Genomic DNA, 72,089 nt, shown 5'->3' on the forward strand with positions numbered 1-72,089 from the left:
CCCATTGCAAAAGATAGTGTGAGAACAAACAGCACCAGACAATCCTGTCTATGCCAAACAGAGGGTTCCACTCTCTAGAACGTGTGCTCCACAGCGGGCTTTGTGTGTGCTTACAGGACCCGCTGCTCTAAACAGAAACTCTGAATGAGCCCTTCCTTTTGAAATACTTCCAGGGCTAGGCCTGCAAGATCATAATCTTCACATAGGTTTCTCAACTTCTAAAAGTTGGAGTCTCCTTTGAATTCACAAAAAAAGGATTTTGAGTTCTTCAAATGCATTATGATTATATAGCCCACATACATACACAATGGATTTTTGTTCAACCATAAAGAAAAATGAAGTCATGGCATTTACGGGAAAGTGAATGCAACTGGGGATAATCACATTAAGCGAGCTAAGCCAATCTCATAAAGACAAACATCACATGCTTTCTCCTATTTGTGGTTCCTAGATTTTGCACACTTATAATCATGTGTGCATATATAGCATAAGGATACAAGTTAAATTGTCTAAGTAGATCAATAGCACGGGATAGAGGTGAGGAATAGGTGTAAAGGAAGAGGGATATGCCTACTGTATAATATTTGTGTGTGTGTGTTTGTGTGGGTGTATGAATTTTTATTTTACATGTGTCTATAACCAAAAAAGATAAATGAATACATAAAAAGCTAGGTGCAATCCCTTTAAACTATTTCTTTGTAGTTGTTTTCAAAATCATTTATATATTTTTAATTTTATGTACATTGGTGTTTTGCTTGTATATATGTTTGTGTAAAGGTTTTAGAACCCCTTATATTAGGGTTACAGACAGATGTGCACTGGCATGTGGTATGGGAATTGAACCCAGGTCCTCTGGAAGAGCAGGCAGTGCTCTTAACCACTGTGCCATCTCTCCAGCCTTGTCCATTTTTACTTCTTACATCACATGCTGGCCTGTTATATTCACACTTCACTCAAGATGGCTGTACTAGTCTCCAAGCTGCATTTGATGTCTTACTCCCCGAATGCCCTACATCCCTCTACTTTCTCCTCATGGCTTTCTATGTCTTCTCTAAATTGTAGATTACAAGCTGGTTCTTTCCTTGAACAATTTTAATAGTTGATTTCCCATTTCTATCGTAAGCTCCAGATTCTTCAGTGTACTGGTTGCCTATAGCATCATAATAATATAGTAGAAAATGGGTTACCTTAAGGAAACACACATTTAATATGTTGCAGCTTCATAAGTCCAGGAACAGTGAGGTGTGTTTTCTTTGTCAGGGTCTCAGAAACAGTAAAATGAGGGTCAGGGCTACTAACATAGGATCTGAAGCTTGTCTAGGGTATCTTCCAAATCATGTGGTTGTCAGTACACCTACATCTACTGAAGAGATGCTGTCCCAAGCTCCTTGCTCACTGTTGGCCTGTGAGACCTTAGTCCTGCTCATGGTCCTTCTAGTCATGTCTGCTTGCTTCTGTAAAGCCACTGTGGGAGACACTGTGCAATGAGGACTCATGGCTGCGTGCCACTGCTGTTACTGTGGAAGACACTGAGCAACACAGACTCTACAACCACATGGAATGGCCAATATCAAGTCTGCCATATTTACTAAGTATAAGTTCATCTTTAGGCCTGTCCATCAAAGGTGATTCTACAGAGGCTGGGTAGAACACAGGTTACCAGAGATCATTCTGGCTCTGTGTATGCCATTATGCAATGCCCATAAAATCTACTCTTAAATTTCTTTTTACCCAAACTTAGTCACACTGACCTAATATTAACTTTTGTAGCACCCATGTTAGATTACACACATTTCTTCTTTTCTGTTGACTGCATGCTTCTGTGCTTTCCCATGTCACCTTCTGTGGCTGAGCTTTGATTCTCCAACTCACTTGTCAAAATTGTACTGAACAGCTTGGGTAAGATCTGCACCTTATAATTTTTTAGTGTTTTCTGACTAAATTATCAGTGAATTCCCTCTGTGTTCTCAATCTCTCTTTGTCTGTCTGTTCCTGACTTTATCTCTTTTTCCCGTCTCTTTTTTTGACAACCCCTGACTCTGGTAAAGAGCTGAGAGAAGTGTCTAACTGTATTCAAGAACTTGTTGCCCCAAACAGAAGGACCTGAGTTCAGATCACAAAATCTATGCAAAAATCTAGTATGGACATTTGGGTGTATGTACCTCCAGAACTTTGGGATGGTGCTGACAGGAAGCTTGTTGGGGCTTGCTGGGTGCCATCCTCTTTTTAGGTTTGGTGACAGATGCAATCTCAAGAGAGTAAAGTGCAGAGGCTTTTCCCTGTCACCCGCCATGTCATAGATCCCCTCAAAAAAAAAAAAAAAAAAAAAAAAAAAAAAAAACCACACACACACACACACACACAAAGACTTTGGTAAGAGAATGGAAAATTATTACAATAATATAAAATGTTTGTTGAAGTCTTGAAGACCCCACAAAACTAATAGCAATGAATAGGGCAATGTGGTCATTAAATGTGGTCAACTTGAACACATTATACTTGTGCACATAAAATGCAGCCTTGGCCTTCAGTTCATGTTCTACAAAGTAAGTGAAACATTCATAAAAAAATCAAGAGAGAGAGAGAGGGAGAGAGAGAGAGAGAGAGAGAGAGAGAGAGAGAGAGAGAGAGAGGAGAAAGAGAGATGGGGGAGGAGACTGGTGCTATGTCACGACCTCCCAATATAACAGAACTCATACATGTCAAGGTTCCGCATAAAATATGTGATTATATGCATCCTATGGACACTGAAATCATCTTAGATTACATCTAAGACCTTATACATTGTAAATGCTGTGTAAGTAGTCATTACAATACATTTCCACGCTATGGAAATGAAATAGGAGTTATCCTAGAGAAATTCCTAAGTATATAAAGTCCCAAGTGAATGTGTGCTATAGTCATAGGAACAGCCACAACAAGGACCATAGCCTCATACCAATGGGAAAATAGTAACACCTCCCTTCACCCAGCACAATGAGAGTCAGAGGCAAGGCATTCCTCTGGTCATTGTGTGGTCAATAATGTATACAGGTAATACCCACCATAAGCCCCACAGGATATTTACAGCCTGAATGCCTCTATAAAGACTACTCTTGCAGAGGTTTGCTCTGCCTCCTTGATTCAGTGGTATGCCGTAAGCTGTTCCTCATTCATTTGTACTTATTTGCCCTGTCCACAGCTGTAAAGGCAATAACCCCATCCATCTCTCTGTTCAACCCTTTATAATAAACACGTTAAGTTTCTGTAGTGCTGTGGTTTCTCTATCAAAAAAAAAAAAAAAAAAAAGACCTAGGCTTTCTTGTGTGTCTGTCTGTCATTTCTTCATCCCCTCACCATTCCCATTCAAATGAAGTCCCTGGAGCAGAGCAAGGATTCTGCAAAACACCACTCTTAACATAATGGCAACATAAAAGTCTATCTATGGTCAGTATTCACTTATTTTAGCATGTTTGAATCTGAAGATGTAGAGGCTATGATTGCATAAGGCCGCTGTACCATGGATATCAAACTTATTTTCTCCCTGAAAGCTGAAATAATTTGTGTGATCATCTGTTTTTATTCCCATGCTGTAAAAAGTTAGTAGTAATCATTCTAATTTGCATTTTAATATTTTACATCAATGCTATACAATTTTCACCTATTAACTTCATCGTATAGTATACATTAATATATAACTTCAGGACTTGAAACATCTATGTAAAGGGTCAAAGTCTTTCTCAATTTAATCTCATTAGTGGAGATCTCCATGAACTTTGATTAGACAGGAAAAACAGTGTTATTTTAGCCAATAAACCAGATAATACGGAATGGTAACAGTTTTTTATTGAAAAAAAATGAAGAAAGTCACATAAGGACAATTTTTAAGGAAATTGATGTTAATATTCATTATTACAAAAATGTGTTTTATTTTCATTCCTGGAAAAAGAGAACTTATTAATTGAATTATTCACATGCAGGCCTCCTGAACTTTTTTAATATTCATTTAATTTTCTAAAGTGGATGTCAGTCCTCGCATCATAACTATGTCTTTAAAGCTGTTGAATGGAGTCTTTGACACATCTTAGCAGTTGCAGTTGCCTTACACACGGATTCTTTTCAAGTTTCGGTCATAAATACAATCCTTCAAGTCAGGCTGCTTGCTCTAGGATTGGTCTCTTCTCTTCCGAGCTCTTTTTAGCAATTTGGAACCATGCAACTTAGAGTAAATATGATTTGGACTAAAAACAGAGTTAACATTTTTAAGGTTTACTGAATTCTTTTTCTATGTGACAAAGTCTTTCTTAAGCCCATTATGTGTATAACCCATTCATCCATTCTGGAGCAGGGCTAAGGTAGACAAGAGGAATGATAATCTACTGGGCAGACAAAATACCTTGTATGAAGGAAGCCCTGGGCTAGAAAGACTTAAATGCAATTAGAAGGGACACATTTCAAAGGGCAAGAACAGTTAAAATAGGAATCGCAGGTAGACAGCAGCCAGGTGTCTCCCAGAATCCAGAGAGACTCGCTCGCTCGACACACACAAAGCATGCTCTCACATTTTTACCACTTCAACTACAGATTATCTTGGCTATTCCTTTGGTTTTCATTTAGCAATTCTTTCTGAATTAGACAATACTTTCACTTCTTCTTTCTTAAATAATATCCAGTATCTGTTTCAAACTCATTTATCTAACAGGAATGAAATGAGTATGACTGAATTTTCACTTGCATTAATAAGGCTTGCATTGGCAGGGTGTGCCATTATTTGTATGACAAGAAAACTTCTTTGTTCCATTCCACGTTTCCTTTAAGGATGACTTTGTCTAGTCCTGCCTACCCATCATTCTTCTTGAACCAACCTTCTCCACACCTCCAGCTCCCCACATGCATATTCTATCATAGCTTTCCTTGGCAAACTTTATTATTTTCTTCAATCTAATAATAAAATCTAGTTATGAAAATGGCCCAGTCCCAGAATGCATTGACATTGGATTCTCCCCACAGCTCATGATGTTGCTTTTCTTTCTGTGGCATCCATGTATATATTTTTCCTTTTAAATGTGAAAGCATGTAGCACTCCCTTTTAAGTTGGTTGTGTATTTGCAAAATTGAATGAAAAGCAAATGTAGTTTTGTTAAAAAAAAAATCACTGCTTCCCTAAAACAAGATAATGTGAGACGGGAGACAACAACATAACAATCAGAAGCCAACCGCCTTAGTGATAGGAGGAATTCTTTGTGCATTGAAAATGTATAACCATCAACGAGTTTTGTCTCCCTCTGATTGCTACCTCACATAGGCAGGTATAAATGCCAACACACCTGCCTGAACACTGAGGAAAACACAAAGGCCCATCACTCATGCTTACATGGGGCTCTGCTTTTACCCTGAGGTGCTGTAGGCACTCCTGTAGCACGGCATATTTTACAACATTCAACCCTGTGCATGAATGTTCCCATGCCAGAGCAGATTATTCAAAATAATAGCCTGGAGTGGTGCCTATACACTTCACAGGACTGCCTAATCCTAAGCCATTGTTTACTTCAAAAGCAGAGGCAAGTCCCTGAGAATAGATTCTGCCAATCACACTTCAGTGTTGCCCTGAACCCTCTCAGGAAACCTGGTGGTTGTAAGAGAGGTTAGCATTTCACTCTTAGGACCTCATTAAGCATTCTAACCAAGAACAGGGCAGAGTACCAGTAAACAATATAGGGCTTTAAAAGAAGATATTGAGAATCAAAGACATCTGCAGTAAGAAAAACATTTCCTCAAATCAGATAAACGTAAATTATGACTGCCAGGAAGGGGCAGCCCTCAGAATCAACTGACCAGGACGCATAGGAGCTTGCAGACATCAGGTAGCCTGAATGGATCTGACCCAGGTCCTCTGCATATGTTATAGATGAGTATCTTGGTGTTCTTGCATGGCTCCTAATAATGGATCAGGGCTGTCTCTGACTCTTGCCTATTTGTGGGACCCTATTCCTCCTACTGGGTTGCCTCATCAAGCCTTAATATGATGGTGTTCATCTGGTCTTGTTGTAGCTCAATTATCCTTGTTTGGGTGATATTCCTTAGAGATGTGTTCTTGTCTGAGAGGAGGTAGCAAAAGGAGAGGTGAATCTGGGGGAAAAGGGAAGGCAATGGGAGAGACAGGGGGGTTGAGATAGGAAATTGCAGTCAGGATATAATATTAGAGAGATTTTTTTTAAAAATTAAAAATATAGGCAAGCATGCTAAAATGTTAGAAAGAAAAAAAGAAACGATGAAAGAATAGAACATAGTGAGAGATAGCAATAAGGCAAAGAATATCCAGGCCCAAAGGCACTCTAACAATATTTCTGTAAGGAATTTCTTTCTTCAGATGTCTTGCTTTTGCTTCAATGCAAAGTCATTGCTTGGTATCCACAAGTCATCTGTGATTTTTATAGATGATTTTTGTAAGTGGAGATGTAGACCTTTGAGAGAAATAGAACTAAAAAGTTTTGACCTTCAACACCGGAAATATATGATAGATAGATAAGTAGTTAGAAAGAAAGATAGACAATCAGATAGACAGGATGATAGAAAGAGAGACAGATAGGTAGGTAGGTAGATAAATAGATAGATTATAGACAGGCTGCTTTATTAGACTGTAGCTATGACAATAAACATTGTATTACACCTTTTCATCTAGAAATTATATGAAAACAATAATGAAAATATCTGCTGAGTTTATTCCAGAGAACCTAGAAAATGCATGTATGTTGAATTCAAAATTCTCATCATTAGGTTCACAAAGCTGAAAAACCTCAGGCATGTGGAATCCATTATAGGAAGAACCATGGAACATAATAAAGGCTTCAAGAAGGAAGCCTTGGAACTTGTGGCTGAGACCACCTCTAGAGATTAAAGATGCCTGCTGACATCAATCCAAGCTTCAATCTGTCTACTGTACTCCAGAAAAGATCATAAATAAAGAACTGTGGGGAATTAAACAATGGCTCTGAATGGAAGCAAAAGGAAAACAATCTGAAGACATTCTTTACAGAGATACATTTGGAATGTCTTTGGAGCTCCGCATTCTTTGTCTTCTTGCTTTCTCTTGTCTTGCTTTTTGTTCACAAGAGTCATAAACTGATATGAGCACAAATGTTGATAACAATCTTCTGGAGTGAATGGCTAAGGATGAAGAAAAGGAGGATCAGGAATCAGAGAGTGGGGATGTGTGCAGAAGGGACTGGACGAGCTTATGACAGCGGAGAACGCAAAAATGAAACCTAATACCCTGCAAGGTGACATAGCTTTCGTTATTTTATAAGACTAACTCCAAAGAATCCACCTGAAAAGTTCTCTCTCTCTCTCTCTCTCTCTCTCTCTCTCTCTCTCTCTCTCACACACACACACACACACACACACACACACACACACACACACAGGAACTGATGAAGGACAAGCTTTGTAAACATAAATCAATATAAGGATGTGTAATAAAATTTCTGGAAAAGAAGCAATAATACATACCAGTAGTCACCAAAAATCAATGGAAATTACAAACATTACAGGCAATAAATTTCAGTAATACAAAAGACACTGAGCAATAGTTTATATCACAATTTTAAGGCCATGGTAAGGGTTTGTAACTGGAGAACTTAGGAAAAGTGAGCATGGTCTGAAAACCTAACAAATTTGCAGCATGCCCTTCAGCACTGTTGTCGTTGTTCAATCTTATTTTAGTTTTATGTTTGTTTATCTATTTGTTCATTGTGTACATGGTGTGTGTGTGTGTGTGTGTGTGTGTGTGTGTGTGTACATGAACATGTATGTCTCTGTCTATTTCTCTGTTGGGACCATGAGGCATGGAGGTGAGGGGGTCAGAGAACAACCGAAAGTATCTCTTTTCTCCCGCCATGTGAACCACGAGCAGGGAAATCTGGTCCGTTGGCTGGGGAGGAGGTGCCTTATGCAGTGACCTATCTTTTTGGCTCTAGTTTGGGTGATTTTAATTCCTCTACTCAATATATTTTAACATAAAACTGTCAATTCCAAAACATACTCTATTGGTTTTGTATTGGAGCGTTCTGGAATCAGTAGATTGCTCTGGGATAATTGATATGTTAGTTCATGTGCAATTGTAAGTTTTTAAGATGTGCTGGTGCTTGTGTTGTGGGCTGCGATACAGCCAGCCTTTGTGGAGGTTCCTGTAAAGACAGAAGTGACATGTGTTGGGTGATTTTTTTTCCTGTTCTATAAATAATATCAGTGAGATCAACTAGTTTCTGCCTTTTTATACTACAATATACTGACAGGAAAGGAGTGAAATCTGCAAGTACACATATGGATTTGCTTCCTTCTAATTTTAGTTTCTGCAGTCCTTGTTCCATGCACTTTTCAAAGATTTATTGGTATTTCAGTACACATTTCTCATTGTTACATTTATTTGATAAATTAGTCTGCCAGTGTGCAATAATATTTTAATTAATTCACCCACTCCAGTTTGACTAACACTCACATGGTACATTCTCTTCTACCCTTCTCCTTTGAATAAAGATCCTACTTTAAAATCAAATATCATTTAGTCATTACTTACACGTAAATCTTGACTTTGAATGCAAGCTGACAATCTTGACTTAATGAGCTGGTTGGGAAAATTCATACTTTGCTATATTTGTAAAATCTCTTACCTACTTTCTGATTCTGTTTATTTTCTTCTTCGTTTGTTATACATGTGGCTTGCTTCCACTAAATTCAAATTTTTTTGCTTGTTCGGTATGAGAAGGAAGTTATCTTTTAAATTATATAAAAATTAACAACAACAACAACAACAACAATTCCTTCAGCTGGGCCTCATGGCAGCAGGCACATGGAGTCTAAGCACTCAGAAGGCAAGACAGGAGGATTACAAGTAGAGGTCAGCTTGTAAATACACAGTGTATTAGTCACTACTGTAGGCTACGCACTGAAAGCCAGACTCATTAATAGGAAGAGCATTCTCAGATTACTCACTCAGCATTATTCATGCTACTTCCATTATTTTGTTGTTCACCTTAATTCAAATTCATGTATGACTAATATTTTTCTGCCACAAAATCTTGAAAGATTTTGCATCTAGCAACTTGATGACAGTAGAGTCTATATACTTGTATTTCTAAGAATATTAATGTTTTCTTCATTTTGAGAAAAAAAATTTTATTGGATACTGAGTACTTAAGTAGTAATTCTTTCATTCAGTAATGTTGCATCTTCACTTGTTTTCTCTGAATTTGCATATTTCTCCAGAGTAGTGAGCTGTGAGCTTTCTCATTTCTGTGATATATCTTCTTCCATAGCTCCCATTCAAAACTGGATCTTTAATTTTAGTTTTTGGTAGTTTCACTCTGTTTTATATCAGTTCTTTATTTTGATGTAATTTTGCTTTCTTTTTGTCTTGTGTACTGTTGACTGGGTGGTTGCGTGTATTTCATTAAGTAGAATAATTTTGGGCCTTTGTCTTTACCTGTTTTCCACCCACCCAATGTCAACTGTCAGAAGATCTACTGTTAGCAGTAGGGTTTCTTGAGACACTGCCATCATTCATGATGAAAGGCTGATGGGCTTCATCTTGTGCAGATCTTGTACTAACAATCACAGCTGCTGTGAGTTCATAAGTACAGTGGTTCTATAATGGCCTGAAGACAATGTTTCATCAGAGTCTCCCTGGCTCTCAGATCTTAAAATCTTCCTGCCTCCTCTTCCATGATAGTCCATGAGCCTTGGAGGCCAGTGGGTTATAGATGTTTCCTGTGGCCAACATTCTACTGAAAAAGATCTTCAGTACTTTGTCCAGTTATGATTTGGGGGAACTTATCAGTGTCCCCTGAACAAAGCAATTCCTCTGATGTGGGCTGGGAGCTGTACTAGTTTCTATCTATCTATCATCTATCTATCTATCTATCTATCTATCTATCTATCTATCTATCTATCTATCTTAGATATGTATAAATGTCTATATTAATACAGATATAAATATATCTATAAATTTAGACAGGTATAGATAACTTAGCTATAGATAGATAAATAGAGATAAATGTAGTACGATATAGCTCTATATTGAATATCATTTAATTTTGTTCTTAAAATGTATGGATTTATTTTGGTTTTCAAAACAAGATTCATATAAATTTATATATCAGAGCATTGCTAAATTTCTTTTCTGGTTGATAGCTGTGTTGGTGCGTCTTTGGCGTGTGTCTTTCTATTGGCTGTATTTTACAACAAATATGATTCTATTATATCATTTAATCACATTAAATATATAGCTATCAGATATTTGCCAAAGCTTATCTACCATGGAATACCTAGGGAGTGTCTTTTGACAACTCTTTTTAATTAAAGAGTGTGTCCTTTGGAAGAGCTGAGATGAAAGCATTGAGAAGTCTCTTTTCACTCCTCATGGAAAGTGTGGGAAATGAATAATGGACATAGGTAATTAAAATGAGAGCTTTTGAATTACCTAAGATGACATTCAGCAACACCAAGAGGACATCCTTGGAAACATGCAGAAAAATCAAAAGTCCTCTTAATAGGTTTGGGTAACAGGCAAAAAAATAAAATAAAATAAAAGAATGCAGACAAGATGATAACGGCATCACTTCAGGATTTGGTTCTTTGATAAGAAAAGAATTCACTTATTATGTGAGGGAGATTTTTTTTCCTAATAAGATTAATATGGCAGCCTAATACAAATAAGAAAGAGATGTGATTATCATTGTTTTTATAAGTTTTTCTCTTGAAATATATCATATAGAGAAAATAGAGAATGATGTAAATGTCTTTATAATGAATATTTGCTGAGACCATATGGTAAAATTGTAGATCCCAAATGGCATTGATTTCCAGATAGTGCTCTAATTTGAAATATTACAGATAACCTAATTTTGGATCTGTTTCAAGTACATCATTGTCTTTATCTCTAAAGGAGCCAAGGGAATCCATTTTGAAAAGGGAAAAAGAAAGGAAGAAAAAGTCAGAGCAGGCTGGTGATGATTGAATAAATTGAAAAAAAAATAAACACATAATAAAAGTTACTATAAAGATACATAAGGAAGAAATTCATAACACACAAGAGAAGCTGTGGGTGAGATAAGACACCAAAACACATGTTTAAAAATCCTCTTCTATGTTCTTAAAATTGGGATTGTATTTAGGAAAATAATTAAAAGATAATAATAAGTAGTTGGTACATTTTTACAAAATCTGGGCACAACATTCCATATGCACACAGACATGCCCAGAATAAGCTTTGTTGTTATAGTCAAAGATGGACTCAGGTAATAAAAACAAAACAAAAAAACCCCTCATCTCTACTTACAATAAAGCCTTAAAATAAAGAACAAACCTTATTATAAGGACATGAAATTTTAAATGAAAGCATAATTGGCTTGCTGCATTTTAAGACTACATTACTGAGCTATAGCTTTACTGTTGTAAGTTTATTACATACATTTAAAATTGAGCGTATTGTGAAGCAGTTTGGATCCGCTGTCTCTTTCTGTCTGCCTCATCCATCAACACCCCTATTCCCTTCATTCTTCCCCAATGACAAACACAATTTTCTCTTTCCCAGGACAATAAGGCTCAGAGCTCATACTTAGTTTCCTAAAAAAGTTGTCACGTGATCTCCACAAGATTATTTTTCTTCTCCTCCTAATCAGTGCAACATGCCACATATGAACGCAAACTTTAAACTATATCTAGCCATGTAAACTTAGCATATAATGAGGGTACATGTCTTTGCTGGAATTACTCTTGGGGCTTCAGACTTTGTTTTCAGGTAATTGGAGTCAGTGAGCACAAAATGTCTTGTTGAATTGATTTTATAGTTCAAGTATATTTTGTATTGTTAAAAATGGCTTGTGATCATAGGACAACATACTCCTCACTAAAAAATGGCACCCAGAACACAATCCGTCTTCTGCATTAGGAAGCAGTGTCTTCCTTTTCAGTATACAAATGACCCTTAGTGGCTGAGGGCATAGCTGAGCATGACTTGAGTTAGGATCCCAGGAAACTCAGATCCAGGTTGTCCAGTGCCCGTAGGGGTGCATTTCAAGGGAGTGCCTTCTTATTATGCTCTTAGAAACAAGGCAGAAGGTAAAAACTGACATCCAGGAGAAATCCAACTTGCTGTGTGCCTGAGCTCACGACATGGGCACCCCTAAACTTCTGAGTTAGCTACTTCAGTGTCCCCATGTTGTGGATTGCCCTGGTGCTGTTTATATTTTAAAGTTAATTCCACTGTCTCAAGAGGAGCTGTCTCTGTCAAGGAGTAGATCACTTACTCAGGAGACTTCGTATGAACTGCTCCCCACCTCAATTGGTCAAACAAAGGCTGTGATTGGACAGGGGAAAGGATAGGTGGGGCTGAAAGTTTTAGAAAGGAAAAGAAAGAAAGAGGGGAGGAAGATGAGGAGATGGAGGGGAGAAAGGAGGGCAAAAAAGGAAGAGGTAGAAGGAAGATGGAGCACATGGCCTGGGGGAACCGCAAATAGCAAGGGATTTCAGAGCTGGGGAATAGAGTAGCATTGTGGTATATCTGCCCAGTCTAGGTGTGCCATTTATAAGTGTTATAATTGAGTTGTGTGTCCTTTGCACGGGCTTATTGGGGTTGGAGATTTACTGCCACATCCCCACTTCTTAAGAACTGATCAATTCAAGTTCAGTTTCTTTTTACTCTGTTACTTGCCTTTCCACATTATTCATTTTCTAAGTTCTCACAGCTCACTAAATAGTCATTGCCCTCTGATTGCTTAGGCAAGATGCCCAGCAATCATTCTTGACTACTTCCTAAGGCTTAGTATCCTTCACTCCTCACTGAGAGCTGTCTGTCTCCAGTAAGTCCTCTTCAAAATGATGATAGCTACAGGCTAACTGTAAACATTAGACCTGGATGACAGCCATTTCAGCACTCTATCCAGAATTCCATTCAGATTTTCCTGCCCACTTTCCACTTTTACTCAAATAGCACTCATTTAAACAGGAACATCTTATTAATAGTTTTACCTGGTTCAATAGTGTGTGTGTGTGTGTGTGTGTGTGTGTGTGTGTGTGTGTGTGTGTGTATCATACCTGTGGGGAGAACACCAAGTGTGAATGAAGGTAAAGGCTCTATTGACATAGCTACAGACAAAGAAAAGTCTGAGCTTACAAGGAAACTACCAGTAAAAGAGAAGATGAACCATCAAAGGTCTCAAAAGTGATCAGTTATGTTGAAAACTCGTCTTATAACTTCTAAGATTCCAGAATGGGAAGACAATTCCTAGCTGGGATGTAGTCACTCAGTTTGTGGCACTTTGTCCCAGAACTTCCAGCAAGCTAATAGAGTCACCTCTATGATTGTTCAGAATGCCATTGATCTTTAGTGATTTGCTGCCTGGCCAATTCTTGATGAATTCTGCAGTGATTTCCAATGCTATCCTCAGCATTTCCAATCAGAAAAGGGCTGAAAAAGCTTATTTTTCAGCTTTTTTGGTGAAGGACTTAAGGTTTTATTCTATATAGATTTGGAGAGCCCAAGTATAATCACTCAAGGTTATTTCTATGCTCAGGTTGGTAGAGGACTACAAGACTCTCATGGTGACAATCAGTATGGTAGATACTCCTGACATGTAAAGTTATTAAAAATATTGATATATGATTTAGCCACTCATTCTCTAAAAATCTCAATATAGCATATATTTCTGACATATGGGCTATGATCCTCAGGCAAATACATCTCTTTCTAATTTGTAAGAAGTTTATGACCAAATAGGTATAATGTTGCATTAACTCAAACTATTACTTCCAAGCCTTGATTACATGTAACCCTGTCATAATTTAATTTCTTTAAATTAAAGCAGATATTACAAACTATCAACATAAGCAATATTTGGCCTTCTGACATTTATTTTGCTTGTGCTTTATTTAAAACACTTAAGCCAATATCTAAAACTGGATAGTTAGATTAAAACCACGATATTTTCATTTTCCTTCTTGCTTTGGAAAATAAACACCTATACCTAGATTAAAATATGGCAAGGGTGAGCTAGAGCTGACTGGCAATCCAAATGAATGAGCCCTCCCTACACTCCTGGACACCAAGCCAGGGAATCTGGCGAAGTGTCTGTGAGAGTTTTGAGGTGGGATAGGCTACCCACTCCGGTGGCACCATTCCCTAGATAGGTGAAACTGAACAGTATAAGTGAAGAGAATAAGCTGAGGACTAGCTAATGCCTATCCATTAATTCATTGTTCTCTTTTTTGTGACTGTAGACAAGTTCACTCAATGTCCTGTCCTATGACATCTCAACCATTCCACAATGGATTGTTTAAGGAATGTATAAACCAAATGAGTCCTGTTCTATTCAGTTGTTTCTGTCAGAATAGGATAACAGAAAAAGATGAAAAGAAACTAAGATGAGACTCAAACACATTTCTTTAAGTACACCCTACCAAAGGCTTGGAGAAAAAAAGACAGCCACTCTGAAACCTAGCCAAGAATCACCAATGGTCCTCTCATCAATGTTTCTCCCCCGTGGAGTCACTTTCTTTGGAGACAACTGTTTGTCTAATTGGTCATGAGCACCTTCCTGTGACAGTACTTATCAGAAAAATCTAACACCTAAGGTCTAGTTTAAAACAGGTTTGATTTTCATGTGCTTTGCAAATTGTATCTTGTATCTTGGGTATTCTAAGTTTCTGGGCTAATATCCACTTATCAGTGAGTACATATCATGTGAGTTCTTTTGTGATTGGGTTACCTCACTCAGGATGATGCCCTCCAGGTCCATCCATTTGCCTAGGAATTTCATAAATTCATTCTTTTTAATAGCTGAGTAGTACTCCATTGTGTAAATGTACCATATTTTCTGTATCCATGCCTCTGTTGAGGGACATTTGGGTTCTTTCCAGCTTCTGGCTATTATAAATAAGGCTGCTATGAACATAGTGGAGCATGTGTCCTTATTACAAGTTGGAATATCTTCTGGATATATGCCCAGAAGAGGTATTGCGGGATCCTCTGGTAGTACTATGCCCACTTTTCTGAGGAACTGCCAAACTGATTTCCAGAGTGGTTGTACAAGCTTGCAATCCCACTAACAATGGAGGAGTGTTCCTCTTTCTCCACATCCTTGCCAGCATCTGCTGTCACCTGAATTTTTGATCTTAGCCATTCTGACTGGTGTGAGATGGAATCTCAGGGTTGTTTTGATTTGCATTTCCCTGATGATTAGGGATGCTAAACATTTTTTCAGGTGCTTCTCAGCCATTCGGTATTCCTCAGGTGAGAATTCTTTGTTTAGCTCTGAGCTCCATTTTTTAATGGGTTATTTGATTTTCAAGTGTGGACACTTTGCCCCTTCTTAGAATTGGGAACAGAACACCCATGGAAGGAGTTATAGAGACAAAGTTTGGAGCTGAGACGAAAGGATGGACCATCTAGAGACCCAGGATTCCATACCCAGGAAGCCATCCCATAATCAGCCTCCAAAGGCTGACACCATTGCATACACCAGCAAGATTTTGCTGAAAGGATCCTGATATAGCTGTCTCTTGTGAGGCTATGCCGGGGCCTAGCAAACACAGATGTGGATGCTCACAGTCAGCTATTGGATGGAACACAGGGCCCCCAATGGAGGAGCTAGAGAAAGTACCCAAGGAGCTAAAGGGGTCTGAAACCCTATAGGTGGAACAACAATATGAACTAACCAGTACCCCCGGAGTTGGTGACTCTAGCTGCATATGTATGAGAAGATGGCCTAGTCAGCCATCAGTGGGAAGAGAGGCCCCTTGGTCTTGCAAACTTTATATGCCTCAGTACAGGGGAACGCCAGGGCCAAAGAGTTGGAGTGGGTGGGTAGGGAAGTCGGGGTGGGGGGGGGAGGGTATGGGAGACTTTTGGGAAAGCATTTGAAATGTAAATGAAGAAAATACCTAATAAATAAGAAAAGAAAAATACCTAATTTTTAAGAAATAAAAAAATATAAATACTGTGAGAAAAAAACAAAAAAAACAAAAAAAACCCAAAAAACCAGGTTTGATGATGGAGCAAAAGAAGGAGAGAAGGAACCCAGCACAAAGTTAATGTCTGCAGAAGTCCAGTCCTGAAGATGTCAGATTAGGAGGTTTGTTCTTACTGGAATTCTCATAATAATTTTACATTTGCAGGAGAATGATCTCAAAGTATCAGAGGGAAGTTACTCAATGTATTTGTTAGTCTTCTTAAGCCTCCAGGGTTTCAGTTGTCCACTCTTACCTGTCGTCCTATAAAAGCTTTTAAATTGATCCAGTGATATAATTATCTTGCATTTGAAGTTTTACTTTTAAGGTATCTATAAATTAATTCCTGTTCAGTGGTAATTTATGTGTATGGGAAACTGTCCCTTCTGTCATAGAACAAACACAGTTTAGAATAACAAAGGGTACTTGTTACTAAAAATACCAGTGATGAAAATATGGACCCAAATATAAAATTTTAGGAAATGAAGAAAAAGAATCAAATGACTAGATCTATGGCAGACTAGTTCTGTAGGTGTTGTTCAATTATTTAATTTTTCCAAGTTGTGCCTTTTCTGTTTGTTGAAAACCTAATTATCTCCATCATCATATGACTGTTCAAAAAATGACTGGAAACTGAAAGGATGTTTCATACATGAAGAATTACTCTAAAAATATAAACCTTCAATATCTGAAATGTACTTCACTTAGCAAGCTACCATATGATGAGAGAGACAGTGTGTGTTTAAGAGTTCAATGATTTGAAGTAAGTTTTAATCTCCTGTATTTATGAATAGGGAAATTGAAGCTGACAGCAAAGAGATTTATAAAAAATTATATGGATAATAAGGGAAGTCTTGGGCTTCAAATTCAATTCTGAACAAATTATCAATATACAGACAAAATCAAGGCAAGCTAAAGATCTAATAATTCTTGTTTTGTATGATAGTATTTATAAAAGCAAAGTCATGAAGCATGTCAAAGCATGCCACATTGGCATGTGGACTGTTTTAACTCCACTCAAATGAGAATCAGCATACGTGACAAGCTTCTTTGATTTTTCTTATCAGAAGCAGAATTTGTGAGAAATGAAAACTACCGTAGAACTTTCTTCTGTAAAGTTTTACAACCAAGAAGAATAAATAAGTGTGCACCAATATGAGTCTGCACAAACCACTACTATTAAAATAATTTGCCCTTCCTTTCGCTTTCTCTGTTTGACTTCTAATCCTCTGGCATGTCGAGGAGCTCAAACTCTTCTTGTTGTATTTGAATCAAGTCTATATAGCTTTGAGTAACTTCTTTATTAAATGCTGTGCAAACCTCTTGGGCCTTCAGTCCTTTGCCATAGAGCTCCAGGACATGCAAAATCTAAAACATCAACTACTTCTGAAGACCTTTTCTTCTTGATTATCTATCCCATGGGAGCTACAGAACATAAGGTATTTCCATAGGGCATAAGACATAAGATATCTCCATAAGGTATAAAATCTCTCCATCAAATCCCTTCCTTGGGGCCCAGGGAATCCTATGTAAGAGGAGACAGGAAAATTCTACAAGTCAGAAGGAAGGAGGACACCAAGGAAAGAAGACCTTCTAATCTTATGAACTCTCAAAGATGGAAGCATTATGCACAGGGCCTGCATATATAGACACCTGATCGAGCCACATGGCTAAAAGAAAAAGTGAACATGTCCTCCATCTCTAACCCAGAATCTATTTACAATTGACAACCACTAGCAAATGAAAATTTACCTTTTTTGTAAGAAGTCTCACTAGGGAAATAAACTACTCTTGAGGGTAGGCCACATGCCCAGCAGTAGATGGCTAACAGAAAAGGAATTCAGTAGCATCTATGGGGCTTCCTGGTCCATTAATGTAGTGCCATGGTTTTTATTTTTAAAATTTTATATATATTTATACAGGTCTTTTGCAGTTTAATGTTTTTATGCAACTCCTGGGCATGCAAACGTGTGGGTCTCTGCTTCTAAGACTATTTGTTGTGCCTTTTTTGAGTTCTTTTCTTTCTGTTTGTTAGTTTTGTTCTGTTCCAATATATTAGTTTTTATATATTTTTTATATTATACCTTAGAAGTCTGCTTATATTCTAATTAGAGAGCAACAAAAGTATATTTGAATGAGAAGGAAATTAGGGACAAACCTCAGAGGAGCAGAGAGAGTAGAAACCAAAATCAGATATATTATAGGAGAAAAGACTAGTTTCAATAAAAGGAGGTGGAAAAGAAAATTCAAAATTAATAAAATAAATTAACTCACTTTTAAGGAAAAAGAAAGTGAAACAATTTAACTTCATCCTCATTTGCCCACTTCATAAACATTTTCACTGTCTCAATTGTTATTCTGAATGGACATAGGAACATTGTACAAAACAGGCAACATACAACAAAGACAAAATTCACAATTAGCCTGTTCTAGGTCAAAATACGTGAAATAAACAATATATTTCATCTATCAAATTAATAAGGCTACAACATCTAAATCTTACAAAGCTGTAGGTGAACAACACAGTAAATCTTATTGAAAATTAAATATAAATTAATTTCAGAATTGGTCAATGATAGTTACAAATTTAAAAGTCTGTAATTCTCAACGCATAATTTCTACTTAGGAAATTTAATTTTCCTGTAAACAATAATAACATTAAGTTAGTCCCTAATAAATCTTTAAGAAAATTTGTGTAAGGGTGAAGATGTGGTAGTGTTATGAAAGAGGAGACAGAGTGGAATTGCCTAAGAAAACAATTGAAACATATCACACGACTTAATGTTGTAGATTAAGGTACAATATTAAATAGAATTGACTAAGATGACAATAAATAATAAATTTAAATGCATATTAAAATAGTATTATTTTATAATTTTGTTTTATAATAATCCAAATACAAAAAAGCATCCTTTTACAAATGTCTCAATCTGGATATGATTATTTCCAGACTACACCAGAATAAGAAATTAGTTATTAGATATTTGTAAATCTAGACAAAGCAATGAGATATGTTTTTTCTAGTATAATTAAAACACAATTCTTCTATTTTGTGGGAACATTAATCTTAATACAGTGCTGAAAAAATAATTACCAGCTTTTGTCTCCTTTTGTGAACTCAGATTTTGTGGGGAATGGCAAGTCAACTTTAAGCCATTTCAATTCTGTTTAAAAAATGATAGCCAAGAAATTCTTGATGCCTCAAGAGATAAGTGAGGGAAAGGACAAAATTTACAGCTAAAACTATTTTCTTCCCATCACTGGTGATTAATTTTAGGTGTTGATTTGAAAAATATCAAAGAACAATGTTATTCATCAAATAACATTCTATTAATAGCTATTTTATAGTAATTCTTTCATATCTCTAAGCCACTAACTTCAAGTAGTGGATGCCTTAGCAATGTATATGGATGTCATCCAACCCATATGAAAGCATTAACAGCAAACATCTCAAGTGCCTTGAGGAGGAAACACTTCCTCAATGCTCGTGCTTGTTTGTCCAGCTTACTCTACAGATTTGAGGGGGAATTCAATTCCCTCATATAAGCAAGTTTCATTTTTATTATTTTACTTATTTGCATTTCAAATGTTGTCCCCTTCCACAAACCCCCACCCCACCAACCCACCCACTCCTAACTCACCTCTCTAGCATCCCCCTTCTCTGAGGCATCAAGGTTCCACAGGACCAAGTGCATCCCTTTCCACTAATTCTAGATAAGGCAGTCCTCTACTGTGGGAAGCCACATGTGCCGTTGCAGGGTGGCGCTGGCTTCTACTGGCCACCACGCATACACAGGCGGTAAAGTTCTTTTGCCAAGATGAGGTTTTGAGAATTAACCAAAGTTAACCAATCAGATGAGAGAGAATTTAACCAATCAGATGTAGGCATGCAAATGAGGTGATAAGCATAACCCAAGCACAACCAATCCGGGTGTGAGACACGCCTCTCCTAGGCCTATATAAGCAGCACCAGTTCTGGGCTTGGGGGTCTTTTCACCTCTGCAATCAAGCTCTCCCAATAAACGTGTGCAGAAGGATCCTGTTGCAGCGTCGTTCTTGCTGGCCAGTCGGGCGTGCGCAAGACTCTACTACATGTGTAGTGGGAGATATTACTGATTCATGTGTACTCTTTGGTTGGTGGTTCAGTCTCTGGGAGCTCTGAGTGGTTTGGTTAGTTGATATTGCTGTTCTTCCTATAGGGTTGCAATCCCTAACTCTTCCATTGGGGTCCTCGTGCTCAGTCCAATGCTTGGCTGTGAGTATGTGCATCTGTCTTAGCCAGGTGCTGGGAGATCCTCCCAGAGGACAATCGTTTCAGGCCCCTGTCTGCAAGCACATCAAGGCATCAGGAAAAGCATCAGGGTTTGGTATCTGTACATGTGATGGATCTAAAGGTAGGGCAGTCTCTGAATGGCTTGGCCTTCAGTCTTTGCTCCATTTCTTTGTCCTTGCATTTCCTTTAGACAGGAACAATTATGGGTTAAAATTTTTGAGATGTGTGGGTGGCCCCATCCCTTAACTGGGTGACATGTCGACCTACTAAAGGTGTTCTCTCCAGGTTCTGTCTCCCTGCTGTTTGTTTGTTGTTTGCTGTTATTCTAGTATTGTCATCCCCACTGGGTTCTGGGAACCTCTTGCATCCCTGGCCTCTGGGACTTTCTAGTGTCTCCCCCAGACCCAGGCCCCTCTGCTACTTATTTCTCTTCATTCTTCTGGCCCTCTGGATTTCTCTTGTCTCTTCACATACATGGTCCTGCTTCCCCTTTTTCCATCCCCTTCCCTCTCCCACCCAATTCGCTTCCTCCCTCTGCCTCCCATGATTACTTTGTCCCCCTTTTCTAAGTGGAATTGAAGCATCCACACTTAGACCTTTCTACTTGTTAAGCTTCGTATGCTCTGTGGGTTGCATTATGGGTATTCTGAGTTTTTGACTAATATCCACTTATCAGTGAGAATTCTCTCTTTAGCTCTGTACCACATTTGTACTTGGGTTATTTGGGTTTTGTTTGTTTGTTTGTTTGTTTTAGTTTGGTTGTCTTTGTTTTGTTTTGTTCTGTTTAGTCTAACTGATTAAAATTACATGGTATTGGTACAGAGACAAACAAGTCAATCAATGAAATAGAATTGAAGACCAAGAAATGAATCTACACACCTATGGCCACTTGATATTTGACAAAGAAGTGAAAATAATACAATGGAGAAAAGAAAACATCTTCAGCAAATGGTGCTGGTCTAACTGGTGATCTGCATGTAGAAGAATGCAAATTTATCTATTCTTATCTCCTGGTACAAAACTCAAGTCCAAATGGATCAAGGACCTCCACATAAAACCAGATAAACTGAATCTAATAAAATAAAATAGCTTCAAACACACGAGAAATTTTCCTGAACAGAACACCAATGACTGAGGCTCTAAGATCAACAATTGACCAATGGAACATTCTGAAACTGAAAAACTTCTGTAAGGCAAAGGACACTGTCAATGGGACAAATTAGTAACCTAGACATTGGGAGAAGGTCTGTATTAACCCTATATCGGATAGAGGGCTAATATCCAAAATAAGCAGATATCTTTGTCAGAAGCATACACTAGCACAAAACAATTCTTGAAACAAAAAGTCAATAAAATACTATGAGTACATACATATCTATTTTCCTGGGGAACACTGAATGACAGACAGATCACCTACATACAAACACACACACACACACACACACACACACACACACACACACACACACACACATCATCTAACTTTGAAAGGTAGACTTTTATGAAATCACCTGGGTATCTGTTTAAATTACATTCAATGGTGATTGTGAGATCAGCATCATCTGCATAGAGTTTCAAGGCTGTCCTTGTCCTTGAACAGCCCTGTGAGGACAACAGCCCTGTGAGGACGTGTGTCTGGGGTGTACGATGTTGAAGCTCATGTGTTTGTGGTGATGTCATTGCCAACTCCCCCTCACACCTTGTCTGGCCTTCAAAAAGGCAACACACATCTGTTAAATGACTGCCTTTGGTCTTTCCCATAAAAGCCTAATTACTTTTTCTTAGGTGATAATTTTTTAGGCTATTTCTAAGTGCTTTAGTGTAAACAAAGCGATAAAATGAACACAAACCCACTATGGGTCTAAAGGCTTAAAAATCCATTCATAAAATGGTTATAGAATTGTGGCTGAGTGCTCAGAAACTTTTGTGCAATTGCATTAATTTTAGCTCTTAATGCATTTGTAAATAAAGTAACATAATTGTGATTTAGCTTTCCATCAAGCACAGGAACTCCTCTTAGCAAGGACTTGACTACAGAGATAAGATTTTTAAATTCTTGCAATTTCACTGAAGACTGCAATTTTTTCCATGAACTCAAAAAAGCCTTGAGCACACAGACCATTATAAATAGTGAATCAGAAAGATTGTTTGACACAGGGTTATCTCCTTTTCATTTATCACCCTAGACCCATCTCCTCATGCAAGTACCCTCTGGCCTTATTTCCATTGGTAATAATCTGTAATTTCTGCTATTTTCTCTTTTCAATACCACTGAAGAGTCAAATTTTCCTTAGGACATATTACCTATTTATAGCCATTTAGAACATTTTATACCAATCGGCACTTTGGAGCTGTATCTGACTCTGCAAGTAGCATTTCCATGGTTTCTGTAGACTTTTATTACATGGTGTGACATTCGATTGATGGACTGTCTCCATCATACTCCCTGTCAATTGTACACTGATCCATGACAGCCTAATGGATATGTGACAGTGTTTGGCAGGGTGAGAATGACTACAATAACATTTTGGAGTAAAAGGATATCAGGGTTTCTTTTAATATTCTTCTTAATTTTCCCCTCACAGGAAAACATTTTTTAAAGCTGAGAGCATATGATATGCCAATTGTCTTCATCTGAAAAAAACCTGATACCTGTTTTAGATAGGCTGTATTTAAAATGCTGGCAAAATAGCTGTCGATCAAGCTGAATGGGGCTATTAGACATTCCCCATAGCAAAGAGACTTCCAAGAACTCTCTCTGGAGGCAATTGTGTTGTGTTCCAGTCCGGGCCAAAGGTTATTGCAGCTAGGAAGATGTTCTCTGTTGAGAAAGGAGAGAAGGGCTTACTACTTTGACAGCAGGGAATTGCTCAGGACTTGCCTGAGGAGATGTGTGAACTTCCTCAGAGCAGGCATTTGGAGACTGAGCCAGGGAGCATGCCTTTGTAACTAACCCTGGAGCCTTTGAACACAGAGACTTCAGGTTGATTTGCTGTTTCCAAGGTTCTACCTGTGCCCTCCCAAAGGTGCAGTAAAGAAGAGAAGAGGCACTTAAAGCTCTTCTTCCTTTCTGGGATGTCACAGATAATTTGCAATGCCTGCATCTTTTGGTTTGGTTGGTAAGGAGGCTTCCAGAATACTCCCAGGAAACTTCTGAGATCAGCGAGTGAGGGACATCAATAGAACAGGAAAAGGGCTAAAGGGAAGCCATGACCCACTGAGGAAAGCTTGGGCATGAGCAGGAGGCAGGGAATAAAGGACTGTGCTTGGAGAACAAACTGCATGCAGCCTGTGACATGGTAACAGCCCCCCAAAAAGAGCCTGGGAAAGGAGATCAGCCAGGAACAAATGACCATCAGGGCCCCTGCTCTCCTTCTTTATCAGTAGACAAGCAATGGACAGTTTGGATGCTCTGAGTGTCAGTCTATTTTGTCTGAATATCTTTCAAGGTCAATTGATGTTTTAATTTTGAAGAAGATGGATATTATGTAATTTGAATGCATGAGAAAATTTTTTAATTAGGTATTTTCCTCATTTACATTTCCAAATGCTATCCCAAAAGTCCCCCATACCCACTCCCCCACTCCTCTACCCACCCACTCCCCCTTTTTGGCCCTGGCGTTCCCCTGTACTGGGGCATATAAAGTTTGCAAGTCCAATGGGCCTCTCTTTCCAGTGATGGCCAACTAGGCCATCTTTTGATACATATGCAGCTAGAGACAAGAGCTCCGGGGTACTGGTTAGTTCATATTGTTGTTCCACCTATAGGGTTGCAGTTCCCTTTAGCTCCTTGGGTACTTTCTCTAGCTCCTCCATTGGGGGCCGTGTGATCCATCCAATAGCTGACTGTGAGCATCCACATCTGTGTTTGCTAGGCCCCAGCATAGTCTCACAATTGACAGCTATTTTGGTTGTGTGCTAAACATTCACACACAGTTTTTGTCTCAGTATTAAGAAATTGGGAGAAAGAAATAAGATTCTACATGTAGCTGTGGATTGATTCAGAGAATAATGAAGACCTGAACTCAGAAGTCCTCATCAGCCACGGCAGGAGAAGGCACAAATCTTGCAGCTGTATTGTGTATATAAATGCAGAACAGTCAGGTGGCAACTGGAGTCATGATCCCATAAATCAACTATGCATGGGCACTTACTGACACTGAGTCAAGTGTATCCCTTAACACTCATCTAAGAGTGTATGTCCCCAGTCATCCATCGTACTGTTTTGTACAATTACTGCCATACTGGTTTATAAAGAATGCAAGGACTCAGAAAAAGAGAGCACCAACATAAAACAGGGTGATCAATTGAGAATCACCATATATGACAAATGAGATTAGGGGAAGTTTTGGTTTCTTGCAGGCTCCATCTGCTACTTTCGTCATAGGACACATGAATCTCTTCCTTGTTTGGATCCATCTTTCCATGATCTCCTTTCAAGATAGACGCCAACACAAAGCTCTTCCTCATATGAACTTTTACAAGTCAATAAAACTTGATATGGTCTTTACAGCCTATGGAGGCCATGATGAAGGAGGTACACAGCCCAAATATGTTTAAGTCATTAAGAAAAAAAATAGAATAGGATATAAGCAGCAGTTTGATGTCAACTGTAGGCGCTGTGTGCTTTAGTTCCTCATCCATAGTTTAGCCTATGCATTTCATCCTTTTACTTGTTAGTGGTTAATATGCTACTCATTCTTTTAGACAAGCATCTGGTCAGTCAATTCAGAAAGCACTTTATATTGAGCACTTCATATCTTTTGTTCTGAGCTTATGCTCTTAGATGATTCTTACTACATTGAGAAGAAGAATGGGCGAACAGCTAAAATACTGTAAGTTGCAACTGTGGGGCTTGTATACAAGATACGTTGATAACAAGACTGCACAGGAGGCTGTCAGAGTCTATTCACAGAAGCTGGGTTTGGACTGTGGGCCTAGTCAGAGCTCCTTAGGTTAGAAAGGAATGGTGCACAGGATGATAGTATGAACCACCCCAAGAAGTGAGTAGTTGAATGATGTGCAGTGGCTGCCAAGGGATACTGAACTGTAGCACTGGAGCCAAAAGTGTGGCAACAGCCAGCAGTTTCTAGCAATGCCACCTAGCAGCCCTCTATGTCTTTATGTGCAGGCACAAGAAACTAGAGTCAATCTAAATGGACCCATACCCATCACAAGCATGTTTAGAAAAACTATGCCAAATGTCTGATATATGTCCAGTACAGGCTTACGACAGAACACATGCCACCATACCCACTAATCACTTGCCCATTGCTTTGGCCTGATAAGAACAGCCCCACCATGTGGGTTTTTAAGGTTCTGCTCACAGCATTGGTTAACTCTTCCTTAGGATGACCTTGCCTCCCAAAACACTGAATGTATTCAGGTTCTGTTGTACTGTATACCTCCATTGCACATGTTTCAGGGTCTACATGCTTTTATACCCTTTTAAGGAAGTCACTGCCCACTTTCTGAAGAAATGTATTTGCCCTCGTTCCCTGGCTCTTCTTGACCAGAAACCCCCAGAGAATCTATTTACTGGATCCTTATTTCAGGGTGAAATCTGCTTCCATTCTACCTGAAGGTGTCCAAGGTGGTGAGAGCCTTCCATCTCCTTCTGCCCCTTCTGGTATTTGATTTGCTTATTGATTGATCCTTCTTAGTATCTCCCTCCCAATTGATCCTGCCCAGTGGCATTCAAAAAGACTCAATGATCTATCCTCCACCAATGAAAATCATTACAAAGTATGCCTTGACTCTAGCCTCTTGTCTAATCTAGCTACAGATTATTCTGGCCCTGCTTATATCCTAACTAGGCGCTTACTCATTGTCAACAAGTGAGATTTTAGCTTTACATCAACCTTGTCACATAATTTCTGGGGTTTGAGGGAACCATGCATCCATTTATTGATAAAAGAAGAAAACTGCATCTTCAGTCTGGAGCATCTCTTCCAAACGGGTTTAGGCTTTTAAACAGCAACGTAATGACATGCCCTTAAGCATCTGGTCCTATAATTACCTGGGTGAGCTCCTCCCACAGAGTCAGCACATAAGACACAGACCTACACTAACCTTCCTTACACCTGTACTGGTGATCCTCCTGATCAGAGATGCAAGCAGCCAGAGTAGTTGATAGACTGGCATGTGAGAGTGATAGCAGTCTCTCTTATAACAAGGTAGAGAATCTAAGAAAAGATTACCACAAAAAAAACTAATGCCTAGGCTTAAATTCATACTCCATTGCCTCATAGTCATTCCATGTATGACCTTGGCCACAGGTTTCTCAAGAAACAGAATGTGTGTGCGCGCGCACACACACACACACACACACACACAGAAAGAGAGAGAGAGGTGGAGGTGAGGGAGAAACAAATGATATAATTGTATACGGTTTTGTTGTCATTTCTTTTACTTATATACTATTCATATTTTCTCATGTTAGTGCAGTTAGCCTTGTTTTTATGAAAGAGGTCTTGAGACACATAGGTGGGATGACTATGAGATATAGGTCGATGTGGCCTAGCTTTGTTTTCTATCTCCTTTGAGACACAGTCACTCAGCCAGGCTTGCTTGGAACTTCTTACTTAACAGAAGATAACCTTGAACGTAGGACCCTCTACTCTCCCACAGTTTTGGAAAATTGACTTTGAAACCTTTCAATAACTGGCACCCACTAGGCAAGTGTGTTCTCTCATGCCCATTTACAGGGATCACCCCCATTACCCCCCCCCCAACAACGGCAGCATTAGCATCCAGGTTTACATCTGGATACCCATGAAAAAAATCAGAGGCATGCTTGGGCACTTAGGAGAAACCCATCTCACAGGATGATCATTTGGCAACTTAAAAAAGTTACTCAGTATATTATTTACTTCTATTATATGTATTTGAGTGTCATGCATGCATATATGTTAAGTGGGCCATATAGGCACAGTGCCTAAGGAACCGAGAAGAGGATTCCAATCCCTTGAACTGGAGTTACAGATGGTTGTGAGCTGCCATGTGGGTGCTGGGAGCCAAGCCTAGGTCCTCTGCAAGAACAGCAAATGCTAGCTGGTGATCCATCACTCCAGTTGCCATCTTGCAACTTTTAAAAGCAACTTTTAAATGGGCTATTAATGCCGGGGCTTGTTTGAGGCTGATTGAAGCAGGGCAAAAAAGAAAACAAACCCCACGACTTGCTATATAATTCATTACCAAGAAGTGATCAGGGGTCTTTGTTCAAACTTTACCAATATTGTATTGCCGTCAGTCTTTCATTCATCAGGGATCAAGGGAAATAATTTAGATGATTTATTCTGCAGCTATAGGCACCCTTCAAATACTGTACAGCATCTTCTTTACAGGAAAAAATCTTTTAAAAAAAGTTGTTTCTTTATGAAGAACTTGTGGCCTTTGTGGAAATTGTTCCAACCTGTAAGCAGGTGCCTTTTTTTTTTTAATGAAAATAAGTTTTAATTTGTACCCATCAGATGAGAAAACAAAAGAGAAGAATGTCATAGACTCCCACCTATCAAATAATTGGAGTCTTGTGAATGGGCCCTAGGTGACCAGCAACATTAAATAAAAGATGAAACAGAAACACAACTCTTTGAATAATACTGGCTGAAAGCAATTTCCTTCTCAAAGGGAAGGGTACTGCTGATCTGCAAGTCACAAATCTGGGAGACTCATGCCGGGCCTGAGACTTTGATTGCCTTGTTATTAAAGAATAAAATATTCTTAATCTTATATAGCTGAGGACATGTAAAACAAATGTGAAGTATTCGTGACAAAGTAGCACAAATTCCCCAAAAGCAATGGGGTTAAGAATTATTCTTTCAACTCCTCAGAAGAATTAGAACACACATGATCGCTGCCCTGCTTCCCGCCCCGCCCCCCGCCCCAGAAAACTATGCATACACACATGTGCATATGCACACACGTGTTAAGCACTGCAAGAGGTTTCTGGCCAGGGTCTTATTTTAGATATTAATTCTCAGGATGCCAGTTTCATCTTTATTTTGCTAGAGATTTATTTGACAACAAAAATTAAGAGCCTGAGGATGTCTTGTACATTGAAAAGCCTCTCCCAACTACGGTTGTGTTTTAGGAAGTTCTTCCCTCTCCTGTGGCCCTCCTTTTATATATTCACTGCCTCTGTGTGAAGAGAGCCAGTATCTTTGACTCCATGAGAGTCATTTAGCTCAATGCTCCCTGACAGCTTGTATTCTTTCCCAGAAATGTGAAGTTTGAACTTTAAGAGAAAACGGATATATTTTACATTTTTAAATGGAGTTCTGTTCTAAGCACATTCTTCTGCCAATATTGATAACGGTAAAAGGTTAATGAAAAAATATATATATAATAAAGAATGAGCCAGCCAGGAAGACTCCAGGCAGAAAGAGAATTGTCTGGCCAGATGATATGATTCCACAGGATAAAAGGGGTTGAGACTTCACTTAGCCAAGTGGAGCACCAGGATACTAAAGCTCTGAAAATTAGCTTTGATAGATGCAAGCCAGAGAGGAGCCATACTGTCATTTTTACACACACGCGCGCGCGCGCGCGCACACACACACACACACACACACACACACACACACACACACGAAAGAATGGTAGCAGTAAGGTAAGAGGTGGCTAGCTTTGATGAATCTCATCTGGAGGTTGAGATTTATAGCCATCTCGCCAGATCTTGACTGAAATTGTTATAATGACTACAAAAGGGAGCCCCTTGCTGTGTATTTTGTGATTCGTTTTTCTGCATTCATGCAATATTTACATGTGATAAAGGTCATTGACCTTTTCTTATTTACCCAATGCTAGTCTTTTAATCACACTGAGGGCCTGAGAACATTAATTTTATGCCATACTTTGGGCAATTGTAGTATTAAAGCTTGGTTTATGAGATTCTCTGCTATGCCACTGTATTTTGAGATAGGATTTTACTGTGGCTAGACTAGAACTCTCTGTGGAGACTAGGCTGCCCTGCAGCTTTCGGAGATCTTCCTGTTCTGCCTCCCTAGAACAGGTTTTCCAGGCACAACCAAAATGCTCAGCTACCTTCGCAGGTTCTCTGCATGGGCCATGGATCTCTTTTACTTTTATCCAGCATAGGACACTTAAACCAGATTTTGCTTCCTTGTGTTTGCGAATGCTGTGGAGGTTGGAGTGGCATATGGGAAAGGGGCACTAAAGGGTGACCTCTGAGCATGTGCAGGCCAGTTGAACAACAGTGCCTTCTTCCATTGTCCTGCTAACCTTATCAAACTGCCATGCTCTTTTTCTCACTTTAGCAATTAATGATCTTAGAACAGAGATATAATCCTGAAATATAATCAAGCAATTCAGGATAATAATGCAAGAGTCTTTGTCTTTGAAGAATGATCCCATTCTATTGGTCTTACATCACCTGTCCAACCCTCTGGAGGCAAGTATTCTAAGGGCATTCTCTCTTTCCCCTCCCTGGGAGGCTGCAGAACTACAGCAGATATGCACTAATTATAGCCACGGGAAAGGTGATGGATAGCATGTCTTCATTTCATTATAAAATCACTTAGATTATTAAGGGTAAATTAAAATTCAAATATATATCCGGTAAGCTGGGGGGTGTATTTCTGAGTCAATCATTTTATTTGATGACTTGATGACTTTACTCTGATTTTTTGATCATTTTTAGAGTAGATTTTCAAAGTTTTATAAAGAAATCATCTTGTATGACAGAATATGGCAATCTTTTTTTTTTCCTGTGAATTTCATGGCGTAAGCATTGGGCTTTCAGAACACTTGAAATTTGCATCTAATTCATATGATTTATTGAGAATTTCTTCATAAAATTCAAAAAGAAGTGAGTCACCTCCAACAACCTACTAGTGAATGATCATAGATCTTGTTCCATTAGGTAGTAGATGTAAAGTTGGCAGCTTTCCCAGTTGAGTTATCCCCATCAACCAAAGATATCTTCCCTTTTGGCTTGAGTTGATGTGCTTACAAAGATCTTCTGTCGTGGGTTGAGTTCTCTGGGAAGGATATTGGAGGTGAGCTCAGACTTCATATTTATAGGAAGGAGAAAGAACTGGCAGAATGGAGTTTTGGTGCTACCTTGGACACGTTAAGTAAGGAGCAGCTTCATTAAAAAAACAAAACAAAACAAAACAAAGCCCTCTAAAGCTAACTCAATCTTCCAAAGTTGTCACACACCTGTAATGCAGGATCTGCTTAACTGTGTAAGCACAGAGAGTTTGTGGGTTGTACACAGTAGGCTGTTCTACCCTTAAAAGAGAATGTTCATAAACAACATGGACAAATTTAGAACACATTTAAATTAAATAAATAAACCATGCATAGCGAAAACAAATGCCATGTTATTTCATCCTATGGAATCTAAAACTGGCTATCTCATAGACGTAGAGAAAAGGATGATGGTTTTTAGAATGTGGAGTTATTGGGTAAACAAAAGTTTTGGGAGAGATTGTCCAATGAATACATAGTATGATTAGAAAATAAAGAATTTATTTCAAGAGGTGTATTGTACAGCAAGGTGATTATAATGATTAACAAAGCATTTTTACATTGCAAATCAAAAATTGTATTCAGTTTCCTTACCATAAAATAATAACAATATGCATTAACACAACACGTTTGCTGCTTAGCTAGATTTAGCTATTCCTAAATGTGTACATATTGGAAAGTCTCACACACACACACACACACACACACACACACACACACACACACTAAAGTCACACACACACACACACATACAACAAAGTCACACACACACACAACAAAGTTACACACACACAACAAAGTCATATGCACACACACCAAAGTCAAACATACACAACAAACGCACTCACATATACACACAACAAACACACACACACAACAAACAACAAACTAAAACAAACAAACAAACAAGGTAATCTATCAAAGTATCATAATTTAACTTGGAATCAAATTGACTAAAATATTACATGAACAATTCTTCCATTTGTTCTTCAATAAGTAAGCTTTTTGTGGTTTTATGTACTTACTATTTAAGATTTACCTATCATCAAGATACGTGATCTGCTCTCTAATTGCATTAGTTACTTTTATAATAAAAAATACTTGGGGAACCTGGCTGTAGTGGCACATGCCTTTAATCCCAGCACTCGGGAGGCAGAGGCAGGTAGATTTCTGAGTTCGAGGCCAGCCTGGTCTACAGAGTGAGTTCCAGGGCAGCCAGGGCTACACAGAGAAACCCTGTCTCGAAAAAAAACAAAAACAAAAACAAACAAAAAACCCAAACAAACAAAACCTAAAAACAAACAAACAAACAAAAAAGTGGGGGAAGCAATGGAAAAAAATGAAGGCTTTACTTTGGCTTAGACTTTAAGGTATTATCAAAAATAATTGTAGGGAAAACCTGGCAGCCAAAACAAGGGTAATGTTCCAGCTGTAGTGAGGAAGCACTCTCTCTTCATTATGCAGATGTAGAGTCTAGTCCACAGTAAAGGAAAGCTTTCCCACCTCAACCCAGTCTAGCACCAGTAGAGCTTTGTTCCCCAAGTATTTTTAAAACCTGCCAGCTTGACAACCAATCCTAGTCTTTACACTAATACTTCAGAGTTATCACCAACCTGTTAAACCTTTCGCCCTAAAGGATTGTTCGTTTCAAATAGACTTTTCTGAACATTATGCAAATACAAAAATCACAACAGAAGAGAAGCAAAGGCGTTTCTCCAGGTTTGCGCGATGTTCGCTCGAGTGTAGAAGTTCGGTTTTCTAAAACTCTCAAACCTCCTGAAAGGCTGTGGGCTGAGCTTTCTAATTCTGCACTCCTGGGACAGCCCAGATGACCCATGCTTGCCTGCTCCTGGGGTCTGCCTCCAGGACAGCATGCTGAATTCAGCCCCTCCAGGACAACCTTTTTTTTTTCTTTAATTCCTTATTTAGCTGAACTATAACTATTATTAAACACTGCTCATGACCGCTCAAAGCACCATGCTGGTCAACAGAGGACTGAGACTCTGTTCGGAGTTTACGGGATGCGAATGACTTCCTTACAGGTCCTCTCTGCGCTCCTTGTTTTCTGGAACTCCAGGCATCTGAAGGACTTTTCCCTTATAACTCCAGGCACAGATTTTCTTAATTTCTTTTCCCTGGTGGTTAGAGAGCAGGTTTGAGACATGTGTGAGAGGAGGAGGATTAGGAGGGGGAAGGGCTATGACACATTTTCATTTCCAGCTGCCATGACTCCCAGGCCTTAATCCAGCCCAGATTTCAATGGAAACTTAACACCACCCCAGCGACCCTGGACTTGCACAAAGCCTCAAGCCACCAAATATGGAAAGTCGTTTGTCATCTGAACCATAAATGTTTACATCCACCAGTGACAAATGTATAAAGACCATGGAGTGACTGACGGTGTGATTTCAGCTGTTCTGCCCAAGTCTGTCAAGACTTACTCTTATCTCCCCAAAGCCCCAAAGACTGATTTCTGCTGGCTGCATAGGAATGTGCCCTCCAGCTTGTTAACCTACTCTAATTGGTCACGATGTCCACATTTGTCACCTAGGAAGTTGTTATTTTCCTTTTTCGTGTAGGGCCAGGTGCACACACATTTGTTAGGTGGGGCTCGCAAATGGTAAGCCTCCTCCTGCTTCCTGCTTAACATGCTATAGTCTATTCCAACCTGTCTGAAAGATCACCATTTCTTTTCTTCACTTGACTGAACTAACGACAAGAAAACAATTCAACACCAACACCTTCCTGACTGCTGGTTCCCGCATATAAGTGATTTAGAGATTAAGTCTTAATCGTGGGTCTCAGTACAACTTAGGAACAGCCATGGAGTTGCTAGCTCTATTAAGGTGACTATAGAACAAAAAGTAACACAGAAAGATTTTCAAGCATGGCATGTGTAATCGTATGAACTGGCCTGGATGAAATGTATAAGCAGAGTTAAGTTTTACCATCATGGGCTAGTAAGCAAAGCGAAAATAGTACCACAGTACAGTGCAGTTGGTCTTGCATAGGATAAGTTGTTATACCAAGAGTCTGTTGCTCTACATTTACTAGTTAAAGAATGGTTAAGGCCAACTCTCAATATTAAAATCATATTTATTTTAATATGAAATTGAATATATTAACATTTATAAACTTGGATAATTCAATTATCAATGACCAGAATTCATTTTAAAACTAAGATGACTGATGTTGAATATATATATATATATATAGAGAGAGAGAGAGAGAGAGAGAGAGAGAGAGAGAGAGCTGTTCCCAACCATAATCTTTAAGAAAAGCAGTTACAGACTTCTCTAAAATGATATAGAAGTTTTGATAAAAAAAATACATGGGCATTTGTCACAGTGAGTATAGCAATAAAATCTGAGATAGTACTATAGGGTCTTAAGCAACAGTTTTGGGGGGAATATTAAGAAGAAAAGACAGCACTGAATATAGAAGGTTCCAGTTGCCTGCCAACAAAACCGTCCAACCCTATGACAAGGACAAGAAAAACAGGCAAAATTTTATCCAATGTTTTGATGAGGCTGAAATGTTAGTTGTGAGAAAAACAATTTTTCCCCTAGAAATCTCTTGCTTGTGGCTTAAGGGGATTTTCTCAGATGAGATACAAATCAGTGACCAGTTAGTCCAGGGGACGTCTGGCATCATCCGGTTCCTGCTGGTTTATTTTCTTGTGATAAGGTAAGTGGATAAAGGATAGACAACGCCATTTGCAGTTTGCAGGTCTGGAGAGGAACCTTTTGAGGAGCAGACTTCATGGATTAAGGGTCTGAGACAATATTATCTCACGCTCTCTTGTGAGCGATTACGTTTCTATTTTGGGTTGATGCCTAAAATTCAGTGACTAAATGGTTAGAATCATGAGCCTCTTTGGGTTTTTCCCTAGTGGGGAAACTTGGGTTTAACAAGAACAGAAGGAACAATTGTCGAATTTCAAATCATACCTCAAAGTGAAGACTTAAGTAGCAGGATTGGCCTTTTTCAATTTCAGAACATTCGTCTTATGAAGTGTCCTGCTCTCCTATATTCCTGTATCCACTGACCTTACAATGCTGTGCTAGAATGTGAACTCCTGGATGTGGGAATCTGTTGGTTCATTTAAAAGTCTCTAAAATTTGCTACTTTGTTTTGCTTTAGAGATAATCAGGCTGAGGAAAGGTCAGTTGAATAGATGAGAAAAAAAAAAAGGAACATTGAGAAAAACCAAATAGGAAGAATCTTAAGATCTTTCTAAATTAGAATAAATGAGTGGGAGGAACTGACGTCTCCCCTCAGTTTCTCATTTGAGTTGGGGGTGGTGTGTGGGCATGAGCGCCCTTGATCACTAAATACCTGTTTGATGATATGGTGGTTTCTAAAAGATGAAGCTTTGATGACATGAACAAAACTCATTACCAAGACTTGTGTTTGTTTGTGGCTTTACCTATTATTTACAAATTCATATACTCAAAGCAATCGTCCTGTGCAGAGATGATTTCCAAAGAAGTTTTGCTTCTAATATGTAGTTCTCCCTTCAGAATCTGCTCTGCCTTCTGGTTCTCAATGATGAGTCTTTCACATGCTAATGATACCAGGCTCTTCTCCTCCCATGGGAGCTTCATAGTCCCGGGCACCCAAAAGCATGTCCCGACTCTAACCAAAGTCCCCATCAATGTTTCTCACCTACTGCTGGATAATTATGATGCTATTAAAGTTACTGTTAATATGAGTCATGAACCTATTTTTGTTTATTATAAGAGACACTTTTCTTAGAAGGACTTCTAATGGCTTCTATCTTCCACTCCTCTGTGGATGTTTCACTTACTTCAATCAATGAATAATCCCAGCATGTAGTGTAATGCACATGCCTGCATTGTTAACCATGCAAAATCTCATACACTGCATATTCTACAAGTGACTTATCTGCAAATTCTTTTTGAAAGAAGAATTATAGTTAAGTGAATGTGAAGGTTTAAAGGACTCATTATTTAATGTAAGAATCACAAGGGACAAATCTTCTGAGTGATAAACCTTTCCTGTAGGCAATTTGAAATTCAGATGTGGGACATGAAGTAGTCTCTTCTCTTATGTTCTTATTTATAAATAAGAACGAATTGTGCTGCTATATGGTCCTAGGAAACAGAATGTGTGAAAAGGCTAATTGAATACACAAGTTTGAAATGTAAACCAATAGCTATCACCAACCAGTATATAGTTTATATAAAACATTTGAGGTGTAACTATAATCTTGGACCATTGTTCTCTCCTCTGATGAATGAACACTCTGGAGAGGAAATATAATGGGTATGTGATTTCAACAATTTTTGTTTCTTAAAATAGAATTCTGTTTTAAAAGGGGAATGTGATCATGTATGGGATTGTGGACAGAGGAGAAGCCCTGAGGGCCAGCAGAAGGGGTGGAGATATGCAACCTTGGAGTGTGGGAGGTAGGACCCTCTAAAAAGTACCAGAGACCTGGGAGGTGAGCTACTCTCAGTAATCAAAGGGAGGGACTTTAGATGAACTGTCAACAGTGTGGAAAGGGAAATTGTGGACTGGAGTCCACTTCCAGTAGAAAGACAGGGCATCAAGCGGAGGAATGAAGTTGTCATCTCACAGTCAAAAACTGTGACTCAGAATTATTCCTGTCTAAAGGAACTGCAGGGTCAGAAATGGAGAAGACTTGGGATCCATCTCAAGAGGAGGCTCCAAAGCCTGACATTATTACAGATGCTATGGTGTGCTGGCAGACAGGAGCCTAAATGGCTGTCCCCCAAGAGGCTCAACAAGCAGCTGACTGAGACAAGATACTTATGCCCAACCAATGGACTGAAGTCGGGAAAACCTGTGGTTGAATTAGAGAAAAACTGGAAGAAGCTGAAGAAGAGGATGACCCCACAGGTAAACCAGCAGTCTCAACTAACTCAGACCCCTGAGATCTCTCAGACACTGAGCCAAAACCTTGGCAGCATACACTAGCTGGTATGAACTCCCCCCTACCCTATCCCCGCACCTTGAACCGACACATATATAGCAGAGGACAGAAGATGGCCTCCTCTGCCCTCAGTGGAAGATGTGCCTAACCCTTGAGAGACTTGAGGCCCCGGGGAGTGGGGAGGCCTGGCAGGTGTGGGGGTTAGGGAGTGGGGTTGGGACATATTCTTGGAGACAAGTGGGGGGATGGGATGAGGAACTGTGGGAGAGCACACTGGGAGGGGATAATGACAGGACTTTTAAAAAACGAAAGAAATTTTTAAAAAGAAAAGCAGAATTTAGTCTAGTTTCTAATTTTTTCCAACCTTAATTGTTTCTCAGGATTTTTTAAAATATTTTTTATTAGGTATTTTCCTCATTTAAATTTCCAATGCTATCCCAAAAGTCCTCCATGCCCTCCCCCCTCCCCTCCCACCCCTCCAACCCCTCCCACTTTTGGCCCTGGCGTTCCCCTGTACTGGGGCATATAAAGTTTGCATGACCAATGGGTCTCTCTTTCCACTGATTGCAAACTAGGCCATCTTTTGATACATATGCAGCTAGAGACAAGAACTCTGGGGAACTGGTTAGTTCATATTGTTGTTTCACCTATAGGGTTGCAGATCCCTTTAGCTACTCAGGAACTTTCTCTAGCTCCTCCACTGGGGGCCCTGTGATCCATCCAATAGCTGACTGTGAGCATCCACTTCTGTGTTTGCTAGGCACTGGCATAGTCTCACAAGAGACAGCTATATCAGGGTCCTTTCAGCAAAATGCCCCTCAACAGAGGAATGGATACAAAAAATGTGGTACATTTACACAATGGAGTACTACTCAGCTATTAAAAAGAATGAATTTGTGAAATTCCTAGGCAAATGGTTGGACCTGGAGGGCATCATCCTGAGTGAGGTAACACAATCAAAAAAGAACTCAAATGATATGTACTCACAGATAAGTGGATACTAGCCCAGAAACTTAGTATAGTGAGATATATGGTTGGGAGACTATTAAGCACTGCTTCTACTTCTTTAGGGGATATGGGACTGTTTAGATCATTAACTTGATCGTGATTTAACTTTGATACCTGGTATCTGTCTAGAAAATTTTCCATTTCATCCAGGTTTTCCAGTTTTGTTGAGTATAGCCTTTTGTAGAAGGATCTGATGGTGTTTTGGATTTCTTCAGGATCTGTTGTTATGTCTCCCTTTTCATTTCTGATTTTGTTAATTAGGATGTTGTCCCTGTGCCCTCTAGTGAGTCTAGCTAAGGGTTTTTCTATCTTGTTGATTTTCTCAAAGAACCAACTCCTCATTTGGTTAATTCTTTGAATAGTTCTTCTTGTTTCCACTTGGTTGATTTCACCCCTGAGTTTGATTATTTCCTGCCTTCTACTCCTCTTGGGTGAATTTGCTTCCTTTTTTTCTAGAGCTTTTAGATGTGTTGTCAAGCTGCTAGTAAGTGCTCTCACCCGTTTCTTCTTGGAGGCACTCAGAATTATGAGTTTCCCTCTTAGAAATGCTTTCATTGTGTCCCATAGGTTTGGGTATGTTGTGGCTTCATTTTTATTAAACTCTAAAAAATCTTTAATTTCTTTCTTTATTCCTTCCTTGACCAAGGTATCATTGAGAAGAGTGGTGTTCAGTTTCCACATGAATGTTGGCTTTCCATTATTTATGTCGTTATTGAAGATCAGCCTTAGTCCATGGTGGTCTGATAGGATCCATTTCAGTATTTTTGTATCTGTTGAGGCCTGTTTTTTGACCAATTATATGGTCAATTTTGGAGAAGGTACCATGAGGTGCTGAGAAGAAGGTATATCCTTTTGTTTTAGGATAAAATGTTCTGTAGATATCTGTTAAGTTCATTTGTTTCATAACTTCTGTTAGGTTCACTGTGTCCCTGTTTAGTTTTTGTTTCCACGATCTGTCCATTGATGAAAGTGGTGTGTTGAAGTCTCCCACTATTATTGTGTGAGGTGCAATGTGTGTTTTGAGCTTTACTAAAGTGTCTTTAATGAATGTGGCTGCCCTTGCATTTGGAGCAGAGATATTCAGAATTGAGAGTTCCTCTTGGAGGATTTTACCTTTGATGAGTATGAAGTGTCCTTCCTTGTCTTTTTTGATAACTTTGGGTTGGAAGTCGATTTTATTTGATATTATAATGGCTACTCCAGCTTGTTTCTTCAGACCATTTGCTTGGAAAATTGTTTTCAAGCTTTTCACTCTGAGGTAGTGTCTGTCTTTTTCCCTGAGATGGGGTTCCTGTAAGCAGCAGAATGTTGGGTCTTGTTGTGTAGCCAGTCTGATAGTCTATGTCTTTTTATTGGGGAATTGAGTCCATTGATATTAAGAGATATTAAGGAAAAGTAATTATTGCTTTCTATTATTTTTGTTGTTAGAGTTGGCATTCTGTGCTTGTGGCTGTCCTCTTTTTGGTTTGTTGAAGGATTACTTTCTTTTTTTTTCTAGGGCGTGGTTTCTGTCCTTGTTTTGTTTTTTTTTTTCTGTTTTTATCCTTTGAAGGGCTGGATTCATGGAAAGATAATGTGAGAATTTGGTTTTGTCATGGAATACTTTGGTTTCTCCATCTATAGTAATTGAGAGTTTGGCTGGGTATAGTAGCCTGGGCTGGCATTTGCGTTCTCTTAGTGTCTGTATAACATCTGTCCAGGCTCTTCTGGCTTTCATAGTCTCTGGTGAAAAGTCTGGTGTAATTCTGATAGGCCTTCCTTTATATGTTACTTGACCTTTCTCCCTTACTGCTTTTAATATTCTATCTTTATTTACTGCATTTGTTGTTCTGATTATTATGTGTCAGGAGGAATTTCTTTTCTGGTCCAGTCTATTTGGAGTTCTGTAGGCTTCTTGTATATTCATGGGCATCTCTTTCTTTAGGTTTGGGAAGTTTTCTTCTATAATTTTGTTGAAGATATTTGCTGGCCCTTTAAATTGAAAATTTTCATTCTCATCTACTCCTATTATCCATAGGTTTGGTCTTCTCATTGTGTCCTGGATTTCCTGGATGTTTTGAGTTAGGATCTTTATGCATTTTGCATTTTCTCTGATTGTTGCACCCATGTTCTCTATGGAATCTTCTGCACCTGAGATTCTCTCTACCATCTCTTGTATTCTGTTGCTGATGCTCGAATCTATGGTTCCAGATTTCTTTCCTAGGGTTTCTATCTCCAGTGTTGCCTCACTTTGGGTTTTCTTTATTTTGTCTACTTCCCTTTTTAGGTCTTGGATGGTTTTATTCAATTCCATCACCTGTTTGGTCATGTTTTCTCACAATTCTTTAAGGGATTTTTGTGCTTCCTCTTTAAGCTTTTCTACCAGTTTAGCAGTGTTCTCCTGTATTTCTTTAAGTGAGTTATTAAAGTCCTTCTTGATGTCCTCTACCATCATCATGAGATATGCTTTTAAATCTGGGTCTATCTTTTTGGGTGTGTTGGGGTGCCCAGGACTGGGTGCGGTGGGAGTACTGCGTTCTGATGATGGTGAGTGGTCTTGGTTTCTGTTAGTAAGATTCTTATGTTTGCCTTTGCTGTCTAGTAATCTCTGGAGTTAGTTTTTATAGTTGTCTCTGGTTTGAGCTTGTTCCTCAGGTGATTATGTTAGCCTCTATTAGCAGACCTTGGAGACTAGATCTCTCCTGAGTTTCAATGGTCAGAGTATTCTCTGCAGGCAAGCTCTCCTCTTGCAGGGAAGGTGCCCAGATATCTGGCATTTGAACCTGCCTCCTGGCAGAAGTTGTGTTACACTCACAAGAGGTCCTAAAATCCCGTGTCGAGTCCTGTGGGATCTTTGGGCATGTCCGCAGACTCCACACCCAAGGTGCCCTCTCAGGATGTTTTTTTTCTTCATATTTAAATTTGTCAATGAATGAGAGGAAGTGGTTTGTAAGAAGAGATAATAGATTTCATCAGAAATGTTCAAATACAAACTTAGTGGTAAATTTCGGCTAGTTGACCTTGAGAATGTCACTGAACTTTGTCATGCCTTGTTTTTCTTAGTAGTTTGGAAGAGGATAATTCAGCTGTTTATTCCGTGGAAATCAGGGAGTGAGGTCTTTTTTGTTCTGTATGAGTAAGAGAAAATGCAAGGCTGATCACACCTGTGAGGCTGACGTGTCCTGTCTTCCTCACAAGGCTTTTGAGAAGCTCTTGTTAGCTATATGGACATGTGTCTTGGCAGAGGGAAGCTTTCTATAAACAGATAAAATTGTCACTATAGTGCAAAAAGCTGCATTGGGTGAACAGCCTCACTCAGTCTTCAAGAAATTCATTTGCAAATATTCAAAAAGTCTTGAGGAGAAGGACGATGAGGGTCCTGTCTCATAATAAATAAATACATAAAAGTCTTAAATGCAAAATCAATCTTTGAAAGAGCCAAAACCTACTACACATCTCCTTCCTTTTATGTAACTGTGTGAATGGATGCTGTCTGCAACAGTAGCTGGAGGCATATGCAATAGTAATAGTTCTATATCTTTATTTTGTTTTACTTGAATAATCCCTAAACCCATTCATTCTGATCTGCATGCTCCTCTGTCATGTTTAAAGTCCCCATTCCATGTTTTTATCCCAAATTTAAAAGTTCTGAGCCTGCACAGTGACAAACCTCACTTTTTGAAACTTGCTTTAAACCACGATTCATTAGTAAACTTGGTTAAAATGTATTGTGCTATACTTTCAAGTGTTACATTTAACTCCGGAGGCTTGCGACTGAATGCTAAAGTACTGAAAAATAATGTAGTTGGGTCAGGGGAAGAAGACATGACTGAAGACCCTCTAGTCTGATTCAGACACTTGCAGCTGAGGTCTGTTTCTCTATGGCACTGGTTGGTAGTCTTTGTAACTCGACTACCTCATAGAGTAGGATGGCTTTCTCCCAACTAATGTTTCTTCTGGAATCACCCTTGAAAGGTACCAACAGTTCAGTTGCACATGCACACAGATTGAATCTACACTGAGCTGACACAATGCCTAGCACAATGGATTCCTATGTTACATGATTTATGAAAGAAGGAAAGGAAGAAAGAAAGAAAGGAAGAAAGAAAGAAAGAAAGAAAGAAAGAAAGAAAGGAAGAAAGAAAGAAAGAAAGAAAGAAAGAAAGGAAGAAAGAAAGAAAGAAAGAAAGAAAGCTCAGATTGCATTGCCATGGAGAAAACATATGGCATGTCCTGAGCCACCTAATCAGGTTACAACTAAATAGGTCCTCGAACCTATCAGTGACACAAGAAGTATCTTTGGGAATATCTTCACTTCACATGCAAGGGTTTTTTTTTTTTCTTCAAGTGCTTCGTTATTCATATGTTATGAGCTGATCACAAGACTTGGCTTAGATTCTCTCCTTCAGGCACGTTGGTCTCCAGTGACCTGTTAAAACAGGCTTAGCACATTCACAAGGCTTTTCATTGCAGTCCAGCCTGTTTGTAAAAGCGATCCATCAATATCATATTCAGAAGACAGTCTCCATAGAGCCTGCCTTTGCTTAGCCAGCCTGCCTAATGCCAAAAGCATAGAATTCCTACCCAATAATGACATCTTGAATGAGCTTGGGTCAGAAGCATATTGCATTCTTTTTTAAGACTGTGTTGGGTTTTTTTGTTTTTTTTTTTTTTTGTTGTTGTTGTTTTTTGTATTTTTTTCCTCCTCTTCAGACATTTCCTCGCTTTTACAAGGCTATAAAAATAGGAACACATTTTTCTTTCCTTTGAAATGAGTGGTATTCACCTCAGTGGTACGCTTTTCTGGGGCGAGGGATAATTAAATCTGCATGCAAAAAGGAGATATTTACAAAGTCATGATTTTGATGTCATATGCTACATCCTAGCCCAACATCTATGACATCCCATGCAACCTCTTCTTGTTGACATCAACTAAGTTGTCTGGATTGACATGCATAGGGTGTCACTTACAAAACTTTATGATTGACTCCTAAAGAAGCAATAAAGGGGTTCTCCAAAAGGTAGTTTTCATAATTGTTACCTGCACCCTGATGATTCTTATCTTTGCAGGAGAATACGTGACTAATTAGAATGAATTAAAAATAGCCCAGAAAGTTGTCAGTGACAGAGATGCATCACATATACCACTTGTAGTCCAGAGGCTGGACATAAAACACCCACTCTGTAGCAGTTCTTAATTGAGCCAAAACTTGGCATTGTGTTTTTGAAAAGTTTTAATGGCAAAGACTTGGGGGAGACCTCACTTATTATTTTTCAATATTACTGCCCTATTTGACTGTTTTCTCTTTCCCAGGGTGGGTTGAGATTGTACACAGCATGTGTCTTTTCCATGGATGTGATGCTGTTGAAAGAAATCCCCTCCACCTCCTTTCTGCCTTCAGCAGAACCCCCTCTATATTCACTAAGCTATCTTGAGCTCTTAATATTCAAAATGCAAACATGCCCCCCAAAGCAGGATTCCATATTTTAAACAACACAAAAGGAGTGTAAAATTTGGTTTGTTGCATAGTGAAGTAGCTCACAGAAATCCCCACTGTTTGCTCTTTGTGTAATAGACTGCAACTAGCCTACTTGTATGCCAGACACAAAAATATCCATATATTCTCTCCATGTTTTCTTATGAAGCATGTCTAATGACACATTACTCATTAAAATTCTATCTACCTTTATGAACTCATATACAAAATCATTAATCATGCTCAGTTTTATTTGGCTGATGTCTACAATCATTGTAACAATCCTACAGGGAATAAAATATTAGAATATCTACTCTATGGTCACTGAAACTGGCACATGAGGTTAATAGATTTCTATGATATGAGGACTAACCAAAAGAAAGACTCTAGGCAATTTTAGCTGCCTTGCTAATCCCATGATAATAAATGTTTCATTACACTCAGTATTGTGAATTAAGAAAGAATTATTTTCACACTATGGCTTAGTGAGTGATGAAAGCAAAACCCAATAAAGCAATGATACTTGGTTCTTAATGGTAGGTGACAGAGGTAGACTGCTAAAGCTCCTTCTCTGTAACTCTCATTCTGTACTATGGGCTACCATCCCTTTAGTGACACCAACAGATTCATGGAAAGTTAATTCTCTTAAAATAGGATAATGTACATCGCTTACTGGTTACCTAAGTTTCTGCCATTTTGTGCCTAGCCTGATGAGTATGTAAGTATTCTTCCCTTCTCTATTATACTAAGATACAAATTCTGGAGTTCAAAAGTGCAAGACTATTGGCCTCATTTACCCATGAAAGAAATCTTTTGCCGTGTGTACATACATAAATTCTCTAGACTCATGCTTCTTTACTCTAAAGGATTTCCAGCATGTGTCACCACATCTCATCTTCTGCAGTTCTCTTCATGCTGTTGATCGTTTATCATCCCACTTCTGTTTATTTATCCCTCTGAATATGGGTAATCATTGTGATACTATGAAGAAGGTACCTAGGTGTATAGGTTAGATAAATTGTTTGATTAATTTAAATTATAATTTCCTTAAGAGAAGTCAGCAGCATGGTACTATAGGGAAATTAAGTTCTACCTTCAGAGGGACCAGACATAGTGTAGATTTAGAGTTTTAAACCCTACTTTAATAACAGTCCTCAAATGATTTGATTCCCATTCAAGCCCACCATCCAACGGTATGGGAGAAGGGGTGGGTAATAGGACAGTAGGGATATAGACCTGCTTAGAAGTATATTTTTGGGGGGGAGGGTGATTTTAATCTTTGTTGTCAGGGTATGAGAAGTCCAGTTCAGTAGTGTCAGGATACCAAGAGTACAGTTCAAAAGTGTCACCAAACACTAATCAGCAGTAGTGGCAAAATCCAGCAGAAACATCCAGGCCTCTCCCATCTATGGAAGACTATATCTATGATATAGTCTAACAAAACAACCTTAAATTTTTATGAGTATAAAACAATTCAAACAAAACAATATTAACTTCCTATCAACATTCTATAATAATGATAAATTTAAAAAAACCCTAAGACATGCAACTGAGCAAATTTAATAAATTTTTTCTTACACTTTTCTAAGCAGAAGAGCAATAGGTCTTTGTTACCAGTTTTTGGTTAATCTTTTCCCATCTGAAAAATTGGGCAATGATTCTTAAGTTTTTGGATAGGAAAACTCAAATGTAAAAGTGTCTGAGGAGCACTGATGAAGAACAGAGTCTCTGAAACACTGGCTTCGCTTTGCCTTTCTCTCACACAAAATTAGTTAATGAAGATTTATTGTTAGGCATAAGATTACTAATTCAAGGACTCATTAAGATGTGGAGAAATTTAAGCTAGCTTCATTTTAACAGACTCAAAAGTGGCAAGATCCTGTCAGGCGTCTGGGTGTAAATAGGGATGAAGATGCTGGGTAGAAAGAGCCTTCCCTTTTCTGTGCACTCTTATGCTCACTGGAAGGAGAGGAAGTACCCTAGACCTTATGAATTTTTATGCAGTAACCTAGGAAGAAAAGGAAGCTCTCTGGTGAAATTATACTTAATTGTGCTCATGAGATACTCAAGTCATGTTGCAGGCATTTGGGCCCAAAGTTGGTTTTTTTGGTTTTTAGGTTTTTGATTGTTTGTTTGTTTTTTTTGTTTTGTTTTGTTTGTTTGTTTGTTTTTTAATATACTTTTTAAAGACTATAGCAATTGTATAATATTTCTCTTCTGAACCTCTTTTTCTTCAATTGTTTCTCATGATAGTTGGTGATGTGTGTGTGCGCGCGCGTGTGTGTGTATGCATTTGTCTCTAAATATAGAAGTAGATCCTGTATGTAATGGTACTTGTATATATGTTTGATTGCAGGGCTGTCCATGGTATTTGGTATTGGACAACTAACTAGAGAGTCTTTATCCTTTTCATGAAGCAGGAACAAAGATTGAAGGGATGAACGGAGCCTGGGCATCTCAGTGAGTGCACTAAGTTGTATGTAAATAGTTGAAATCACATTTACTTTCTTTTATTAATCAGAGCATCATTTTGATTATTTGTTGGTAACATACCTGGCGTAAATCTCTGCTTCTTGACTTTTATAATCTCAGAAGAAGAACAAAATGATAGCTGACTTTTCCCCCTATCAATAATCAATGTAAATTCTTAAAGAAAAGTCTGGTATAAATTTCAAGTGTACCCTCTAAGCAGGAAATGTTGGGAAACTTAGAAATGGATTTTGTTTTTTAAATTTATCTTCTTTATTATTACAGTTTGCTTGCATGATGTATGTGCATTTTCAGTCACCAGGGCTTTGTAAGCAGGCACTTCTACACTCTGAACTACCTATTAAACTCAGAAATAATTTTCTAAAGAACCCTTTCATTAGGAATTTGCCAGGTAGGTAATAAAGTTGTTATTACTAAAAATTGTATTGCTCTAAATGTATTAGTCAAATGGAAATTTATAATCACTTCAATTTCTTCATATCATCAAATCAAAAAGATTTCTCAGGACTAAACTTTTCCTTCGCAGGGCTTCCAAAGTGACCTGGAACTTTATTAAGTGACATATGGCTTGTCTCTTCCCAAAGGGAAAGTTTGCATTCATCAGCACAGGCCAAGCTCTATTGCAATAACAAGCCCATAAGTATTCTGCCATGATTGGGTTTCCACAGAGGCTATGCAGGGAGACTCCTAGAAATTCAAAGGGCATTTCTTCTCAACACAGATTGTCAGAATATCAGGTAAGTCGAAGGGTAGGACACATATCACAGTGCCTGTTAAAATTCCATTAGGAAAAGACACATATATCTCTTTTGCTCATAAGTTATTGCCCCAAGGTAAGATTATTAGCTTAAATAAAGGTCTGCATTCTACATGAAGAGCTTGTATACCCATCCTAGCTGGTATCCCAGACTCACTTGCCTGATGGCTCTGTTTCATTAACAAAAAGCAAAGACATCTATTTCTAAACAAGGCTCAGTTCCTATGTGTCAGCCTGCATCCGGGTGGCCTTCAAGTTCCTGCAAGATGTCACATTTAGTTATTCGTACCCACAATATGAAATGATTTTACATACTTGACCACGCTCTCTATTAGAAAGTAAGTTACAAAATAGTATGCTTTGCAAAGTCATCTTAAAGTCATATTTTGCAAAAGATGCTCGGCAAATCTCAGTCACCTAAACCCCATTTCTCTCTTCTACATAAGGCCTCGACTAGGTTGGCTTACAAATAAAGGGAGAGGCTCAGAAGCTTATAGTTACATTCAAAATCCATGAAGAGCTTTCTTCACCATCTTTTGCTTGTAGAGCCATGTCGTCTCATGATAAAGAAAGAGATAAAAACCCAATGATATATAAGCCATGCTAGGAATGAATCTAGATGCTCCAGTATAGGGGAATGGAGGGTGGGGAGGTGGGAGTGTGGGTGGAGGAGCACCCTCATAGAAGCAGGGGAGGAAGGATGTGATAGGGTGTTTCTGGGAGGGAGGGAAACTGGGAAAGGCGATAACATTTGAAATGTAAGCAAAGAAATTATCCAATTTTTAAAAAAAGGAAAAAATTAATTTCTAAGTTCTAATACTACAAATAATTTTAATGTAAAACCACACTGATGATAAATCTCATGAAACCTGGTTACAAAATAAAAAAAAATTTTTATAGATTACAGAGAATTACATTAGTCAAGTCAGATAAACAGTAAAGTCATAGAGAGGAATTTGAGAAGAGTATACAGAAAAGTAATACCTGCTATGGAATTGTATCTGAAAAAAATGTGAGCTTGAGTTCTGCTTTGACTATTGTAAACTTTCACTGATTACACTCAAGAAGAAAACATTTATATCTCGGGAACATTGTTTTATTTATAGCCCTGTCTTCTGTTTTAAGTTACATTGTCTTCTATTTCCCAGATATCCACATCTCAGACACTCAAAATGGGGACTTTCAGTTATTAAATATGGAAGCCAAGTAATGAAGTGAGAACTAATAGCAATACAACCAGCATCCCTAAGAGAAACTTCCATTTCTGCTTCCCCCAATAGGATAATATCAACCATCCTGGGGAAGTTTTCCCTTTACTCTCTAACACTGTGATTAAGTGACAATGACTTATTCCTTGGACTAAAGTAGCTGACCTATGTTTTGGATTCGGTCCAAGGCAACTTTGAAATATTCTAACTCCTTCGTCTTGCACTTACTAAGGTATTAAAAGACTGACATCATGGTAGCATTTGCACATGAGGACTTAAAACCCTGTAGTGTTTACAGTCATCACCTTTATTCACATCAGGAAGCAGTTCACTGAAGGGAGATCTGCATCAAAGTTATTAGTATCAGCATCACACCAAAGGGGGTGGGGAACAAACATCTCGTATGGAATTGCTAGAAGATAAATGCACATGTATAGACAGGTAGGTTTATGTTTCTTCCTCCTTTAAGTGAGGGTCATTTTGGAAGATCCAAATTAGTCTTAACTACTTGACTATGAACCCTTCTTAGAAAAATAAATATAGAAAGAAAGGAAGAAAGAAAAAGAAAGAAAGAAAGAAAGAAAGAAAGGAAGAAAGAAAGGAAGGAAGGAAGAAAGGAAGAAAGAAAATAATATCAATAATAATAATGATAATAATAATAATAATAACTATTTAAACATGGGATTCCCTGAACAAGAGCTTACTGAAGATGGTAGAAACTTGCTGGGCTGCAAGGCACAGCTAGGGTTTGCCTCACCTCCTTGTTCTCTCATCCAGAGGATGACTTATGATAATGTTTAGGATATAAAAGTATTTAGTAATTGGGACATTCGTGTAAGGGGATTGTGACTATAAGCTGCATTGGATAGTAGTTTTGCATTTCTCAAACTAATTACTCGATGAACTCTTGTTTATTTATGTAGCTACAAAGAAGAATGGAAGTAAATTCAGATGCATGACAGAGTCCTTTCCTAACACACACACACCTTAAATCTTTGCCTTGATTTGTTTTATATTTCTTGAGGATAAAGTAAGATTAGATGCATCAAGTGCTTAGAACAGGGCTTGGAACACAGTAGGAACAGAACAAATATTTGTTACATTAATTAACAAATCCAAGAATTCAGACTCTGCGTTGATCTTACATTAAGCACAGCTAATCAACTTGTTAGGGTGCCTTGGGGTTTAATGTTTATCATGACATTTGCATATTACTCATAGTTTTAAACTCCTCATTTTGGTGTGAGATCTGAAGACTGACTTGTATGGACAAACCTCGTTTACTACATGTCAGCCATTGGTCTGTGGTTTCCAATATGCCAATCAGTGTAGCTCTGGATGGTGTACGGCAGAGCATAGGTACAGAACCTTAGAAGAACATACCAACTCTAAGTCTATACAGAATGCTTAGACAGCTTTATGATTTTAAAAATAATCTCTGTAGTTAATACCTTGCTGCCATCCACTCAATTTGAGTTGCAACTTACATTCAGTGAATAAGAATCTTTTAGGTTCTGCCATTCTCATATTTCAATTTGAAAATACGATAGACACATATCTACTTTGATTTATGTATCATCCTTACTTATTTGAGCCAGCTGGTCCAACATAGAATTTTTGAATACTTTAGAATCCCAGCTTAATAAATTCTTTAACTACTTTTTCTCATTTCATTAAATTACACTTGGAAGTGCTTGCTGATTAGCTGCTTCATAGAGAAAGCACAGTGAGAGTTATTAAAATATCTCCAATGCCTTGGAGGAAGGATGTTATTTAGAGAAATAACAAAAACCCCCAAACCAAATTGCTTGTAATTTAGCCATTGCATTTTGTCCTTCATCCCACCCCTTTTCTGCAGAACTAGAGGTAAAAAGAATCTGGGATCTTGAAGAATTCTTTCTTATTTTTTGTATCTTTGGAAAGTTCCTTTTATGTGTAAATGTAACTTCAAGGGTTCTGAGAGTGAGCACCTATAATTTTCAGGGGCAAAAGAAGGTTCAGCAGGTAAAAATGCTTGCACACAAGGCTATGCCTGAGCCCCTTGTCAAAAATGAACCTAATTCTCAAAGTTGTCCTTCAATCTCCTCAGAGATATTATAATGTGTTCATCCCATTCTCTGTCATCTCTCTATCTATCTATCTATCTATCCATCTATCTATCTATCTATCTATCTATCTACCTACCTACTATCTATCATCTATATATCTATCATCTATCACTTGATCATCTATCTGTCATCTATTTATATCTATCTTCTCTTTATCTCTCATATACATATATACTATAATAATAGTACTATTTTAAATCAAATTTGAGGAATGTTGGAATGCTTCAGAATGTAAAGTTCACAATACCTGGTGAACTTGACTTTGATCCCTGGAATCCAAGTAGAGGTGAAAGAAGACATCCATTCTATGAAATTGTCCCCTGACCTCCATGGTTATACTACACATATCCCCAAATACATAAGGTCACTAAGAATTATTTACAAAACAATATTTTCCCATTTTGACATATTTAGACAGAGGTTTTATCAATTAAAATACTTATACTTACTTATACTTATACTTACTAAGAGGCTTTATCAATTAAAAAATTGAACACAAAATATTGAAGCTTAGATTTCACATGATGTAATTTTTCTGTAATGATTAAGAATATGTTTTAAGCTGAAGGGCTACTGCTCAAAATGATCAATGTAATTCATCTATAATACTGCCTTAGAAACTTTAGAGTTTATTTGTGAAGATCGACATACCTCAATTTGTTAATGAATCATTTTTATCAGAAAAAAAAACTTAGATGGAGAAATATTGAGATTCCCCTCAAACTGTATTTTGGGAGAAATAGTCTTTACATTTCTGCTAAAAATAAATTCTTATGTTCTTGTCTTGAGCTTAGCAATTTTATGTGATCATATAATTGGATCTTTATGGACACAGTGGTGGCCAGCTTGTATTTTGTCCTTTTGTAAGTAGTTAAATGTATTCCTATATCGTTTTAAATATTTAAATGTATTGAAAGATGGGCAACTTAGCATAGATAGTTCATAGGATGCAAATGGTACAATGCTCTAAGAAACACACACTACAAATTATGTGTCCTGAAATCTGAGATAGAGTGCCCACCATTTGCTCAGGTTCTGAACACTTGTTCATTAGGTAGTGGCATAAACTGAGGAAATAAATGGATGGATAAATGATAGATACAGAGATAAATAGATGATAGATAGATAGATAGATAGATAGATAGATAGATAGATATAAATAGATAGTGGATAGACAAATAGATGATGCAACAATCTAAGTGTAGAATCAACAGGACCAGCTAATATGTGATCAAGATGCCATAATTGTCTGAAAAAGAATTTCAATATAGTACAAATGACTTTGAAAAGACATTTCATGTGAAAGAAAAGTCATCTTTCTACTTGTGGGACACTAGGAGAGAATCATCTCTCAACTCCATCCATTCTTCATTTCTATAGTTTTTGTGGCTTCTAGTGAAATTTCTTGGCCACTCTGATTTATCTGCCTGACAAAAAGTACGACGAATTCCATTCAACTTTTATCATACAGCATTTAATTAAAGTTACTATCTACAGAACTCTGAGCATCTGGGTATGGGCAACCAGCAGTATTAAAGTTAAATTCCTGGAACTAACCGGTTGGTCTTCCTTAAAACTCCAGGTGGCTTTGTCCTTAAATTTGAGAATTAACTTTTTCTCTCAGCTGGAGGCATTAATCAAGGCTCAGCAAGATGCATTAGACACCGCAAAACTCCATCTTGTTCCACTGGTGAAAATCTATAACAATTCTATCATCCAGTATGAAACTGAACGATGCACAGAAGCTGAATTGAAGAGCTTTGGGGATTAAGGCAGGAACAGCCATTTCCTGTATTATCAAAAATCATCTATTTATATAGATAAATATGCAATCTGAGATCATAAATTAAAAACTGCACATCACTTCAGGAGGCTCTGCTGAGCAACCAAAGTTAGATCATTGTGGAGAAATCTTTGTAGTTACCCATTGCATATGGCATCGCTCACCTGATGTCTGTGCAAGAAGCAGATTACAGGGGCTCATACACTGATCTTAGCATGAAGTATAACTCGAATGCCAAGCTGAACCTCAATATGGTGACATAGGGTGGCAATGCGTCCTTATTGACCTCCTGATTAGTCACCTAGTAAGCCTTGGAATTTGATTCTATTTGAATTACTGACCTTAATCCATATTTCCAAGGTGACTATCAGAATAAATACAATACAAATAAGAATCTGGAGAACAAGCCAACTTACCTGTGTAGGTCAAGAAGATGCCTTTGAGTGGTCAGCAAAAACTCATGAGTTCTCAAATTATAACTGTATAATCTTTTCTCTATTTACCTTGATATTTGCCCAGAAAGGGACTGGGGCCCATGTTCTCTTTCAGCATCAGTGACATTTGATAGCCACACTGTACTACTAATTAGAGGATGAGGAAAATAAAGTCAGAAATCATTCTAAGTCAATTTGGGAATGAGGAGTTCTATTTTTAAGTTTATCAGATTCCTGAAATATCACAGGATATATGATTTAACTAAATACCTTGAATGAACCAAGTAATATAACTGGTTCAGAAAAAGAAAACCTATTATAGCATTTATTAGGATCAAATGCCTTTGTAGTATGACTACAGTTGGATGATGGGCCTGGAAAAGCAATGTAATGACATGATACGATGTTTCCAATAGTGAGACATTGCCCACGGTTATTGGAATTGTTCAAAGGGCCAGTATTAGTTACCAGGAATGACTGGAAGCCATGCTTGATGGCTTCAGGTTTTCTCACCACAAGAGGTCAATCTTGCTAGGAAGACTGGCTTCTAATATGCATTAATAATTTCTGTATCTAAGACATGAAATCCTTTACTTTGTCGCCAGGCTACAATGATGGATAGGCTGCTGTCTGGTTGCATGATGGATCTGGGCAACAATGGTGCAATTTGGACATTTTAGGCTTGATCAGCAGCTTGGTTCTACTCAGTCTTCTTAGAGAATGAGCTCTTACATCAGACATTTCACATGAGTGATTCATACAGTTTGATCCATTGCTGTGACTTACATCCGAGACTCACAGATCAAAAATGGATATCTTTAATTTACCAATCTACTGATTTCTATGACTGCTAGACCACAGACAGAAAGTCTGGAAAAACAGCACTTCATTAAGGGAATAGTAGCTAATGCTTTAATAATGACTGGATCTGTACACTGGAAGAATCAGTCACATCTATTCTGAAGTTTGCAAAGCTGTGGCTGAAGCGGAATAGTTTCAACTGCAATTGTCATTATCCTTCAGATTAGTCCAGCTGTCAATGAAATCAACACAGACGTTCATGATTCTCTGTTAATGGCCACTCTTTGAATCTGGCTTTTCTGTACATAGAAGAGGGAAGGATAAACTTTCCATCTTAAGATGCCTATAACTTATGTATATGAAGCCACATCTTCCAAAGCTAGTGGTGTAATTAGTTATGGGATTGGTACTACATAGTGATGCTGTTGGGTTCTGCTTTTTAATCTTGCACATATAAGTTTGAATAGTATATGTGTGTGTGTGTGTGAATTTGCATGTGTGTGGCTACACATATGTACACGAATGTATTTAAAGTGCAAGGTTTAAATTGGTTGTATTTCTGAATCACTCTTAGCCTCATATGTGTAGGTAGGGCCTTGCCTTAAACCCAGAGATCATGTTTATATCACTTTGGGTACGGTAATTAGTCATTTTGCACTGAGGATCTCCTGGCTCCAACCTCACATGGACAGAGATTACAGGCTTGTGGTCACTCCTTCCTGGCCTTTACATTGGTTCTGGAATTGCAAACTCTAGTTGTCATGTTTGTGCAATGTCTTTACCTACTGAACCATTTTTTTTCTTACCCTAGACATGTGAAACCTTGAGTTTTAGCTGATGGACCCCTAGACAGAAACATTAGGCTGCACCACAAGGCCTGCATGACTCAGGAGTTGACTCTTGACAACAGCTCAATTATAAGGGAGACAGGGGATTATTTGTGCTTCTCAGAGAGGGGAGACTCTGTGTCACCAAGACAAGTCCAAATAGTGAGGGACTGCCCTGAGTACAGGCTGTTCTCCTTTAATGTTGCACATGATACTTATCAAGTCACAGGTGTCTTGGGGGCATGGGACTGAATACAGAAAGCACATCACGGCTTTCTGGACTACAGGCCCATTTGGGTGTAATAACCTAAAAACATAGTCAATTTTTAGGAAAAGAAGAATTCGCAGAATAGGTACAGATTCAGTCTGCTATACGATCCATTCAGCCAGGAGTTGGGCCACTTTGGTTGGAATCTTGAGCTCAGACTTTCTCCTTGACTGTTAAGGAAATGACATCATGAATATGCTGAAAATAGTCTCATGAAACTGCCATTAATGACACATAATGTGTGTGTGTATGTGTGCATGTGTGTGTGTTTTTAGAGGGAACAATATTTTAAAAGGTTAGAAGTGGGCTGGCAGAAGACACGCACAGCCTACACCTTGGGTCTCAGCACTGCTATGATGAACACTTATAGGATGGAGAGGGCTGGTTTACATCTATCTTGAAGCTTATGCAGATTCAAACTCAGGCCCTGAACCTGTCACCTGGCCTTGGGATTCTACTGACTCTAGGCAACAATGGAGGACTGAGGTGAGGAAGTATTCATTTTCAAAATTGGACCCCCTTTAAGGACCACTATGGTCTATGATGTCACTGGAAATGTCTGTGGTCCATGCTGCTGCCCCAGGCTAAGATGAAGTCAGAGATCATTGTGGCCATATACAGTATGTGCTTCTGACTTGTGTATTGGTGATGGCCTTGGGTTTTGTTGGCTGGGTGTGCGGGACATTGGGGAATGTTGATATCAGCAGCATAAGTAGCTACCTGAGGCTCAAGGTGCATGAAGACAGTGAGGGTCATGAATAGGTAGTCCTGATCCAGGCAAGGAGGATGTCTTAACCCATGTTACAACTCAAGCTCAAGAGGATGTCCTTGGTCTGAGTTGCTACCTGAATCCATACTAATGTCATACTAATGGGCATGAGAGAGCTGTCCCTTGCTCCACTCTCCTTAGCAGACTCACTGCAGCAGCCAAGTGGTGTTTTGGATAGGAAAATACTGCCTCCACCCTTGTCAGGAGAGCTTGCCACATCCTTCTCCTGCCACTGTACAGCTCTCCTCAGTTAATAGCTTCTGGCATGAATGAAGGCAGAGAAAGACTCATCCTCCCTTGGGGGATTGCCACGAGAATTTTGGCCATGTTCTGTTGGCTTACTTTTTGTTGTATTGTGTTGTTTTCTCCCTTTCTTTTTTTGTTTCTTTTGTTTTGGGGTAGAGATGGTAGGTCAGAGGGGATTGGGATGGACTGGGGAGGACTGAAGTGTACACATAAGAGTGCATGATGTGAGATTCCCATGTAATCAATCGAAACAAAACAAATAAAAAGAGTGTTAGCTGTGCAAACATTCCTGAAAGAGAGCCTAAAGGTAAGGGCAACCAGTGGCCCTACTCACAAGAGGGACAGAAATGTTACTGAGAGGCATAGACTTCTTTTGCACTGATGCACCTTGGACAGCTGAGTTATCCTTCCTATGTGTTACATCTGTCTCCCAAAAAAACTCTATTCTCACTTTCCTTTCGGGATACAAAGGGGTTAGAACAATGGGGGAATAGAGAATTTTTTCATATGTCCTCAGTGGATCTATTTCCTCTAAGAGGTGTGTGTGTGTGTGTGTGTGTGTGTGTGTGTGTGTGAATTCACCTTAAACTAGGTTATAAGCAAATGAACCAAAATCATGCAAGTTAAGAGAAATGACTGAGTAACTTTATCTTCCAATGTCATTGGCGTTAAATGCATTCTCAGAATTTATTCAGTTTTGTTCCCCTTAATACATATATAAGAATATATGAATTCATATTCCTTGATATTATAATTACTGTCCATCAGTAGAAACATAAAATGTATAATGGGTGGTTGGCTAATAACGTGAGAGGTAGTTCATATCATCAAGAGAATAGTTTTGGATGATCCTGTGCCACAGCGCTACATACACAAATACAGTTGGGAAAGAGCTGAACTTCCAGGAGTGCCGACACACCTCTGAGCACAGGTAAGACCACCATTTCTGCTCAAATTCCTGGCCCAAGAGGGACTCCCCCTCTACCCAGAGCCATTTGGACACAGGAACCAAGGAATAGTCAATGACAGGGTCCTACAGGTGCCTGTCTGCACCACAGAGCTGACCTTGTGCTACAGCTCTCTATACCCAAATTCCTCCCAGAGGGACCTGGTCTTCCAGGAGTACTGACACACAGTCGAGAAGGAGGGACCAGCCACAGTCAGAGACATCAAGAGCAGCTAATACCAGAGATAATCAGATGGCAAGAGGCAAGGACAAGAACATAAGCAACAAAAACAAAGGCTTTTTGGCATCATCAGAACCCAGTTCTCCTACCACAGTGAGCCCTGGATACCCCAACACACCAAAAACAAAAACAAAAACAAAAACAAACAAACAAACAAAAAACACTGATTTAAAATCACATCTCATGATGATGATAGAGGACTTTAAGAGGGATATAAATAACCCCCTTAAGTACAGGAGATTGGTCTTGCAAACTTTATATGCCCCAGTACAGGGGAACACCAGGGCCAGGAAATGGGAGTGGGTGGGTAGGGGAGCAGAGCTGGGGGAGGGTAAAGGGAACTTTCAGTATAGCATTTGAAATATAAATAAAGAAAATATCTAATTAAAAAAAAGAGAGAAAAAAAACTATTTAGAAAAAAAAAAAGAAGTACAGGAGAATACAGGTAAAAAGCTAGAAGCCCTTAAAGAGGAAACACAAAAATCCCTTAAAGAATTACAGGAAAACAAAAGCAAATAGGTGAAGGGACTAAACAAAACCATCCAGGAAGCCAGGCATGGTGGCGAACACCTTTAATCCCAGCACTCAGGAAGCAGAGGCAGGCAGATTTCTGAGTTTGAGGCCAGCCTGGTCTAAAAAGTGAGTCAGGACAGGCAGGGCTATACAGAGAAACCCTGTCTCAAAAAACAAAAAACAAACAACAACAACAACAACAACAAACTCCCAAAAAACAAAAACAAAAAAAATCCAATATCTAAAAATAGAAATACAAAGAAATCACAAAGGGAGACAAACCTGGATATAGAAAACCTAGGAAAGATATAAGGAGTCATAATTGCAAGAATCACCAATAGAATACAAAAAATAGAAGAGATAATCTCAGGTGAAGACAATACCATAGAAAACATTAACACAACAGTCAAAAAATGCAAAAGGCAAAACGCTCCCCCAAAACATCCAAGAAATCCAGGACACAATGAGAAGACAAAAGCTAAGCATAATAGATATAGAAGAGAGAGAAGATTGCCAACTTATAGGGACAGTAAATATTTTCAACAAAATTTATAGAAAACTTCCCTAACCTAAAGAAAGAGATACCCATGAACATACATGAAGCCTGCAGAACTCCAAATAGATTGCACCTGAAAAGAAATTACTCCTTTCATATAATAATCAAAACTCTCAATTACTATAGATGGAGAAACCAAGATATTCCAAGAAAAAATCAAATTTACATAGTATCTTTCCACAAATCCAGTCCTACAAAAGATAATAGATGGAAAACACCAGCAAAAGGAGGGAAACTACACCCTAGGGTAAGCAAGAAAGTAATCATCTTTCAACAAACCCAGAAGAAGATAGCCACACAAACATAAAAATAACATCAAAAATATTTCCATCATTTGGAGGCTAATTATGGGATGGATCTCTGGATATGGCAGTCTCTAGATGGTCCATCCTTTTGTCTCAGCTCAAAACTTTGTCTCTGTAACTCCTTCCATGGGTGATTGTTTCCAATTCTAAGAAGGGGCAAAGTTTCCACACTTTGGTCTTCGTTCTTCTTCAGTTTCATGTGTTTTGCAAATTGTATCTTATATCTCGAGTATACTAAGTTTCTGGGCTAATATCCACTTATCAGTGAGTACATATCATTTGAGTTCTTTTGTGATTGTGTTACCTCACTCAGGATGATGCCCTCCAGGTCCATCCATTTGCCTAGGAATTTCACAAATTCATTCTTTTTAATAGCTGAGTAGTACTCTATTGTGTAAATGTACCACATTTTTTGTATCCATTCCTCTGTTGAGGGGCATCTGGGTTCTTTCCAGATTCTGGCTATTATAAATAAGGCTGCTATGAACACAATGGAGCATGTGTCCTTCTTACCAGTTGGGACATCTTCTGGATATATGCCCAGGAAAGGTATTGCGGGATCCTCCGGTAGTATAAGTCCTTAAAGAAAAACAAGAAAACACATCCAAACAGGTGATAGAAATGAACAAAACCATACTAGACCTAAAAAGGGAAGTAGACACAATAATGACTTTAGAATTTAATGAAAATGAAGGCACAACATACCTAAACTTATGGGACACAATAAAAACAGTGCTAAGAGGAAAACTCATAGCTCCGAATGCCTCCAAAAAGAAACTGGAGAGAGCATACACTAGCAACTTAATAGCACACCTGAAAGCTCTAGAACAAAAAGAAGCAAATACAACCAAAAGGAGTAGATGGCAGGAAATAATCAAACTCAGGGCTGAAGTCAACCAAGTAGAAACAAAAACAACTATACAAAGAATCAACAAAACCAGGAGCTGTTTTTTTGTTGAGAAAATCAACAAGATAGATAAACCATTAGCCAGACTAGCCAGAGGGCACAGAGACAGTGCCCAAATTAACAATATCAGAAAAGAAAAGGGAGACATAACAACAGAAACCAAGGAAATCCAAAAAATCATCAGATCCTGCTACAAAAGCGTATATTCAACAAAACTGGAAAATCTGGATGAAATGAACAATTTTCAAAACGGATACCAAATACCAATCAGAATCAGATAAATCATCTAAATAATCCCATAACCTCTAAATAAATATAGGCAGTCATTAAAAGTCTTTCAACCAAAAAAGCCCAGGACCAAATAGGTTTAGTTTAGAATTCTATCAGACCTTCAAAGAAGACCTAATACCAATACTCTTCAAACTATTCCACAAAATAGAACTAGAAGGAACACTACTGAATTCATTCCATGAAGCCACAGTTACACTGCGTATTCTCCCTTGGAGATCAAATGTTTCTGTCTAACCAGGAGTTTGTCACAATTCCCTTTCATAGAGGAAGTCTTAAGAGATTTTTTTTCTTTCTATTATGTTTAATGTTCCAAATAGATTTTAAAAGCTGGTTGAGAGCATATTACTTTTAGCTTCAGAAGACATCATGTATATTTAAGAAACATACTATAAATCATTTTGGTGACTAAAAATGACAATACTCTGTTATATATTTTAAAATAAATTTTATTATTTTAATTAAAAATGATATGGAAAAAGTAAGATAAGTTTTGAAGTCTATAGAAAGAGTGGGAGCCCTCTCATTCAGTGCTTACCTGAGAGTTAATCACTTTAGATAAAATGCAATTACTAGCTGGGCGTGGTGGCACATGCCTTTAATCCCAGCACTTGGGAGGCAGAGGCAGGTGGATTTCTGAGTTCGAGTTTAGCCTGGTCTACATAGTGAGTTCCCGGACAGCCACGGCTATACAGAGAAACCCTGTCTCGAAAACAAACAAACAAACAAACAAACAAACAAACAAAATGCAAGTACTAAGTGCTGGAGAGATGGCTCTGCAGTTAAGAGCACTGAGATCCTTCTAAGATCTGGGTTCAATTCCTAGCATTCACATAACATCCATCTGTAATTCCTGCTCTAGGTGATCCAATGTCCTCTTCTGCTCTGTCTACACACCAGCATCTGGCCAGGCAAAATGCACATAAATGTGAAATTAATTTTAACTTAAAAAATAAAAATGTAAATGAATTACTCTAGATTATTTTAAAGACAGGATTTCTAGGTCTTTGGTTCATATTAATAATTACCACAAACACGGTCATCGTTTTACATTTGTGTAAGTTTTTTGTCATTTCTGGGTTTTGGAGATAGCTCAGCAGGTAGAAATGCTTGCCACACAAACCTTGCCAACTTGAATTTGATCCTCAAAGTCATAGTGAGTCATGTAAGCATTACCTGGGGAAATTTAAAAATCACACCAGACTCGAAGACTGTGTACAGGCTTTCACATAATTGGTCTGGGGTGGAGCTCATGCTGTAGAGTATTTTTTTCAGATCCTCAAGTCATTCCATGTTGCAGCCAAGGGTGAGGTGCACTGACCTATATTACGGAATATGCCGCTGTGAGGTTTGTTCTAACTCCTTGGTCTGGAAGACAATGTTCACAGAGCTTTTAGTGTCCTGGAAGTATATGAACAATTAAATCACACAAAACAATTTTAGAATTTTATGACCTTTGAAAATTGATTCAAAATGAAAGATGAGAATCAAAATGTGTCATTAATTTACTTCTGTACCCTTCCTTTGGTGGAAGTAAGGGTGGAGGTGAGGTGGTAAATCCAAAACACCTGGGTCATTTTCCAAATTAAAATAACCAGGAGAGTCTAATATTTGCAAAGGCCTATGAGTGCAGGAGGGAAACACATGTAACTGGAAATTTCTCTGGATCACTCTGATCCCCACTTCCTTTGTCACAGAAAGCCATTAACTTCCTTCTTGTGAGTCTAACTTCTCTGAGGTGTTAGGTAGAGGTCACAGCTATCAGTGGTCAGCCATACGTTCTCATTCACACTATGTGATCATGTTCAACATTAGAGAACCTCAAAATGAGAGTCTGAGACAAACAGGATGTGGCTGCTTGGGACCAATATCACAGATTAGAGCAATGTGCACTCCGGGGTAAAGATTACTACTCTACTCTGCTAATAATACTCCACTCTAAAAGCAATAAGAGTGACAGACATAGTCTAGAAATAACAGAAAACTTATTTTTACACTTGAAAAACATTTTTTTTCAAAAATTACTCATGTGTGTGTGTGTGTGTGTGTGTGTGTGTGTGTGTGTTTTACGGGTGTCCCTGTGCATGAGTCAAGGTCAGAGAACAACTTTGGGGACTCAGTTCCTTCCTTCCACTTCAGTCTTGTGTGGCAAGTGTCAGTATATACAGAGCTATTGCATCAGCCCAGAGATAAAAATCCATACATTACAAGTGAACAGCATGTTAGTAAATTTATATTACCTGATTCCAGTATGTACATTGCCCAGCAGCGTGTATGATTAATACACGTAAAGCACACGCAAGAAATGAGTTTTAGAGTTAAAAGCAACATCACTCCAATCCCTGCGTGTGAGGTTTACATAGACAGAGAAGAGGGGCTCCCTGGAGTCTTCAACCCTGGTTACACAAAGTGTGGTCCAGGAACAGCAGCTCCCTGTCACCTGGGGATTATCAAGGCAGGGAATCTCCTCTGCAATGCCAACTTAATCATTATTAACAACACCCCAAGTGATTTGTAAGCACATGAAATGTATGCAGTATAGATTTAGTCCCTGTTTTAATGACAATAAGTTAATCCTCTGATGTTTGCAGAACTATTCTGTGCATTTTGTAAAATTATACGAAAATCCGTTTTAACAGAATAGAAAATAAAGGCTTTACAAATTTTAAATTCTTACTTTACACCACACACAAAAAAAACTTACTATTGTAACAGAGTGAAATTTTCATCCTTCTTTTCAAGTAGAGTACGTTTCACCAAGGGAACAGATGAGCTGTCAGTTGCTGGTGATGGTGGTGATGGTTGTAGTGGTGGTAATAAATGGCATTCCCTGTTTCATTAGTCTTTCTAGCTCATTTTTCTAGCTTAATTTCAGAAAGTGAACATTACTGCCCATAATTTGCTAACAAGTAAAAGTGAAGAATTGCAAACTGCTCTTAAGGGTTAAAGGCAAAACCAGCCAACCAACAAAAACAAAACAAAACAAAACAAACAAAAACAAAAACAAAAAACAAAAAACAAAAACAAAGTACAACCATACCCTCTACTTGTTCTTTTTTACTCTTAAATTAATACTTGAGGATGAGGCTCAGATGTGAGCCTCATCAAGAGGGAAAGGGAGGGAGGTCCCAACTTAAGTTATGTCATCTGAAATAAAGAGATGGACTTTGGTTGTAAAGCATGATAATAACATTCAAGTCATTCATTTTTTGGAGAGCACCCTTAGCTTACACACAATGACAGCAATAACAGAAAGGGCGGTGCCAGCAGAAGTTCCTCACAAGCCCCACTTCCACAACAGAACTTGCCTTCTCAAGCTTTCTCACATTCAGTGTTGTCTCCAGCATGACCTTGGCAATGCACTGAAACCTCCACATGAGCACAAATTCATGCTTTTTCTCACCTATTTAAATGATGAGCATCCCCAGGGGGAGAACGGTACCCTCTGTGTGAAGGATCCATACTGATGATATTTATTTTGAACTGAAGCCATTCTATCATGTTCATGACATTTTACAAGCAAGAAGCCCAGAACATACCCCCCTTTCTTTTTTGGAACGTGTAAAACATAAAACTTTAACATTTCCAATGTATGTAATTTGGGTCTGGGTGGATAATTATATCACCGTCTGAACGTAGCATTTAGGACATGCTTTGAGTAAATCCTTGGAGAGCTATGCCAATATATATGGACTCTATGTGATACAAAGGGCCAAGTCCTAATAAAGACCATGCCTTATAAAGAATGCAGTGTGGGTTTGCCTGACATACATAGAGGCAGGTCCACACTCTCAAAGCAACACCTTGTGCCAAGACTCATAATAGAAAATACTTGGCTCGAGGCCACTGTAGTAGATTCGACTGCTGTGATTCTGCAATGGTTTTACTCCAATTCTCTAATCTCTATAAAGAAATGGCTGAAAAATGCAAACTGTTGAAAGAGAAATTGGAATAACATGTTTGATCAAATCACTATTTTTTGTCTTTTGGGTTTTTTCATACCATCGTTTCTCTTTTTCAAAGGAGATATTGTTTATATTATGCATTGCTGTGGCCTGACTTTCATTAGGTCCTAATTTAATGATTCTGTTTTCCTGAGCATGTTCCAGTCTGATTGTCATTCCGAGGCTATATGAAGGGTAGGAGACACAGAGATTTCTGACATGCTACACTCTTGGGAAACAGTAGGGGGCTGTGGTGATTGTTGCTGTTGAAAGAGAAATTGAAAGGGAATTGGGATCTAAAAAGTTATTGGTCTGCAGTTTATACTACAAGTCAAAATTAGACTATTCAGAGAGCAGTGGTGTTAAATTGCAATGTCTAGGCTGCAATTAAAAAAAAAATGGAAGAGGAGAAAACATTTCCTTGAGTGCCTAGCCCAGAAAGTGACAGCTATTATTGATCAAAGGAACAAGTCCTCCAACTCAGTGATCCCCCACTTTGTGTTAGGGTTCCCCTCTCTTTTCCCCAACCCTCCCCACTTCTCCTTCCCTCCTCCTTTCCTTTGTTTCAATGGGATTTCAAGGAAGAACTTGCTTGTCTTCACTGGCTTCTACCCTGCCTATTGCACATGTTCGATACATGATTGTCTTATAAATAAAAGAATTTATGACAGAACTCTTACTGACAATTTATTTAAATTTTACAAATAAGCAGCATCTTTTTCTCAACTCCCACAAAAGAGCTCAACTGACAGCTTTCTTTCTTCTACTGTCCCGTATCTAAAATGTTTACACCCTGTAAACTTACATGGGACATGCTAGTGTCTGAATACAGAACCCTCTTCCAAATTCCGGTTTGAACTCACTATAGTAGTATCTGGCATGATCTTTGGCAGAAGTGGTTAGTTCACTTAAAAAGTGGATTATAAAAGCGACCTCAGAGAGTCTGTTTCTCTTCCTGATTTCTCTGCCTTCTAGATATGAAGATATAAATTTTCTCTCTGTGACAGGTAGAACAGCACAGCTCCCTTGGGGAAAGAGAGGCAGCTTCCATCACACAAGAATGCCAGGACCTCGCCTTTAGACTTACCAGAATAAACAGCTATAAGTGAGAAAAACTGCATTGGTTTTTTTTTTAATTTAATTAAAGTCTTTAATGGAACTATGCAAATGGACTAAGAGAGGGCTGCTTCTCCTCTTTGGGTAGATGGTAATTGTAGTAGTCAGGAGTGACTAATCATAGTTCTTATGGCTTAAATATGAAAATGTATAATGAAAATGATGGTGATAGTTTCCTAACAGACTATGCCTTAAAAAACAAATCACATAATAACTAATGATGGCATGACAGCATTACAATCCATCACTATTATCTGCTGTTTGCTGAATTCCAATTGTAACAGTAACTCTGCAAAAGAAAATTTATAAGAGCAGAAGTTGGTAGAATAAAAGCTATTTCAAACTCAAGCATCCATCGCATCCCCCGCCCTGATCTCCATTTTCAATTCATTTCCTTTCCTTCCCACACATCCTTGCAAGGATATAATATTCCAAGCATTCTCGGCCTCTCTTCTGCAGATGTGAGCATGCATATGCTAATTCAACAAACTTCCTCCCTGTCTCATTCTTAAATTCATAACATCTTCAGTGTTTTCTAAACAAAAACACTCCAGCTATCCAGATTACAAATACTGATATGCACTTGGCAAGAATTTAGCTGCAGGGAAACTACATTTTTTGCCCCTCTGAAAACTTTTAAATTTCCTCTAAAACTGTTGAAGTTTGCATATTCAGCTTTATCAAATTTTCATCCATAGTGTGTGGGTGTCAGGAAAGGAAAAGATTAATATCTGATAAAAACAAAACAGTGTGTGTTTTTACATAATTTTTAAAATGATTCCTGAATATGGAGAATGGTTTGATAAAGGATATGCTCAGGTGAGTAAATTAAATACTATGGGATCGTGCCTGAAAGCCATCTTCAAACACCCAGAAAATGTTTGTATTGTCCCCCTTTCTCTGTCTTGTATTCTTGTTTATTCATTCATTTATTCATTAATTGAATATTTATCAAGCACTGGTTGTGTATAATAGATTATGGCATGTTGGAAAATAGAAAGGTTACTGAACTAAGCCATTCCCCCTGAGGAACTTATATTTTAAGTGTTTTATGTGTTATGTTTTAAGTTTAATTCCCTGAGAATTTTAATTCATAGTATTTTAGATATTACTAGAGAGGGGAGAATTAATATATGATAAAAGCAAAAACAGTATGTGTAGACAAGTCTGCTAACTAGGACTACTTAACATGGAATGTAGAGTGTCAGGGAGCTTCCATGTCTACTGGGATGTATCCTCATGTTTACCTGATACAGTAGGTTTCTATTGACATTACTGGCTTTGGGACTCCATTCCAACTCTTTGGTTGGGATCTCTATATTCTACATATTCTGCTATGTTTCTCAATGGGTTTGACAGTGATCTACTAGCTTATAATTTCCTTTAACATGTTTAAGTAATATTAGAAGCATTGCTTTATAACTATCTTATTTTACATATAAACTATTTCATTAGATAGCAAGTAACACAAAACATACAAGTAGATGCCTGGAATAGAGTTGTCTTCTCCCCATGAAGGTCAAACCTTAATCGTGGCTAGTTTTTTCCATACTCATTCAGTGCCTGCCTGAGACTATTGAAGTGTCCATTTTATTGTGTCCTATACTAAGCATGTGTTATTAGTCCCAGAGTTTTCTAAAGGAGGAGAACTGATAGAATAAATATATACAAGGGAATTGATAATGTTGGGATCTAGGATAGGGGTTGTCTGCACACTAGTGCATGAAACTGGATGCCGCAACAGTACCAGTTTTACACTGAAGGTCTAGAGGGCTCCAGGAGAATCATGGATCTTCAGTCTACATTAGAACAATGAAAACACTGGGTTCTGGTAGCAGTGAAAGGTGCTGCAGTGAGACTTGAGGTAGACAATTCTTAAGAAATAAAATGTATGGCTCCTGAAGCTTTGTGTAACCTGAATAAACAGCAGCCATTATAATGTCTTTATGATCACCATTATGATCCCTACTGTCAACATCTTTATTGTTCAATAAAACTTCACACTATGAAAGAAGAAGCCACACCTCAGTAGTAAAAACTGCTATCTGGTAATTTTGAACTCATTTTGAAAAGAAGCAATTGTTAATATAGATGATAACCATTGAATTTAAAGTTAACTTTGAGAAATTCTAAATGGAGGTACTAAGAAATTTCTGCAAAGAGTGGGAGAAGAAGAAGAAGAAGGAGAAGAAGAAGAAGAAGAAGAAGAAGAAGAACAACAACAACAACAACAAGAACAAGAACAACAAGAAGAACAAGAAGAACAACAACAAGAAGAAGAACATGAAGAAGAACAAGAAGAACAACAACAAGAAGAAGAACAACAGGAAGAACAAGAACAACAAGAAGAACAACAAGAAGAACAAGAACAAGAACAAGAAGAAGAAGAAGAACAAGAAGAAGAACAAGAACAAGAGGAAGAACAAGAAGAAGAACAAGAACAAGAACAAGAACAAGAAGAACAAGAACAATAACAACAAGAACAAGAAGAACAAGAACAAGAACAACAAGAAGAACAATAACAACAACAACAAAAACAAGAAGAACAAGGAGAACAAGAAGAACAAGAACAAGAACAAGAAGAACAAGAACAAGAAGAAGAAGAAGAAGAACAAGAAGAAGAACAGCAAAAAATACAACAACAACAAGGAAGTGGCATATGGTCTGGGGAGATGGCTCAGTGTGTAAGACCATTGATATGCAGGCATGAGAATCTCAATTCAAATCCCCAGCAAACAAAAAGCTTGGTATGGCTTCAAAAGTCTACCATTCTAGCACTTTAATGTTTAATGTTTGGAGAGAGGGTTTTCACTGGGACTTGTTGGTCTTCATCCAACAATGAAGGTACAATGAGATGCATTGTTTCAAAGTTACAAGATAGACAGTGATGTAGCAGGAGGCACAATGTTCTCATCAAGCCTTCCTCAACATATAAGTGTGCAAACAAAATACATGTGCTCATTTACCACCCCAACCCCACACAAAACAAACATACCTGTATAAACACAACATGGTTATAATTTTCTATAGGACTTGAAGTCAGAAAGAAATCTGGGCTATAATATCAAAGAGAAGTGACACAAAGAATTTAGTGAAGAGAATTAGAATTTAATCACAGATATTAACAACACATTCAATCTTTAACAGTTATGCAGATACGTTTAACCATTTAATCATATCTATGCCCACTTCACAGAAATTCAAGAGAAATGTTTTCCCTATTCATTACCATAATCGTCTTGGTGAAGTACACAGATTGTTAAAGGAATATTATATTGCTTAAGCCAAAGTCTTTATTGAATGACGTAGGTGGCTGCATCTGTGTGGATATGGTTAATTATTAACAAGTGCACCCTTTAGTAAATCTTCATTCTATATCCAATGTCATCTAATTACTGGTTTCAAGAAGCAGCAAACAACAATTTTTAATATAGTGTATCATCTTTAGCCCACAGAATGTCTATAGTTACCCTTAGATCATGGTAGTCTGTGGTAAAAACAACTTTAAAATTCTGTTGGCTTAAAATCAAAGCAAACAATTCTAAAATTCTGTTGGCTTATAGCCAAAGTTGACTGATTTCTTACATTCTTTCAGTAATTGGGAAGATGCTGACACTCTAGTTTCTAAACATTCAATTGGCAAAAATTCGCAGTGATAAGAATAGAATGGATAATGTTCCTAAGAGAGAATTGGTACATATTAAAAAAGTAAATCAATATTTCATTGATAACTGGCAGGGATAAAGTGAAGAACAATATATAATACAACACACTAATTCCTCTCTCTTGCTTTTCTTGGTATTTGGTATATTTTGGTCCCTGTTCCTAAGCTGGGCCTCTAGTCATTCTCTTTTTCAAGCTAGTCTATACTCTGAATCTAGCAAGTGTTCAAAACTACCAAGGAAATGTTCACACATATATGTGTCTCTAGCAGCTCACTCACAGTTGACAAATCTCTGTTGCTGTCTGCATTAATCTCACCCTATCTGGAGTTGGCAATCTGATCTATGATGAGCCTGAGAAAAATATCTGATTTTCAACTTGTTACTTTATTGGATCATTTGTTTGTTTGTTTTTCTGAAGGTAAGGGTGGCAGCTTCAAACTCTTCTACATTAGCAAAGAAAATTTTCCTTCATTTATTGTATCAATAGATTTCTTGACTAATGTCTCAGGATTACAACTAGCATATTTATAATAACTATGTAGTATATTACTTTATTAACATTTATTTTTACGCTTTATCTAATTGAAGAAGACTGCCTAATCCTCAAGTAAGTGGTTAGACTACCACTACTCAAATTGAGATTTACATGATTAAACATGAAAAACAAAACAAAACAAAACAAAACAAAACAAACCCAGCCCTCTTCAAAAGGTAAAGAGTCCATGAACTATCATTTTCACCTAAAAGCCATGAAGTAACATTGGAAGAAAGAGACTGGAGACAAAGTCAAAGATATTTCAGCAGACTTTTGTTTTTACTTAAGTAGCACTATTTAGCTAGATTTTTACATGTGAAAAGAATGATGTTTGCCTAAGAAATGATCAAAAGGAAAAGGAACAGGTGTTAGGACATCTGGTCAACCTGAAGACTTAGATGATTCTGAGCCCTTGGTTATGGATGAGCTTCAATAAGCTAGGGCTGCTTGAGTTGGGTTGACCACTATTATCTTACAGAGTCCATGCTTCCTCTCCAAAGTTCCAAACTGGAGAAATGTAAAGAACTTTAAAAGTAAAAACCCATTGTTGAAAAAAAAATCAAAAATGAGCTATATACTCCAGTAAACTCCTACTCTCGTGATTATGGTTAGGTAATCATTATTATTGGAGGTAATCAAAGATTAATATTCCCGTCAAAGAAAATGGAGGCAGAAAGAACATGTTGACATCAATCCTGTATATAAATCAACAGGAGTTCAACAGTCCTAAAAAGCAATTTAAATAAAATACCATCTCGGCTCCTGATTTACATTATGTAGGTAGTGCAACTAAATGTGTCATTTCCCTCATTGCAAACGCAACTCTACACTGGTTCATTGAGACATTTTCTCCCTTCTAAGAAAAAAAAAATCCCTACTCAAAAATAAATTACCACTTTGGATTACAATACCTTATTTTTGATCCTTTACTTTAGAAGGAATGTAATATTTTCCATTATTCTTCAAACCTGATAGACAGTTAAATTTGTATTTATTACACTGCATGTAATCATTAATATAAGCCGTAGCAACCAAGCACCTTGATTTCAACTATCAACAATCACCTGAAATACTGTAGAAGGGAATAATAGAAAAAAGGATTCTCTTTGTCGCCCTTTTAAAATTAAAGAGCATTGAATGCTCATACTCTGAATCTCCTCATCTGAGAACACAGAAGATAATTAGAAGAGGATTGCCAAAGTCCTGTTTGTGTTTAATTTCCTCACTTGGGACAAAAGTCAATGGCGATTATAGCAGGTTAGCTGGAAGTGTGGATTTTTGACTGAGAAAACTAAGGTTGTATCTTTGAATTGGTGTCTGAGTTACTGACTAATGTTACACAATCTTTAACTCATCCCAACTTTGGGATAAGTTAACCCCTTCCTCTAATATTGAGTCACTGACATTACTCCTCAGTAATGATTCTAGACCCCAAAAGATAATTTTGTTTTGTGTGATTATATTGAGGCTGAAACTGAATATCCTTTTAATACTGTTTTCACCAAGGGGCCCTAACATTTGTCATCATTTTACTGCACTTTAGAAAATGGCCAAGGATCTGCTGCTTGATGACTACAATCACTAAGAGAAATAAAGTTTATTCTATAGTTTTTAATTTTTGATATTACTTGTGTGTGTGTGTGTGTGTGTGTGTAGCTGCCTGTTTGTACTAATGATTTCACCAAACCCTCCTATGAAAATCAGCATTCATACAAATTATACATATGATTTTTATTATTTTCCTTACCTAGTAAGGTTTTTTATTCCTCAAGACATAGAATTTCACATTCTCTGATGTATAAGCAAACAGTCCCTGTCTTTCCAGCCTTATTTCTCACAGTGGTTGTCTGGGTGAGAAACTGCAACACATGGGCTGTTGCTGCAGCAACAACAGATGTCTATCCTCTCCCTCTTCAACTGAATACTCTGGACGCCCCTCATTCCAAACCACTCTTGTGATAGCCTGGGTTTCTTTCTTTATGGGTTTTGGTTAATACACTTGCTATCAAGTGCAGGCCTAACTTCTTCACAGAGTTCCCAAGGCTCAGGACTGATCTCTGATGTTCATCAAGTTTAGAGAAAGGGACTGAAAGCAGGTGAGTTCACTCATGCATATACCTCTTGCTTTGATGTTCTTTACTCACAGTTGATTATGCAACCACTACCATAGCTAAGAACGAGATCTTGACATCTACTGATTACATCATTCTGTCCAATACACTGACCAATGTCTGCTCTGTGGTGGATACTTTCTGATGGGCATTGATGCAAGAATCTGCATACATAATGTCCATTGCTATAATCACACATCTCTCAATCATCTATTCATAACCTCAAAATTCACAGTACATCTACTATAACTGTAGCTAAAGTAGATCAGCTAGGCTGTCTTTACCCAGAAACTAAGCAGAACAGTTCCCAGGTCCTCAAGGGTATACTGAATCATACATCACAGAGGAATCTCTTTGCATCTCTCTCTCTTCTCTTCTCTCTCTCTCTCTCTCTCTCTCTCTCTCTCTCTCTCTCTCTCTCTCTCACTCTGTGTGTGTGTGTGTGTGTGTGTGTGTGTGTGTGTGTGTGTTAATAGGAGTGGGTGGAATACCTTGTAGTCGCCTGTGGGTGTCAGAATTTAAAGGCAGAAATCTTCCTCTGTAGTTATTGACCTCATTGTCTTAGACAAAGTCCCTCATGAAGGTGGAGCTTATTAATCGTCTAGACTGGGCAGTCCCTGAGATCCTGTCTCCACTGCCGCAAGTACTGGGGTTACAGATGTTTCTACAAACAGATTCTAGGGACCAAAACAGAGCTCTTCATGCTTGCGAAGCAAACATTCTGCTCATGAGTCACCTCCCCAAACCCTAGGATAACCTCATTTAAAAAAAAAAAAAAGCAAAACTGTTCTTCCTACATAAATAATTAAGTCAAAATACTTCCAATTTTTTTGGTGAGCAAATCATACTAGATACAGAAATCTTCCAGTTAGACTAAGAATCTACTTGATTTTACTTATGAATCTGCAAATCTTGGGAGACATAGGATCACAGATTTTGAAGAATATATATATCTTCTATCTGAGTTTGGTTTGGTGTTTCCTGGGAGTTTAAATGATCTCCAAGCACAGGGACACCTGTATATCCCTCTCAACACTGTGAGAATGGGAGTGTCTTAGTCAGTTTAGATTGCTAGGAAAAAAGAATATCATAGACTAGCTGAATAAAAGAATTGCCAAATTTTCCTACAGTTTTCAAGGCTAGAAAGTTCTAGACCAAGGCTCTTGCAGAACCAGTGGATCTTAGTATCTGGTTTGGAGATGGTTCTTCTCTTTCCTCATCATACAGTACAGACACATAGACCTCTCCGTGAGTGTAATATCCTAAAGTATGATTACTCAGATTTGGGGCTTTGGGGAAAATAGCTTTACAAGCTCTATCAAATACATAGATGATTTGGGTGTCCTTATATGAATCTTACAATGGCATAAAGAACCAACTAATTTGTAATATTTTAAAGTCCTCAGGTCAGACTCCCATGAAAGACCCCACTTGACTCCTTCTGTCATATTTCTTCTTTGCTCTGACCTTGCCTTTTATATAAAACTCTTCCCAATGCTGTGACTGTAGACTTGTTGATATTCTCTGTTATGACTATGCAGTGGGTTTAATTTCCTCCACATGGCACACTTCAGTGGCAGCCAACACTACCCTGACTCCTAATCTTTAAATCATTTCTTTATTTCTAGCTGGTTACACATTTCCTAACATTGTTGCTTTGTTTTCATAAGTTAATATCTCTTTGAATCTATTAGACAATAAACCCCTTGCAATCAAATCTTTGATGTTATGAATCATTCAGGTCCACAACAGCACTCACTGTTGTCAAATACACATCAACTCAGTAAGGGCTGTTTGAACCAACATTACTGAAGGTAAGAAACATCAACGACACACACTCAGACTTTCCTTTCAAGGAGAATTAGCAAGAAAATCCCATTTTCCCAATTCCAGTGTCCCAGCTCATGAAGGTTCTACTGTTCTATGGTTCTTCTTTCTTCTGAGTAATTAAAATCCTCCCAAGCAGATTAAATTTGCAAAGACATTTGTCCTTAATTTTATTGTCCCTTATAAATTCAACCAGCATTAAGCAAAGAGATGTTACAATCTTCTGATTAAATTAATTTTCTTGCCAGGCATGGTGGCACATGCCTTTAATCCCAGCACTCAGGAGGCAGAGGCAGGCAGATTTCTGAGTTTGAGGCCATCCTGGTCTGCAAAGTGAGTTCCAGGACAGCTAGGGCTATACAGAGAAACCCTGTCTCGAAAAAAAAAAAATTAATTTTCTCTTCCTCCTCCTGAACAATTCATATAGGTTTGAGTTTTAAACTAGTAAATAGATAGCATAGTGTGAGTTATCTTAAAAAAGAATCATACATGTAATTATTCATGCTATTCACTGAAATGTAAATTCCTGGTGTTCAAAGCCCTGTGTGAAAAGATCAGAAAAGCAGAAGGTTAAGCATACACTAGGCATTCGATATCTACAGTAGGTCTAAGTTGATCTTGATACATAACTTACCAAATCATAATAATTCCACATGGCAAGTGAAGCCTTAGATGGTTTACCATGCCTTCCCATTGTGATCTTCAGCAGGTAGCACAAAGCAATTTCCATCTTTCAATTGGGATCTAAGTCTCACGGAGCGAGGAGGAAACAGCAGTACACTTGAGAGCTAGTATTCTACACAAGGGCTTGCC

Source organism: Mus musculus, chromosome 3 (genome assembly GCF_000001635.26).
Source record: "Mus musculus strain C57BL/6J chromosome 3, GRCm38.p6 C57BL/6J".
Classification (NCBI taxonomy): Eukaryota; Metazoa; Chordata; class Mammalia; order Rodentia; family Muridae; genus Mus; species Mus musculus.